The 72089-nt window shown below is 46.2% G+C and overlaps 1 protein-coding gene across 2 annotated transcripts; it reads right to left on the bottom strand.

The window, feature by feature from the left end:
- Positions 1–1018: 1018 nt before the first annotated feature.
- gclm (glutamate-cysteine ligase, modifier subunit) lies at positions 1019–34159 on the bottom strand. Of its 2 annotated transcripts, XM_072510529.1 has the most exons (7): positions 33989–34159; positions 33799–33864; positions 22881–22965; positions 16165–16221; positions 9571–9773; positions 3948–4062; positions 1019–3113 (listed from the first exon to the last, which is right to left on the bottom strand). In XM_072510529.1, exons 1-7 carry the CDS (start codon positions 34124–34126, stop codon positions 2944–2946), a joined length of 834 nt encoding a protein of 277 aa, XP_072366630.1. In that variant the 5' UTR covers positions 34127–34159; the 3' UTR covers positions 1019–2943. The 2 variants fall into 2 exon arrangements, with proteins under 2 accessions (XP_072366630.1, XP_072366631.1); XM_072510530.1 differs by lacking the exon at positions 16165–16221.
- Positions 34160–72089: the final 37930 nt, after the last annotated feature.

Consider the following 72089-nt stretch of genomic DNA (forward strand, 5'->3'; position numbering starts at 1 on the left):
AGGCAGCTGAAGAATTCACTAGAAATTTTTGGGTGAAGGGAAGGCAGGAGAGACAAAAGGCCAGATTGAGGGGTTGATCGAATTCTGAAAGCCGGTGTAAACTGAAGGAGGTTCTGAGACTGAGCCGGTTGACTTCACAAGGGTTTGAAGGTCATTTCAAATTCAGTGCAACAAAAAAAATCACGACTTTGAAATGGTTGGGTCTACATTTGCTCAAATGTGGCAAAATAAAATGGACATTTGTGCTATAATGCATTAATAAATTAGACTTAGAAGAAATCTATATTCTGAACTGGGGGCAGGGGGAGCAGACAGCAGACCATACCCCAACCAGGAATCAGTACCTTCAGGGTAAGAAAACAGGGAGAAAGTGATCAATAAAAATGAAAAATTACTGATGAGGGAACCCATCTTAGCTCATCAATCTAAAGTTAAAAAACAATATTCTCCTATTCGCATCTTTGTTGCTTGAATGGTCTTACTACCATTTCAAATTTTCATAAATCGCCTTTTATGAAGTTCTTCCTGACATCTGCTCTAAACTTCTTTTACAATTTCTAATCTGTGCTCCTTGGCCATACTTTGAGGTTCTGCATTTATCTATTATTTAGTATTTTATTTTTTTCTATAAAGTCATCTAATTGATTCAAATGAGACGAGGTAGCCTTTTGTAATCGCAAAGCAGGAAGTTTGACCAGTTCTAATACACGTGTCTCATGACTGACTGATATTTTGTTTTTCCATGCTCTCCGGATAACCCTGTGAAGAATGTACAGCTCAGCTGACTCAAATACAGGTGGTCAAATATTATGTATCTACATTAGAAACCTCCAGATCACACATAAACCCCCACTTGCTGTCAACACTTCCTGTCACACTAAGATAAACAGCACAACCTTCACCTCAACACCAGCAAGTGCAGAACAGCAGATAGTCATATAGGTTCCTTTAAAAAAATGTTGTTTCTGAACTTAATGCAGAGTCAAAACACGGAGTAAAAAAGAAAAATCAGATGGTATTTAGATCACACTTTTAATGTGCAAATCACCTCAAATCCATTACATAGCCAAGTAAACAAAATATAACATTTTATCATAGATTCACTATTTCGAGATATGTACCATTTCATTAGAACTACTATACATTCAAGCTTATACAGTACTTCAGCCTAAACGTGTTAAGCACAAAGTTGATAGTTTTTTAAAAAAGCAATAAGTTATGGCCAAAAGTGGCCCCAAGTTACAATTTCAATTAACTTTTGCTAAGGATAATGCTCCAGAGTGGTATCCCCATGATTTATGGTCAAGACTTTCTTCGAGAACAGCCAGTAGATGAACATGTAGGTTGAATATTACTTTATTTGTGGTTTAATTTTTGAAAGTGGCGTTTTCTTTGAAAGCCCCTGATCTCCAAACCACAGTGGCTCGCATGATGCACTAATGCATACAGAAAGATGGCAGCATGTTAGTGTCATCTACCCCAGCAATTACAAGTGGTCAGCAGCACTGTACTTCACCCAACAAAAAGGGAGTCCGTAGGGAATCTCCACCATTACTGTTCAGCCCCACTCAGTGTAATGTACTACCTGACGACCAACTTTGCTCCGTCTTCTACGCTGTTTCATAAGCAGCACATCAGCCAATCTAGACACCAAACTCACCAATCATCAAATTACTGCATCACAATACAGTAAGTAAAGTTGCCATAGTAGTCCCAGATGACCACAGACTGCTTTCCCCTTTGAGGCGGTGGTGATTTTACCTGAGGATCACCACACCTCGGGCGAGGGGCAAGGTTGAGAAGGCTGGGCCTTTATAAATAACCTCAGCGATTCGGGGATTGATGTTGCGCCGTTGGCCTTGTTCTGCATCACAAACTAGCTGTCCAGCCAACCGAGCAAACCGGCCCCATAGTAATACTATGGTGGCAAGGAATGCAACAGTTTTTTGTGATATCATGTTCCCACATAATAAAGCAATATGCTGTCTTAAGTTTTTTAATGTTAAACTACAAAAATTAGTAATCCATTTGGCATGAATAAAATATACAAGAGTCAGTGATTTGCTGAAAACCAACCAGACTAGGTGGATGTTATTCTGTGGGCTTGCTTCAGTTAGCAGCAGAGTCCACTTGTCTATCCTTTACATACCATTGGATTGCACACATTCAAACACATTCTTCTCTTAGCTGATCTGAAGACAGTGGAGAATGACATAGGCAGGTGGGAGGGGGGGTGGAAATGTTTCACTCCATCACAAAATACCAGTAACTGTACATCAAGGTTTTCGTGATACACAGCAGCAAATCTTCAAAAAGAGATAAAATGTTATTTTCTAAAACATTACCATAACCCAAAATTTCATAATGTTAGAAGCAGTAGCACGGGGTCAGTACTTGGAAATTTAATGAAAACTACTCAGAAATAGAAAAAGTTAAGCTGCATAAAGAGCAATGACTTAGGCATTTGCTGACAGCACATATAACTCATCAAGGATTCAGCCTGATGCTAGTTCAGGTAAGTTGTGGACCACAAATCTGTGCCTGTCTGCAGGTTTTGTTACTTTGTTAGTGTCTTCTGAAAAAGTACCCATGTCTTGTTCCCCCAAAAAAATGAACTACAAAAAGTAAATGCATTCCTCATATATCTTTAAACCAAAAATACTTCAAAGAAAAAAGGAATTTAACAGAACAGCCAGTTAAATCAACAGGTAGAAACAGTATCGAGTATGCAAAACACAATCTGGTTTACAATGCATTCTTTTCAACTCTTTGAATTTTTTTTCCTTTTTAAATTTATCTTGGACCCAGTAATAAATCGTCAAAAAGGATGGAAAGGCATTTGGTCAATAGTGCAGCTTCTAAGATTTCTTCCTTTGCGTATCATGCATAAATTGGTTTATAAAAGTGCTATTCCAATCAGCTGGCTTCTTGTCAAAGATGATTCTAGTAACGAATTCTTTTAGCGTATACAAGATAGCCCTTTGATTTAATAATTCCTCTGCTTTTAACAATTACTGAATAGCGCAGCACCCACTTCGTTATCCATTCATATGCCAGATTGTCTTGAACGCTGGCAATCACAGCCTCTTGAAAACTTAACATGGGTATCAGTTCTTAAAGAGAAAGAAATGGAACATTTAGTGCAATCTGCTCGGTGCTTTAGAAAATAAAAATTACTTATTTATACCATGTCTTTTTAAGTCTCTGAAAACAATCCAAACGCTTCACTTGTGAAGAATTTGAAATGTAGCAATGTAATGCGGTGGCTACTGATTAAAGATAATAATTATTTGGATATGGGCATTTCTAGCAAGGCCAGTATTTACTGTCCAATCCAGTTGCCCTAAAGGTGGTGATGGCGAGTCTGCTATTGAGCAGGTAAGATTTCACACACTGATATATTAATGGTTGGTCCAATATTGGTCGGGACATCAGGATAACTGCACACTTCTCTTAGTACCATGGCATCATGAAATCTACCTGAACCACGAGAACAGTTTAACACCACATTTGGACTGGCAGAGCACTTCAATAAGAAATTCTGGAGTATACAGTCAGGGTTCCTGCAATATAAATGTGGATGCCTGCTGAGGAAAAGGTCGAGGGCTCAGCTGTTATGTTCCGGAGAATTAACACTGAGACTGTTCCTGGGCTCGCATGTGATTTTTTAGCCAAGCCTAATGAGGACACTGGCAGAACATATCCCTGCAATATTAGCAACTTCATGATAGAACTAAAGAAATGATTGTGAAGATAGAAACTGATCCAGCATGACCCCATTAAACCCCCCCCCCCCCCCCCCCCCCCCCACACACACACACACACACACACACACAAGAGCAAATCCCTGTCTCTCTCACCAAACATTTTTAATGGTCTTCAAATCAGGAATACACAGATTCTTACATACGCACAAAGACAGACACACACACACACAGACATCTCACCTTTAGGGTCACTGTGAGTCAGTAACTGTATGTCATATTCTTTAGCATAGGCAGTAAGCTCTGGTGGCATCACACAACAGGAAGCTAAATTTACCTGGTTACTGCTAGGTTTCACCTAGACACATGGAAGGAAAAAAGTTACAGGCAATGCTAGATAAACACAAAGATGCAATTTTCCAACTCCAGTGCACTAAACTATTCTCTGTCGAATTGCACTTGTCGAATCAAAAGACAAGATTTAAACATAACAGTAAAGAAACAGAAATGGGAATTGAAGTGCAGCATTCACAAATGGAGATAATCCTGAAAATTAAAATATCCACTGGTTCTCCTTTATCTACACTACAGGTTACATCCTCAAAAACACCAACAGGTTTGTCAGACCTATAGATGGAGGAAGGATGTTTCCATCGGCTGGCCGTGCTAGAACCACGGGACACTCAGAATAGGATATTTAGGATTGAAATGAGGAGCAATGAAATTTCCTCACTCTTGAGGTTGGTGATTCTTTGGAATTCTCTACCTCAGAGGCTGTGGTAGCTCAGCCAGATATCGATAGATTCAAGACAGATAGATAGATTTTGAAATGTTGGCAGCATGGTAGTACGGTGGTTAGCACTGCTGCCTCAGCGCTAGGGTCCTGATTCAATTTCAACCTCAGGTGACTTGTCGAGTTTACACATTTTCCCCACATATGCGTGGGTTTCCTCCAGGTGCTCCGGTTTCCTTCCACAGTCCAAAGATGTGCAAATTAGGTGGATTGACTATTCTAAATTGTTCCTTAGTATCCAAGGGTTAGGTGGGATTACAGAGATTAGGGAATGGTCATGATAGGGTGCTCTTTCAGAGGGTCCGTGTACACCTAATGGCCTCCATCTGCACTGTAGGGTTTCTATGATTCTATGTTAAAGGTTTCAGGGGAATATAGGTGTAGCGTGGGAAAATGTTGTTGAGGTAGAAGATCATGATCTATTTGAATGGCAGAGCATGCTTGATAGGCCAAAGGGCCTACTCTTCCCACCCTATGAACACATCTTCTAGCACAAGGCACTGGATTACTGTGCGGAGTCTGCACATCCTTCCCGTGTCTGCGTGGGTTTCCTCCGGGTGCTCCGGTTTCCTCCCACAGTCCAAAGATGTGCAGGTTAGGTGGATTGGGCATGATAAATTGCCCCCTTAGTGTCCAAAATTGCCCTTAGTGTTGGATGGGTTACTGGGTTATGGGGATAGGGTGGAGGTGTGGACCTTGGGTAGGGTGCTCTTTCCAAGAGCCGGTGCAGACTTGATGGGCTGAATGGCCTCCTTTTGCACTGTAAATTCTATGATAACAATCAAGAGCAAGAACCGTGGCCACGTTTTCCACCTGCTGTATAGTCACTGGGACACCCGAGGTCAATGGCAGCTCAATTCACTGGTATCCCAGTTGAGAGCAATTACTTCTACTCAGATCGAGGCTTGAACCTTGAAGAGCTGAGCCAAGTTGATCCTATCATTTCCCTACATTCACATGCACACACAGCAGGGATCACTGGATAGGAATCAGGAATAGAAACTCTAGACAATGTCCCCAACTCAGACCAGTGCATCCACTTAGTACAATTTTAATGCCAGGCAATGAATCTTAAAAATATAGCTACTGGGGTATTCTTAATAAACCCAAAGAATGTTTAAAAATAAAATAAAAGCAGCAGCAAATCCAAGAGCAAATCTATCAACCAATACAACCAACATTTAACCTAATTTTTGTTGTTGCTCATAGCCTGTTTATTGCAGCTGGGCAGGAAGAAGAATGGCAGGGCTATAGTGATAAGGGACTCAATCGTAAAGGGAATAGACAGGCGGTTCGGCGGACGCAATCGAGACTCCTGGATGGTATGTTGCCTCCTTGGTGCAAGGGTCAAGGATGTCTCGGAGCGGCTGCAGGACATTCTGGGGGGGGGGGGTGAATAACCAGCTGTCGTGGTGCACATAGGCACCAACGGTATAGGTAGAAAACGGGACGAGGTCCTACAAGCTGAATTCAGGGAGTTAGGAGTTAAACTAAAAAGTAGGACCTCAAGGGTAGTAATCTCAGGATTGCTACCAGTGCCATGAGCTAGTCAGAGTAGGAATGTCAGGATAGATAGCATGAATGCGTGGCTCAAGAGATGGTGCAAGAGGGGGGATTCAAATTCCTGGGGCATTGGAACCGGTTCTGGGGGAGGTGGGACCAGTACAAACCGGACGGTCTGCACCTGGGCAGGACTGGAACCGATGTCCTGGGGGGGGGGGGGGGGGGATGTTTGCTAGAGCTGTTGGGGAGGGTTTAAACTAATGTGGCAGGGGGGTGGGAACCGATGCAGGAAGTTGGAAGATAGTAAAACAGTGACAGAAACAAAGGCAGTAAGGGGGAAGTGTAAGGCAGGGAAGCCATAGTCAAAAATCAAAAAGGGCGACAGTACAAGGTACAGTGACTGAGGGGAGCTCAGTGAATAGGACCAGTAATACCAAAAGGAATAAAACGGGAAGTAAAAACATGAATCGTAAGCGACACGGCAGGTTGTTACATGAAGATATGGGTTCAACGACAAGGAAAACTAGGAGAAAAGTTGAGAGGAAATATAACTTGAGAGGTTACTGATCGAAGTGATTCAAAACAGAGGTAAAAAAACCAACATAAGTGTACTTTACCTGAATGCTCGTAGTATTTGGAATAAGGTAAATGAGTTGATGGCGCAAATCATCGTGAATGACTATGATTTAGTGGCCATTACTGAAACATGGTCACGACTGGGAGTTAAATATCCAAGGGTATCAAACTATTCGGAAGGACAGAGTGGATGGTAAGGGAGGTGGTGCAGCACTGTTATTTAAGGATGACATCCGGGCAATAGTAAGGGATGACATCGGTGCAATGGAGGATAAGGTTGAATCCATTTGGGTGGTAATCAGGAATAGTAAGGCGAAAAAGTCACTGATAGGAGAAGTCTATAGGCCACCAAATAGTAACATTATGGTGGGGCAGGCAATAAACAAAGAAATAACGGATGCATGTAGAAATGGTACAGCAGTTATCATGGGGGATTTTAATCTACATGTCGATTGGTTTAACCAGGTCGGTCAAGGCAGCCTTGAGGGGGAGTTTATAAAATGTATCCGCGATAGTTTCCTAGAACAGTATGTAATGGAACCTACGAAGGAACAAGCGGTCCTAGATCTGGTCCTGTGCAATGAGTCAGGATTGATTCATGATCTCATAGTTAGGGATCCTCTCCGAAGGAGCGATCACAATATGGTGGAATTTAAAATACAGATGGAGGGTGAGAAGGTAAAATCAAACACTAGTGTTTTGTGCTTAAACAAAGGAGATTACAATGGGATGAGAGAACAACTAGCTAAGGTAGACTGGGAGCAAAGACTTTATGGTGAAACAGTTGAGGAACAGTTGAGGACCTTCCAAGCGATTTTTCACAGTGCTCAGCAAAGGTTTATATCAACAAAAAGGAAGGACGGTAGAAAGAGGGAAAATCGACCGTGGATATCCAAGGAAATAAGGGAGAGTATCAAATTGAAGGAAAAAGCATACAAAGTGGCAAAGATTAGTGGGAGACTAGAGGACTGGGAAATCTTTAGGGGGTAACAGAAAGCTACTAAAAAAGCTATAAAGAAGAGTAAGATAGATTATGAGAGTAAACTTCCTCAGAATATAAAAAGATAGTAAAAGTTTCTACAAATATATAAAACAAAAAAGAATGACTGAGGTAAATATTGGTCCTTTAGAGGATGAGAAGGGAGATTTAATAATGGGAGATGAGAAATGGCTGAGGAACTGAACAGGTTTTTTGGGTCGGTCTTCACAGTGGAAGACACAAATAACATGCCAGTGACTGATGGAAATGAGGCTATGACAGGTGAGGACCTGGAGAGGATTGTTATCACCAAGGTAGTGATGGGCAAGCTAATGGGGCTAAAGGTAGATAAGTCTCCTGGCTCTGATGGAAAGCATCCCAGAGTGCTAAAAGAGATGGCTAGGGAAATTGCAAATGCACTATAGATAATTTACCAAAATTCACAAGACTCTGGGGTGGTGCCGGCGGATTGGAAATTAGCAAACGTGACACCACTGTTTAAAAAAGGAGGTAGGCAGAAAGCGGGTAATTATAGGCCAGTGAGCTTAACTTCGGTAGTAGGGAAGATGCTGGAATCTATCATCAAGGAAGAAATAGCGAGGCATCTGGATGGAAATTGTCCCATTGGGCAGACGCAACATGGGTTCATAAAGGGCAGGTCGTGCCTAACTAATTTAGTGGAATTTTTTGAGGACATTACCAGTGCGGTAGATAACGGGGAGCCAATGGATGTGGTATATCTGGATTTCCAGAAAGCCTTTGACAAGGTGCCACACAAAAGGTTGCTGCATAAGATAAAGATGCATGGCATTAAGGGGAAAGTAGTAGCATGGATAGAGGATTGGTTAATTAATAGAAAGCAAAGAGTGGGGATTAATGGGTGTTTCTCTGGTTGGCAATCAGTAGCTAGTGGTGTCTCTCAGGGATCAGTGTTGGCCCCACAATTGTTCACAATTTACATAGATTATTTGGAGTTGGGGACCAAGGGCAATGTGTCCAAGTTTGCAGATGACACTAAGATGAGTGGTAAAGCAAAAAGTGTAGAGGATACTGGATGTCTGCAGAGGGATTTGGATAGGCTAAGTGAATGGGCTAGGGTCTGGCTGATGCAATACAATGTTGACAAATGTGAGGTTATCCATTTTGATAGGAATAACAGCAAAAGGGATTATTATTTAAATGATAAAATATTAAAACATGCTGCTGTGCAGAGAGACCTGGGTGTGCTAGTGCATGAGTCGCAAAAAGTTGGTTTACAGGTGATTAAGAAGGTGAATGGAATTTTGTCCTTCATTGCTAGAGGGATGGAGTTTAAGACTAGGGAGGTTATGCTGCAATTGAATAAGGTGTTAGTGAGGCAGCACCTGGAGTAGTGTGTTCAGTTTTGGTCTCCTTACTTGAGAAAGGACGTACTGGTACTGGAGGGTGTGCAGAGGAGATTCACTAGGTTAATCCCAGAGCTGAAGGGGTTGGATTACGAGGAGAGGTTGAGTAGACTGGGACTGTACTCGTTGGAATTTAGAAGGATGAGTGGGGGGATCTTATAGAAACATATAAAATTATGAAGAGAATTGATAGGATAGATGCAGGCAGGTTGTTTCCACTGGCGGGTGAAAGCAGAACTAGGGGGCATAGCCTCAAAATAAGGGGAAGTAGATTTAGGACTGAGTTTAGGAGGAACATCTTCACCCAAAGGGTTGTGAATCTATGGAATTCTTTGCCCAGTGAAGCAGTAGAGGATCCTTCATTAAATGTTTTTAAGATAAAGATAGATTAGTTTTTTGAAGAATATAGGGATTAAGGGTTCAGGCCGGAAAGTGGAGCTGAGTCCACAAAAGATCAGCCATGATTTCAATGAACGGCGGAGCAGGCTCGAGGGGCCAGCTGACCTACTCCTGCTCCTAGTTCTTATGTTCTTATTGCACTTTGTGGTACATTCCAGATTGCAGTACAGCTAACGCTTAGAGGGAACATTGTACAGAATTTTATCCAAGAATATTTCAACCTGCTATTACCTGAGCCCACTGATAGAGTTGCTCTAAAAGTACTTTATCCAAATCAGATGTACCAATTGCTACAATGCTTTGACTTTGAACAAGAGTTTCCAGTTCTTCCCAATATGGTTGCAGGTGCGAGAGAGAAAGACTAGCTCCATCTTCGAGTGGAGGAGGAGCAATAATCACAGAGTCCAGCTGTGATACTGAAAGTGCCGAACAAGCTGCATTAAGTACAGAATTTGGGTTATTTCCAGGGCAACAACATTTTAAAACTTTAATGTTAATGAGTACTTTTTAATCTCCTCAAAAACAGATAGGTAGTAAAAACAAAAATATCATTTGAAAATTACATTTTTTAGTAGAAAAACCATTTAGTAGTACAGAATGTGAGTACTTCTGAAATAAGACATGTTGAAGCTTTTTTTCTTGCACTCATCAGGACGCAAGAATACCGATATAAAAGGGAAAAACAAAAATTTATACTATATGAGAAAAGAATGCTGATTGGCAAGTGGACTCGGATCGGTAGAGGCATCGCAATGGAGAATGCACCAGTTGATGGTGACCGACAGATAACTGCTAAGCATAGTTTGAAATTTCACCCAGGCAGCTTGCCCCTCATTGGTCCAGACATCGCCCTAGAGAATGAATCAGCAAAAGGATGTCATTTATTTTATTTAGCTGAAACAGACCATGTGTGCATATGTTCTTTCGGTACCTAGCTTCCAGCACATGCAAAATGTGCCACACTGCAAGCCAGACTGACAATCCGAAATTGGTTTGAAGCATGATATTTAATAGTGAGGATTATTTAGTATGGCCTACTCAAATAGTGAATTTCAATGCCAATGTGAGGCTAGGTATGTAGGTTGTATGTCCGAACGACTGTCAGATCGTATCAAACAGCATGTCCCAGCCATCTTCGCAATGAGCACATTAGACTGTACCCTAACCAGCTTGTGCTTGGGAAAACTCAAAAGTGACCTTTATAACTTAAAACAAGCACTAATCTCGGTGTGTTTCTGGTTGGGGGGGGGGGGGGGGGGGAGAAAGAGCGAGAGAGAGAGAGAGAGAGAGAGAGAGAGAGAGAGAGAAAGTCCCAAGGGTCAACATGTTGAAAGTTTTTACAATATTGGGAAATAAATTCAAAGGACACTTGCCACTTTTGTTGCACATTCACAGTTTGGCAGAAGATTAATAAGAATGTAGTAACAGGAGGCACCTTTTAATAGCTGAGTGGTCATTAACAAATGCCACAAATGATTACATTTAAATTCAAACATGTTTATGTATTATTATGGCATTACAAACTTCACAACATTTTTCAAGAGACTGACGTATTAACCGGCTTTATACAAACATCATGGCTGCTATTTCACTGAAAGCCACATTTTAGGAAAACTAGCTTTTCAAATAAAATATATGGAAATGGAATGGCTCAGTTTTGCTACCAAATGTATGTTAACTGTGCGCAAATTCCTGGTTATGCAACACAGTTCACTGCAAGTTAACCTTTTAAGAAAAAATGGGGAATAAACCACTTGAAACCAACAAATACACAGTCAAGTGGTGTCAAGGGGAAATGCTTAGGATATCAGAAGCACAAAGGGACTTGGGAGTCCTTGTTCAAGATTCTCTTCAGGTTAACGTGCAGGTTCAGTCGGCAGTTAGGAAGGTAAATGCAATGATAGCACTCAAGTCGAGAGGGCTAGAATACAAGACCAGGGATGTACTTCTGATGCTGTATAAGGCTCTGGTCAGACTCCATTTGGAATATTGTGAGCAGTTTTGGGTCCCGATCCAAGGAAGGATGTGCTGGTCTTGGAAAAGATCCAGAGGAGGTTCACAAGAATGAAGAACTTGTCGCATGAGGAACGGTTGAGGACTCGGTGTCTGTACTCGGAATTTAGAAGGCTGAGGGGGGATCTTATTGAAACTTACAGGATACTGCAAGGCCTGGATAGAGTGGATGTGGAGAAGATGTTTCCACTTGGAGGAAAAACTGGAACCAGAGGACACAATCTCAGACTAAAAGGACGATCCTTTAAAACTGAGATGAAGAGGAATTTCTTCAGCCAGAGGGTGGTGGTGAATCTGTGGAACTCTTTCCCGCAGAAGGCTGTGGAGGCCAAATCACTGAGTGTCTTTAAAACAGAGATAGATAGGTTCTTGATTAATCAGGGGATCAGGGGTTATGGGGAGGAGGCCGGAGAATGGGTATGAGAAAAATACCAGCCATGATTGAATGGCGGAGCAGACTGGATGGGCCGAATAGCCTAATTCTGCTCCTATGTCTTATGATCTTATCCTCCTTCACACAAAAGCAGGCAAATAAAACACTTCAAAGTACACCAAAGGCAAGAGGCACTGGAGGTTCTTGTAATCTGGTAAAATATCATGGGAACCAGTAGCAGTCCGTGCGGTATTATTACCTGTCAACAGTATCTCTATTCTAAAAAGACACACTAATCATGTCTTTCAATTGGACGAATGTTTCAAAATACAATTGGACCTGCAAATCATAGTCATAAATAGAACATTTTCTCCAAAAACACATTTCAAGACCAACCTACTTAGAACATGCGGTTTTGTTAAATGTTTTCAAGGTATAAGTTTTAGAAAAACATATTGCAATAGAATTTTGCTACTTAATCACCTGCAGGGGTCACCACAGTTTTCATAGGATTCACAGTGCAGAAGGAGACCATTCGGCCCATCGAATCTGCACCGGCTCTTGGAAAGAGCACGCTACTTAAGTAACCCAGTAGCCCCACCTAACCTTTTGGAAACTAAGGTCAATTTAGCACGGCCAATCTACCTAACCTGCACATCTTTGGACTGTGGGTGGAAACCAGAGCACCCGGAGGAAACCCACGCAGACACGGGGAGAAAGTGCAAACTCCACACAGTCACCCGAGGCCGGAATTGAACCTGGGACCCGAGAGCTGTGAGGCAGCAGTGCTAACCACTGTGCCGCCCATTTTGGTCCTTCTGCCTGAATATCATTGTGAATCAATGAATATGCCATTCAGCTAGTACATTGCTAAGAGTACCCAAACCGTGTAAAGCGATTGCGTACTTACTCTACATAGTAATCACAAACATCAGCGTGATTTCAAGGCTGCGGCTAAATTTCAGTTCTCAAACGTGAACAACAAACCAAGAGCCAAATGAATTAGACAGGTGGCTTGCTCAGTTTAAAAAAAAATGTTATTTATGGAATATATTCTCACGGATTATATTAATTTAAAGGCACACATAATTTGGAATGACTTCAGTTGCAGCACTAATCCATTTGGGATTTGAACACTCCCAAGCTAGGATGAGTGCATGCTCCAAGCACACCGTGTTTTCATTTGCAACAGATAACAGTACTAAGTTAGCAGGGAATAATGTTACAGACAAAATGATAGAGACATAAATATTTAAATACTGCAATCACCTGATCCCTGCATATAAAAAAGGAACACAGCTCCTGAACACAGAGAGATCAAAATACTGCAGATACCAGAAAACTGAAATAAAAACAGAACATACTAGAAATACTCAGAAAGTCTTTCAGCATCTGTCAGTTTTTCCAGTTCTGTTGAAAGGTCATTGATTTGAAGTGTTAACTATTTCTCTCTACATTGCCACAGCACCATCAACCCTTTTCTCATTTCATCTCTTCTGCCTTCCACCCAATTAGGGTTCAAAATACTTGGGAAAATTCGCCCCGGAATAATAATAATAATCATAGCTTATTGTCACAAGTAGGCTTCAATGAAGTTACTGTGAAAAGCCCCTAGTCGCCACACTCCGGCGCCTGTCGGTGGTGGCTGGTACGGGAATTGAACCCGTGCTGCTGGCATTACAAGCCAGCTGGTTAGCCTGCTGTGCTAAATCAACCCCTGGAAACCACAAACAGCTCATGAAAATCAAAGATAGGAGCGAAAAATTAAAAATATTGTAAGTCCCCCTCCCCGTGTATTCTGATGTGAATAGTAGCAAACTAAGGAGACAGACAGAATCTGTGAGGAGCTACTCCTCCCACACTCACTGCTCCAGGTCCTCCCATGACTGATTCCTTCTCTCTCGCTCTTCCCGCATCTCCAGACACAGAATCTACGATTGGAGGAACAGCAAGGGCTGGAGGGAGAGAACCTGTGATTGGAGGTCAAAGAGCAGGCATTCTGGGTGCTCCTGCTGTCACCATGCAGGAGACTTTCGGCTGTGCCAGCACCAATTGCTTCAACCAGCTGCTGGATGATGAGAGCAGAGAGGAGGTGGCTGGAAACTCAGCAACGAGGCACAAAGAACAGTTCAAAACAAGTTACATTTTGACTGTGTCACGTGTCGTTCCATGAATATTTTTTTACTCCTAAACCTACAATGCTTCTGTCAACTCCAACTTTGATTTACCATACCAGTTGCTCTTCTGTGTAAGTTGAATACAAGGTGCCACAAATCTGTTGGGGGAATTAGGACTGGCTTCTTCAGCCATCAGATTTCACCTCGGGGCAGGGTGTGACAGCCTTATTTCTTGTGTGACCGGTTCAAAAGCAACTTGGCACTAGATGGTGTGCGGTTACCTTTGTTTCCCTGCACGAGCCAAATATCTCCCTTGGCCTTTGATTTTCCCTTCTCAGTTGCAAAAGGAGACAGACAGCCATCAGCAGAGCAGGTTGTGTGCTTCTGGGATGCTGTGCGGCAGACATGGTACAGGTTGTCTGGGATGCCACAACACTGGGCAGGGATGTTGCTTCAATTACTTTTGAAATACGTCGAGTCACAGCATTTTGCCTGTCTGGTTGAATAGCCACTTAAAACAATTCTCAGAATGCTAACACTTTTTGAGACCATGGAAACCCCATAGAATGGACCAAAGATGGAAAAAACTATCAATAAACAAGTTTTAGATAAGTGTACAAAATGAAGATGACTATCCATTGGCACAGTGTGACCTTTCCATTTTGGATACCAGCCATTCACATGGCCTGTCAGGTTGAGCTTGGCAATCTGGGGCTGTATTTGTAAGGCCCCAAGTCTGGGTTTAAGGCTGTCCAAATGTTATTCAATGCAGTATCCTTCAAGCCAACAGAGGTAAGAGAGCATTTCTCTCTTAAGCTAGGATTAAACATAGGTCATGGGGTGAAGGGTTGGCGGCATCTCCAGGGTCTCCCCCAAATCTGTTCCCCTTCCTCTCCTCAGCATCCCACTTGGAAAGCAACAACCCAAAAAGAGAATATCAGGTTGTCAATTTTCTGCTCATGGGAGCTCAGTGTGTGCTAACTGGTATCACCTAATAAAAGGAAGTAGTGAAAATTAAAGAGCAGCTCCCGAAAATCAAAGGTAGCCCTTGAGAAAATTAAGCCAGGTGTCTTTTGTTTTCCTTAAAATGAATCCTCGCAGAAAAATATTATTTTGATTCCTGCACCGTATCGTAGGTCTTCCTTTTGGTTTCTTTCCTCTCCCTTCACTGACTCTGCTGCATCTCAAAAATTTTCCGTTGAATACTCATAGACCTAAAACTCAAACTGTTTCTCGCCACAGATGCTGTCACACCTGCTGCGTATTTACAGCACTTTTTAAAAACTTAGACTGAACAGATATAGTTTGTAAACTGATGTGAGATGGAGTGTAGGTATCTTGAGTTCAAAGACTGATTTAAGTTAGAACTTGTTTTTATATTGCACCTTTAATTTAATTATTAATTCACCATGATCAGGGTACATATTGACCAAGGGTCTATGGAATATTACTCATTCACGAAAGACCTGCACTGCAAATTCCTTCCATCAAAAGATTTTACACATCATTTGATACCTTTTCAGAAGAGGAATATTTCCTCTTAATATATTTAAAATATTCAATGACCCACTGTGTTTATGCCAACAACTGTAAAATGTTAATACTCTTGCCTCTATTTACAAAGGAGGATTTTCTATTGTAACACACAATTGTCTGGGTATGGGCACCACATGGGCCTCCTTGCAACGTCAAATTCAAACAACGAATGGTCCTAATAATAATAATAATGCAAGTGACAAAATTTCTCAAATATTCTTTCTGGTTGGTTTCACGAGTCACTAAAATGCAGCAGAAAAAAGACAAGCGGAATATTCCATTTGTCTGTTGGCTGCTTAACTTAAAATCTGGGAAGCATATGATCATCAGAACAGATGGTAGACCAACTAATATTTATATGTTGTACCCCGGTGAATACATGGGAATGAAATTACATTTCAGAGGTTGTACGTTCGTTATTTGAAAAGATCCTCCTTTACAGTAATGAATCTTTACAGAAACACACTTGATAACTTTTGCAATTAATTGTTTGCATTGAGATGGTTGTGTTATGTTTGCTAACTTCTAGAGATTGGCAGCAGAGCAGCGAATGCCCACATGGCCAGGAGCAGTTGCATCTACAGCTAAAGAATCCACAACTATTGTCTAAAAACATAACCAAAAGCACCCAGCACGGATTCCCTCCATCACTGTACTCACCATTACTAAGATGATAAGATCATTTGAATGAATGCCCACTGACTGATACTGTAGCTGGTAGGATTACTTCCAAACATAAATATAAACACACGGAAGAGCAAACATACTCTCAATTTTGACACTCACCTTTTTTCACAGCATCCTTGATGCCCGAGGAGTCAGGGTCACTGAGAAAAAGCTTTGCTGCATGCAAAAATAAAAGGCATCCGATTTTACTAATGCAACAAATAAGATTCCTGATATTTTTTTTCTGTTTGCAAAAGATTACAGACAGCAAATGAAAGTATTAAAAGCACACAGAATGAACATACCGGCAATACAGAGACAGCAAAAACAGTACAGAACCTCAAAATACTTTAACTAGAATAACATTCACACAAAATAGAAGGGGCACCTGCAGGTCACAGTTCTACCAGGCACCCATTAACATTTAATTCCTGGTTTAATGTTGTACCTTTGTCATAGGCAAAGTTGCTTTTGTTGGTTTCCAATTAACAGATCGAAGCACAGGAAATCAGAATCTTTTATTAATTGCAATTTGGAACATACACCCGTTCAGGAAAATGCAGCTTAACAGTGGTAAATTTTAGGAAAAATAATGCAAAGGTGCCCTAGATAGTGAAAGTTTCAATGAAATGCAGACAGGACCCTAGGGTGAAGACACATATTGAAAGCTGAAAAGACACAGAAAGGAGAAAGGTATTTGATTGCACAAGAATATTGAATATAAAAGCAATGAAGCGACGATGAATCTGCACAGAACATTAATTAGGCCATCACTGTTAATCGGAGTATTGAAGCAGATTCAATAGACGAGCGCCAAAATAAAAGTTAAATGATTTTTGAAAAACTCAAACTGCATAATTTGGATAGGGGAAGACTAAGGGGAGATTTAATTCTTGTGTTAAATGTTAATTAAGAGAGGAGGGTGAACTTCTTCTCTCAAAGAATAGTGAATCTGTGGAATTCTTTAGCAGAGAGCTGTAGAGGCTGGGCCGTTAAGTATGTTCAAGGCTGATTTAGACAGATGTTTAATCTGTCAGGGAATCGAGGGTTATGGGGATAAGGTTCCATGGGGAACATGGGAGTTGAGGATTATCACATAGAACATAGAAAAATACAGCACAGAACAGGCCCTTCGGCCCACGATGTTGTGCCGAACCTTTGTCCCAGATTAATCATAGATTATCATAGAATTTACAGTGTAGAAGGAGGCCATTCAGCCCATTGACTCTGCACCAGCTCTTGGAAAGAGCACCCTACCCAAGGTCAACACCGCCACCCAACACAAAGGGCAATTTTGGACACTAAGGGCAATTTATCATGGCCAATCCACCTAACCTGCACATCTTTGGACTGTGGGAGGAAACCGGAGCACCCGGAGGAAACCCACGCAGACACGGGGAGGATGTGCAGACTCCGCACAGACAGTGACCCAAGCCGGAATCGAACCTGGGACCCTGGAGCTGTGAAGCAATTGTGCTACCGTGCTGCCCTTAAGAACAAATTAATCTACACTATATCATTCTACTGTAATCCATGTACTGACCCAATAGCTGCTTGAAGGTCCCTAATGTTTCCGACTCAACTACTTCCACAGGCAATGCATTCCATGCCCCCACTACTCTCTGGGTAAAGAACCTACCTCTGACATGCCCCCTATATCTTCCACCATTCACCTTAAATTTATGTCCCCTTGTAATGGTTTGTTCCACCCGGGGAAAAAGTCTCTGACTGTCTACTCTAGCTATTCACCTGATCATCTTATAAACCTCTATCAAGTCGCCCCTCATCCTTCTCCGTTCTAATGAGAAAAGGCCTAGCACCCTCAACCTTTCCTCGTAAGACCTACTCTCCATTCCAGGCAACATTCTGGTAAATCTCCTTTGCACCTTTTCCAAAGCTTCCACATCCTTCCTAAAATGAGACGACCAGAACTGTACACAGTACTCCAAATGTGGCCTTACCAAAGTTTTGTACAGCTGCATCATCACCTCACGGCTCTTAAATTCAATCCCTCTGTTAATGAACGCTAGCACACCATAGGCCTTCTTCACAGCTCTATCCACTTGAGTGGCAACTTTCAAAGATATATGAACATAGACCCCAAGATCTCTCTGCTCCTCCACATTGCCAAGAACTCTACCTTTAACCCTGTATTCCGCATTCATATTTGTCCTTCCAAAATTGACAACCTCACACTTTTCAGGGTTAAACTCCATCTGCCACTTCTCAGCCCAGCTCTGCATCCTATCTCTGTCTCTTTGCAGCCGACAACAGCCCTCCTCACTATCCACAACTCTACCAATCTTCGTATCGTCTGCAAATTTACTGACCCACCCTTCAACTCCCTCATTCAAGTCATTAATGAAAATCACAAACAGCAGAGGATCCAGAACTGATCCCTGCGGTACACCACTGGTAACTGGGATCCAGGCTGAATATTTGCCATCCACCACCACTCTCTGACTTCTATCGGTTAGCCAGTTCGTCATCCAACTTGCCAAATTTCCCACTATCCCATGCCTCCTTACTTTCTGCAGAAGCCTACCATGGGGAACCTTATCAAATGCCTTACTAAAATCCATGTACACTACATCCACTGCTTTACCTTCATCCACATGCTTGGTCACCTCCTCAAAGAATTCAGTAAGACTTGTAAGGAAAGACCTACCCCTCACAAATCCATGCTGACTATCCCTAATCAAGCAGTGTCTTTCCAGATGCTCAGAAATCCTATCCTTCAGTACCGTTTCCATGACTTTGCCTACCACCGAAGTAAGACTAACTGGCCTGTAATTCCCAGGATTATCCCTATTCCCTTTTTTGAACAGGGGGACGACATTCGCCACTCTCCAATCCCCTGGTACCACCCCTGTTAACAGTGAGGACGAAACGATCATTGCCAACGGCTCTGCAATTTCATCTCTTGCTTCCCATAGAATCCTTGGATATATCCCATCAGGCCCGGGTGACTTGTCTATCCTCAAGTTTTTCAAAACGCCCAACACATCTTCCTTCCTAACAAGTATTTCCTCGAGCTTACCAGTCTGTTTCACACGGTCCTCTCCAACAATATGGCCCCTCTCATTTGTAAATACAAAAGAAAAGTACTCGTTCAAGACCTCTCCTATCTTTTCAGACTCAATACACAATCTCCCGCTACTGTCCTTGATCGGACCTACCCTCGCTCTAGTCATTCTCATATTTCTCACATGTGTAAAAGGCCTTGGGGGTTTCCTTGATCCTACCCGCCAAAGATTGTTCATGCCCTCTCTTAATCCCTTTCTTCAGTTCCCTCCTGGCTATCTTGTACCCCTCCAGCGCCCTGTCTGAACCTTGTTTCCTCAGCCTTACACAAGTCTCCCTTTTCCTCTTAACAAGACATTTAACCTCTCTTGTCAACCATGGTTCCCTCACTCGACCATCTCTTCCCTGTCTGACAGGGACATACATATCAAGGACACGTAGCACCTGTTCCTTGAACAAGTTCCACATTTCACTTGTGTCCTTCCCAGACAGCTTATGTTCCCAACTTATGCACTTCAATTCTTGTCTGACAACATCGTATTTACCCTTCCCCCAATTGTAAACCTTGCCCTGTTGCACGCACCTATCCCTCTCCATTACTAAAGTGAAAGTCACAGAATTGTGGTCACTATCTCCAAAATGCTCCCCCACTAACAAATCTATCACTTGCCCTGGTTCATTACCAAGTATCAAATCCAATATTGCCTCCCCTCTGGTCGGACAATCTACATACTGTGTTTGAAAAGCTTCCTGGACACACTGCACAAACATCACCCCATCCAAACTATTTGATCCAAAGAGTTTCCACTCCATGTTTGGGAAGTTGAAGTCACCCATGACTACTACCCGGTGACTTCTGCACCTTTTCAAAATCTGTTTCCCAATCTGTTCCTCCACATCTCTGCTACTATTGGGGGGTGTATAGAAAACTCCAAACAAGGTGACTGCTCCTTTCCTATTTCTGACTTCAACCCATACTACCTCAGTAGGCAGATACTCCTCGAACTGCATTTCTGCAGCTGTTATACTATCTCTAATTAACAATGCCACCCCCCACCTCTTTTACCACCCTTCCTAATCTTATTGAAACATCTATAACCAGGGACCTCCAACAACCATTTCTGCCCCTCTTCTATCCAAGTGTCCGTGATGGCCACCACATCATAGTCCCAAGTACCGATCCATGCCTTAAGTTCACCCACCTTATTCCTGATGCTTCTTGCGTTGAAGTATACACACTTCAACCCATCCCCGTGCCTGCAAGTACTCTCCTTTGTCAGTGTTCCCTTCCCCACTGCCTCACTACACGCTTTGGCGTCCTGAATATCGGCTACCTTAGTTGCTGGACTACAAATCCGGTTCCCATTCCCCTGCCAAATTAGTTTAAACCCTCCCGAAGAGTACTAGAAAACCTTCCTCCCAGGATATTGGTGCCCCTCTGGTTCAAATGCAACCCGTCCTGCTTGTACAGGTCCCACCTTCCGCAGAATGCGCTCCAATTATCCAAATACCTGAAGCCCTCCCTCCTACACCATTCCTACAACGTGTTCAGCTGCACTCTCTCCCTATTCCTAGCCTCGCTACCACGTGGCACCGGCAACAAACCAGAGATGACAACTCTGTCTGTCCTGGATTTTAACTTCCAGCCTAACTCCCTAAACTCATTTATTACCTCCACACCCCTTTTCCTACCTACGTCGTTGGTACCAATGTGCACCACGACATCTGGCTGCTCCCCCTCCCCCTTCAGGATCCTGAAGACACGATCTGAGACATCCCTGGCCCTGGCACCCGGGAGGCACCATACCTTCCGGGGGTGTCGCTCGCGACCACAGAATCTCCTATCTATTCCCCTAACCATTGAATCTCCTACTACTATTGCTTTTCTATTCTCCCCCCTTCCCTTCTGAGCCCCAGAGCCAGACTCCGTGCCAGAGAGCTGGCCGCTAGGGCCTTCCCCCGGTAGGTCATCAGACCAGCCATGATCTCATGGAATGGCAGAGCAGACACGATGGGCTGAATGGCCTGCTTCTGCTCCTACATCTTATGGTCTTATTATGATAAGTGAAAGGTTGCCACCAGTCGATGAATTAGTGATGTTGAATATAGGTTTGCGATTAGTCCTCTAAAGGTATCTGAGTGGTACAGTTAATGGTGGTCATGCCTCTAAGCCAGAAGGTCCTGAGTTCAAGTCCCACTCCAGGACTTGTTGGCGACAGAAGAACCCAGCTACTGGGGCAGACAAGCCATTGTGTATCATTACTAGTCCCCAGCCCAGTTAAATGCAGAGGGTTAGCAGCAGGTAAGACTTCAGGCTGCAAAATCACCTGTCAAATCCAAAACAAAATGATGGTTGATATAAAAGATGATCAACCAGCATTGAGGTGACCCCATGCAACATGGGAAGCCAAAAGAGGAAGCTAGCATTGGAGGGTAATTCAAGAACTGTCATGTATTTTTTTCACAAATTACACAGATCGTGTAGTTTTATTAAGCAGGTCAATGCTTCTTATGGTCCACATGAGTGTCTTCTCAGCACCTCAACCGTCAAGTGTATCCTTAAGTTTCTTTCTCCCTTATGTTTATCTAGCTTCTCTTAAATGCTCAGCAGTTATACATGGAGTAAATGAAGACTGACCTGGATAATTATTTCCCCATGACTGCTGGAGTTTACAATATCTACAAAGTTGGCAGGCTCGAACATGTTGCTCTTTTATTGAGGATGGAACAAACCAGTGAAAGGGACAAAGAATTTAGGGAGGGGGAGAGAATAAAAAGTTGCCATCTCCAAAATACATTGAGAGAATTATAAGCTCCCCTCATACTCGATGGACAAGACATGGTTAAGGATGGAACGTGGTGGAATAAAGCAGTAGAAATGTGAGGCACAACTCCAACTCATGAAAAGATGTCATATTGAACTCAAAATGTTAGATGTTTCTCTCTCCACAGATGCTGCCAGACCTGCTGAGTTTTTCGAGCATTTTCTGTTTTTATTCATGGTTGTTCTTGCTTCTGTTTAACAGTAACGGTGTTGGGCCGGAAAGGCGGGGTGATTTCAATATTCAGACATGGCAGCAAACCTTAGATTTGGCAGCCATTTCAATTGAACAACTGCGAGTCAAATTTCCGGGGGCTCAGAAAACCTAAAGAGAGGAGGGAGCGGTCAGATCTAGTGGGCATATGCTTTTCCAGCATTGCTCACAATCAGAAATGTTCACTCTCCAGACCCCACAAATCTTACCCCATTTTCCACCCCACCACAATTTTTCCTTCAGTCCAAATGTTTTGCTCTGATTCCCACCCTTCTCGATTGCCACAGACGGCCCACAGCAGTTGCCCAAAGGCTCTCTCTTCTGGTATCCTCTTAATCTGGATGGCCATGGACAGGAAGCAGAATTTAAAAAAATTCTATTGAGCTTTTGCCATTGAATTGTATCAAGCAGGACATCTGCATTCCAAGCCACTGACATGCAGCATGATGGTTAGTACTGCTGCCTCACAGCAGCAAGGACCTGGGTTCAATTCCAGCCTTGGGTGACTGTCTGTGTGGAGTTTGCATGTTCTCCCTGTGTCTGCATGGGTTTCCGCCGGGTGCTCTGGTTTCCATCCACAGTCCAAGGATGTGCAGGTTAGGTGGATTGGCCACAATCAAAGCATGGGGTTACGGTGGGGGCATGGGCCTAGGTAGAGTGCTCTTTCAGAGGGTCGGTGCAAACCTGATGGGTTGAAAGGCCTCCTTCTGCATTGTAGGGGTTCTTTGCGTCCTCACAATCTCCATAAATAACAGAACCTGTAGTTTTCTTCATTACCTGACACTTTTAATTCCTCTCTCTCCTCAGGGCTTATTGAGTCTACGTCCTGAGTTATGGTACATTCCAGGGTAGCAGGTGGTTCCTGCAACAAACCAAAAAGGGGAGATACTGACATTTGGAGATTAGACACACCCAGGAATCAACTTTGCCACTGATAATTCTTTCTGCCGCTTGTCATGGCTAGCTGCAAACATGTATAGATTAAAGCTGATAAACTGATCAAAGCCCGCGTGATCACTTCTTCCTGGAAGGGGTGAAGGGCACATATTACACCTCCTTACACAACACCCTAGTTAGCTTCGTAAATATGCATCTTTCCTTTTGAAATTTAATAATGTGTTTCCCACAATGCAATTAGTAAATATACACAATGCAAAAGAGCGCCACACAGTGCCAGGCAATTAAGTAATCAGCCATAGTTCACAAAGGACCAAGTGCATATCTCTCCCCAGTAGAGAAAGACAACTATAGTTAGCAGAGCACCACGCTGCATCAAGAGTGGGGAAAATGAAGGAAGCAGGCCTCCATGAACTACCACAGTTTAGTGCTTGCAACGTTTTTTTTTATAAAACAATTGTGTTGTGAACTGTTTTAATAATCAGAGTATTCTACAACCCTTACGCTGGTACTGAGGGGAGGGTACCCTGTTTCTCCAACGCAAAATTAGTGTTTGTATTGTTAGGCCTTGTATATATTTTTTACTGTTTTAATTTAAAAAAATATGGTGTGGATATGGGGATTGACATTGTGCTGCTGACATCATTCTGCTCCACACTCTAGCCATCCAGCCCAACTGATTAACCAACAGGTCCACATTTCAACCATAGTTCAGAGAGATATTCCAATTATTCAAAAAAGCTGGCACTGTTAAGTTCCCGCAGCATCGTGAGCGAACATTAAACTTTTAGCATTTTCACATCAAAATGCTGCCAAATTGAAAAAAATCAATTTAATTTAACAAGTCACATGCAGCTTGAATCTAGCATTAGATTTTACTTAAACTATTGTTTTTTTAAAAAAAACAAAAATGAGGAGAATTTGGTCCCATTACATTTTGTACAAACAAAATGAAAGCAATGCTGCAGGAGGTTTGAAAGCTGCAGCATTTTGTATGTACACAGAGACATATTCAATCTCAACCCACTCCTGAATCATTTGTTCTTATGTAACTGGAGCAGTCGTTTGGGTGCATGTTACAAATTGGAGTTTCCCTATTGATACTTTCCCAGGTTCAATGACAATCACTCCCATAAATGTCAGAGTAATTTAGTTTTGTGGAATTTGAATCATTACCCAACATCTGTTACTATGAAAGCACAACTCTGGGGGAAACAAAGCTAAGTCTTGTCACCTGGACCAGCTTTGTGCATTTGTACTCAAGTTTTCCATGAGCTACCACAGGACCAACATGAGTTAAGGATTGACACAAAACCTGTTTCACAGTGAATGAACATAGAGAACAACAGTTATTCACTTAGATCAGAACAAGACATCATTGTATAATACAATAAGAGTAAAGTTACCATAGCCCCAGATGAACATTGGCTGCTTTCCCCTTTGAGGGGGTGAGCTGACTGGTGGTAATTTAACCGGAGGATCACCACGCCGCGGACGAGGGCAAAGTTGAGAATAACCTCAGCCCGTACAGGAAGTGAACCCCTGCGCGCTGTTGGCCTCGCTCTGCATCATGAACCAGTTGTCCAGCCAACTGAGCCAAATGTACAATAATATTCAACCCATCTTGGCACTGCACCCATCACCAATGTTTAAAAAAATATATTTCATGGAATTTGGGCATCACTGGCAAGGTCATCGGGCATTTATTGCCCATCTTTAACTGTGCTTGAACCGAGTGGGTAGCTGAATCCTACATCAGAACACTTAGACTTATCACCTTCTAACTTGATAAAAATGTATTTTAATGGCAATGTTGATTTAATCATGCCTGCCAAGGTTCATGTCAGGATCTCGGGCAGCTTGGATACACATGCTCTGGCTTACTTAGAACTGCCAACACGTAGAGAGAGAATATAGAGGGATATGGCACTCTATGTATGTTCTCTCATTTCATCAACCAACTTTGCCATAGATGACCACGGTTAGAGTTAACCAGAGAGTCAAGATCCACCACGGTTAGGGTTAACCAGGACAGTCAATATCCATACATCTACAATACTGTCAACTATTGACAGAGACAGGAGAGAAAGAAACCAGCACCATTCATATAGCATATCACATCTCAGGACTTGCCAAAGAACTTGGCATCAAATGAATTGCAGTAAGCAAGGTCACACAAACAGCTAATACAATGAATGCCCAGCCAAATCTAAGAGAATGCCCCAATTAAATTCAAACAGTGCCATGGAATGTGTGATGCCTCCCTGACCCACTGGAACAGGTAGACAGCATCGCTGACAATATACCATTCTTTCAGTACTGCACTAAAGTCAGCCTAGATTATGAACTCAAGTTAAGTAAAGCTTGCACCAACAACCTTCTGACTCGGTAGCAGCATCAGAAGCTAAATATCTGCTACAAAAGTGAAGAAAGCAAAATTCACAATCCATCAAATTACAACAAACCACTAACAAGTACAGCTGATAGATGAGCAGTGTTCCATAAACTATCTCAGCCTTTTATATAACAGAAGCAGGATTGGTATATTATATGGATTAACCCTGAAAACAGCACCTTCTGCAATCACAGGACATACCAAAACCTTGTAGGACAAATGAAATGTAATCAGTTAAAGCAGCCAGTGGATAGAAAACTGGTTGGCAGAGAGGAAACAAAGGGTAGGGATTAATGTGCCCTTTTCGAATTGGCAGCCAGTAACTAGTGGGGTACCACAGGGATTGGTGCTGGGACCCCAGCTATTCACAATTTATATTAATGATTTGGATGAGGGAACAAAATGTAACATCTCAAAGTTTGCAGATGATACCAAATTAGGTGGGAGGGCAAATTATGACGAGGATGCAGGGATCCTACAGCAAGATCTGGACAGGTTGGGCGAGTGGGCAAATCAATGGCAGATGCAGTATAATTTGGACAAGTGTGAGGTTATTCACTTTGGAAGCAAAAACAGGAAGGCAGATTACTACCTGAATAGTTGTAAATTGGGAGAGGGGAGTGTGCAGCGTGACCTGGGTGGCCTTGTGAACCATTCGCTGAAGGTAAGCATGCAGGTGCAGCAGGCGGTAAAGAGGCTAATGGTATGTTGGCCTTCATTGCGAGAGGTTTCGAGTATAGAAGCAGGGGTGTGTTGCTGCAATTATACAGAGCCTTGCTGAGACCACACCTGGAGTATTGTGTGCAGTTTTGGTCTCCTTCTCTGAGGAAGGATGTTCTTGCTCTCTCTCTCTCTCTCTCTCTCTCTCTCGAGTGCAGCGAAGGTTTACCAGACTGATTCCAGGGATGGCGAGACTGTCATAGGAGTAGAGATTGACTAGGTTGGGATTGTTCTCGCTGGAGTTCAGAAGAATGGGGGGGATCTCATAGAGACTTATAAAATTTTAACAGGACTAGACAGGATAGATGCAGGGAAGATGTTACCAATGATGGGTGTGTCCAGAACCAGGGGTCACAGTCTGAGGATTCAGGGTAAACCATTTCGGACAGAGATAAGGAGACATTTCTTCACACAAAGAGTGGTGAGCATGTACCACAGAAAGTGGTTGATGCTAAAACTTTGAATATATTCAAGAGGCAGCTGGATGTCGCACTTGGGGAGAATGGGATCAAAGGCTATGGGGAGAAAGCAGGATTATGCTATTGAGTTGGATGATCAGCCTTGATCGTGATGAATGGCGGATCAGGCTCGAAGGGCCAAAAGGCCTCCTCCTGCTCCTATCTTCTATGCAGCTATGTCTCCAAAAGAAGCAAAGAAACCAACAATAAGACAAAGTATTTTCCGTAAGAGAGACTCTCCTACCTAATTGCCCAGAGATGGGCAACAAATGCTTCACCCACATCCTGCGAAATATTTTTTTTCAAAATTTGTTTTTATGTTGAGGTGAAAACTAAAAAAAAAAAGACATTTGTGGTGGGAAGTAGAAACCTACAAGTACATTTGGAGATTCACAGATTACTCCCAGTATCAGATTGGGGCTGGAAGTAGCTCAAGTGAGAAAAATAAAATCGCAAAGTAAAGGAAAAACTATTTTTTTTTTTTATTAAATATTTTATTGAAAATGTTTGGTCAACCAACACAGTACATTGTGCATCCTTTACACAATATTATAACAACACAAATAACAATGACCTATTTTATAAACAAAAAATGAATAAATAATAAATAACAAAAATGAAAACTAGCCCTAATTGGCAACTGCCTTGTCACAAGTAACACTCTCCAAAAATATAATTTAACAGTCCAATATATAATTATCTGTAGCAACGACCTATACATACTATACAGTATATATTAACAACCCTGAGAGTCCTTCTGGTCCCCCCCCCCCCCCCCCCCCCCGATCCTGGGCTGCTGCTGCTGCCTTCTTTTTCCCATTCCGTCTATCTTTCTGCGAGGTATTCGACGAACGGTTGCCACCGCCTGGGGAACCCTAAGCCGACCCCCTTAGGACGAACTTAATCCGCTCTAGCTTTATAAACCCCGCCATGTCATTTATCCAGGTCTCCACCCCCGGGGGCTTGGCTTCTTTCCACATTAGCAATATCCTGCGCTGGGCTACTAGGGACGCAAAGGCCAAAACATCGGCCTCTCTCGCCTCCTGTACTCCCGGCTCTTGTGCAACCCCAAATATAGCCAACCCCTAGCTTGGTTCGACCCGGACTCCTACTACTTTTGAAAGCACGTTTGTCACCCCCATCCAAAACCTCTGTAGTGCCGGGCATGACCAAAACATATGGGTATGATTCGCTGGGCTTCTCGAGCACCTCGCACACCTATCCTCCACCCCAAAAAATTTACTGAGCCGTGCTCCAGTCATATGTGCCCTGTGTAATACCTTAAACTGAATCAGGCTTAGCCTGGCACACGAGGACGACGAGTTTATCCTGCTTAGGGCATCTGCCCACAGCCCCTCCTCGATCTCCTCCCCCAGCTCTTCTTCCCATTTCCCTTTTAGTTCATCTACTATAGTCTCCCCTTCGTCCCTCATTTCCCTATATATATCTGACACCTTACCATCCCCCACCCATGTCTTTGAGATCACTCTGTCCTGCACCTCTTGTGTCGGGAGCTGCGGGAATTCCCTCACCTGTTGCCTCGCAAAAGCCCTCAGTTGCATATACCTGAATGCATTCCCTTGGGGCAACCCATATTTCTCGGTCAGCGCTCCCAGACTCGCGAACTTCCCATCCACAAACAGATCTTTCAGTTGCGTTATTCCTGCTCTTTGCCACATTCCATATCCCCCATCCATTCCCCCCGGGGCAAACCTATGGTTGTTTCTTATCGGGGACCCCCCGCCCCCCCCAAGGCTCCAGTCTTTCCCCTATGCCGTCTCCACTGTCCCCAAATCTTCAGTGTCGCCACCACCACCGGGCTTGTGGTGTAGTTCCTCGGTGAGAACGGCAATGGGGCTGTCACCATAGCCTGTAGGCTAGTCCCCCTACAGGACGCCCTCTCTAATCTCTTCCACGCCGCTCCCTCCTCCTCTCCCATCCACTTACTCACCATTGAAATATTAGCGGCCCAATAATACTCACTTAGGCTCGGTAGTGCCAGCCCCCCCCTATCCCTGCTACGCTGTAAGAATCCCTTCCTCACTCTCGGGGTCTTCCCGGCCCACACAAAACCCATGATGCTCTTTTCAATCCTTTTAAAAAAAGCCTTCGTGATCACCACCGGGAGGCACTGAAACACAAAGAGGAATCTCGGGAGGACCACCATCTTAACCGCCTGCACCCTCCCTGCCATTGACAGGGATACCATATCCCATCTCTTGAAATCCTCCTCCATCTGTTCCACCAACCGCGTTAAATTTAACCTATGCAATGTGCCCCAATTCTTAGCTATCTGGATCCCCAGGTAACGAAAGTCCCTTGTTACCTTCCTCAACGGTAGGTCCTCTATTTCTCTACTCTGCTCCCCTGGATGCACCACAAACAACTCACTTTTCCCCATGTTCAATTTATACCCTGAAAAATCCCCAAACTCCCCAAGTATCCGCATTATTTCTGGCATCCCCTCCGCCGGGTCCGCCACGTATAGTAGCAAATCGTCCGCATACAAAGATACCCGGTGCTCTTCTCCTCCCCTAAGTACTCCCCTCCACTTCTTGGAACCCCTCAACGCTATCGCCAGGGGCTCAATCGCCAGTGCAAACAATAATGGGGACAGAGGGCATCCCTGCCTTGTCCCTCTATGGAGCCGAAAATATGCCGATCCCCGTCCATTCGTGACCACGCTCGCCACTGGGGCCCTATACAACAGCTGCACCCATCTAACATACCCCTCTCCAAAACCAAATCTCCTCAACACCTCCCACAAATAATCCCACTCCACTCTATCAAATGCTTTCTCGGCATCCATCGCCACTACTATCTCCATTTCTCCCTCTGGTGGGGCCATCATCATTACCCCTAACAACCTCCGTATATTCGTGTTCAGCTGTCTCCCCTTCACAAACCCAGTTTGGTCCTCGTGGACCACCCCCGGGACACATTCCTCTATTCTCATTGCCATTACCTTGGCCAGGACCTTGGCATCTACATTTAGGAGGGAAATAGGTCTATAGGACCCGCATTGTAGCGGGTCCTTTTCCTTCTTTAAGAGAAGCGATATCGTTGCTTCAGACATAGTCGGGGGCAGTTGTCCCCTTTCCTTTGCCTCATTAAAGGTCCTCGTCAGTACCGGGGCGAGCAAGTCCACATATTTTCTATAGAATTCGACTGGGAATCCATCCGGTCCCGGGGCCTTTCCCGCCTGCATGCTCCTAATTCCTTTCACCACTTCTTCTACCTCGATCTGTGCTCCCAGTCCCACCCTTTCCTGCTCTTCCACCTTGGGAAATTCCAGCCGATCCAAGAAGCCCATCATTCTCTCCCTCCCATCCGGGGGTTGAGCTTCATATAATTTTTTATAAAATGTCTTGAACACTCCATTCACTCTCTCCGCTCCCCGCTCCATCTCTCCTTCCTCATCCCTCACTCCCCCTATTTCCCTCGCTGCTCCCCTTTTCCTCAATTGGTGTGCCAGCAACCTGCTTGCCTTCTCCCCATATTTGTACGGTACACCCTGTGCCTTCCTCCATTGTGCCTCTGCAGTGCCTGTAGTCAGCAAGTCAAATTCTACATGTAGCCTTTGCCTTTCCCTGTACAGTCCCTCCTCCGGTGCTTCCGCATATTGTCTGTCCACCCTCAAAAGTTCTTGCAGCAACCGCTCCCGTTCCTTACTCTCCTGCTTCCCTTTATGTGCCCTTATTGATATCAGCTCCCCTCTAACCACCGCCTTCAACGCCTCCCAGACCACTCCCACCTGGACCTCCCCATTATCATTGAGTTCCAAGTACTTTTCAATGCACCCCCTCACCCTTAGACACCCCCCCTCATCTGCCATTAGTCCCATGTCCATTCTCCAGGGTGGGCGCCCTCCTGTTTCCTCCCCTATCTCCAAGTCCACCCAGTGTGGAGCGTGATCCGAAATGGCTATAGCCGTATACTCCGTTCCCCTCACCTTCGGGATCAATGCCCTACCCAGCACAAAAAAGTCTATTCGCGAGTAGACTTTATGGACATAGGAGAAAAACGAGAACTCCTTACTCCTAGGTCTGCTAAATCTCCACGGGTCTACACCTCCCATCTGCTCCATAAAATCTTTAAGTACCTTGGCTGCTGCCGGCCTCCTTCCAGTCCTGGACTTCGACCTATCCAGCCCTGGTTCCAACACCGTATTAAAATCTCCCCCCATTATCAGCTTTCCCATCTCTAGGTCCGGAATGCGTCCTAGCATCCGCCTCATAAAATTGGCATCATCCCAGTTCGGGGCATATACGTTTACCAAAACCACCGTCTCCCCCTGTAGTTTGCCACTCACCATCACGTATCTGCCACCGTTATCCGCCACTATAGTCTTTGCCTCGAACATTACCCGCTTCCCCACTAATATAGCCACCCCCCTGTTTTTCACATCTAGCCCCGAATGGAACACCTGCCCCACCCATCCTTTGCGTAGCCTAACCTGGTCTATCAGTTTCAGGTGCGTTTCCTGTAACATAACCACATCTGCCTTAAGTTTCTTAAGGTGTGCGAGTACCCGTGCCCTCTTTATCGGCCCGTTCAGCCCTCTCACGTTCCACGTGATCAGCCGAGTTGGGGGGCTTCCTACCCCCCCCCCCCTTGTCGATTAGCCATCACCTTTTTCCAGCTCCTCACCCGGTTCCCACGCAGCTGTATCTCCCCCAGGCGGTGCCCCCCCACCCATCCTCTCCCATACCAGCTCCCCCCTCTCCCCAGCAGCAGCAACCCAGTAATTCCCCCCTCCCACCCCCCCCCGCTAGATCCCCCGCTAGCGTAATTACTCCCCCCATGTTGCTCCCAGAAGTCAGCAAACTCTGGCTGACCTCGGCTTCCCCCCGTGACCTCGGCTCGCACCGTGCGACGCCCCCTCCTTCCTGCTTCTCTATTCCCGCCATGATTATCATAGCGCGGGAACCAAGCCCGCGCTTCTCCCTTGGCCCCGCCCCCAATGGCCAACGCCCCATCTCCTCCACCTCCCCTCCTCCCCCCATCACCACCTGTGGGAGAGAGAAAAGTTACCACATCGCAGGATTAGTACATAAAACCCCTCTTTGCCCCCCACATTCGCCCCACCACTTTGTTCGAACGTTCTTTTTAATAACCCGCTCATTCCAGTTTTTCTTCCACAATAAAAGTCCACGCTTCATCCGCCGTCTCAAAGTAGTGGTGCCTCCCTCGATATGTGACCCACAGCCTTGCCGGTTGCAGCATTCCAAATTTTATCTTCTTTTTATGAAGCACCGCCTTGGCCCGATTAAAGCTCGCCCTCCTTCTCGCCACCTCCGCACTCCAGTCTTGATAAACGCGGATCACCGCGTTCTCCCATTTACTGCTCCGAGTTTTCTTTGCCCATCTAAGGACCATTTCTCTATCCTTAAAACGGAGGAATCTCACCACTATGGCTCTGGGAATTTCTCCTGCTCTCGATCCTCGCACCATAACTCGGTATGCTCCCTCCACCTCCAACGGACACGCCGGGGCCTCCGCTCCCATTAACGAGTGCAGCATCGTGCTCACATATGCCCGGACGTCCGCTCCCTCCACACTTTCAGGAAGACCAAGAATCCTCAGGTTGTTCCTCCTTGCGTTGTTTTCCAGTGCCTCCAACCTTTCCACACATCGTTTCTGATGTGCCTCCTGCGTCTCCGTCTTCACCACCAGGCCCTGTATATCGTCCTCATTCTCGTCTGCCTTTGCCTTCACGACCCGAAGCTCCCGCTCCTGGGTCTTTTGTTCCTCCTTTAGCCCTTCGATCGCCTGTAGTATCGGGGCCAACAGCTCTTTCTTCATTTCCTTTTTTATATCTCTTCCACACAGCATTTCAAGAACTCTTGTTGTTCAGGGCCCCATGTTAAACTGCCACCTTCCGACGCCATCTTGGTTTTTGCTTGCCTTCCTTGCCGCTGTTCTAAAGGATCCACTGCAACCTGGCCACTCTCTCCTCCTTTTTCCATCCGTATCCAGGGGGGATTCCCTTCTGGTTTACCGCACAGTGTTTTTAGCCGTCAAAATTGCCGTTGGGGCTCCTATCAAGAGCCCAAAAGTCCGTTTCACAGGGAGCTGCCGAAACGTGCGACTCAGCTGGTCATCGCCGCACCCGGAAGTCAGGAAAAACTATTTTCAAGTGGTACTGACTTTGAAACACAACATTAAAAACAATAGTACTTATACATTAATAGGAGGCGTACTCTTATTTACAATAGCACCTTTCACAATCACAGGGCATCCCAAAATCTCGTAAGACAAATGAAATGTAATCAGACAAAGCAGCCAATTTACACTCCACAGCTTCCTACAGACAGCTATGTAATGATGACCAAATAATTCTGCTCTTGCGGTTTTCAGTGATACATATTGACTAGGACAACTGGAAAAACTCCTCTGGCTCTTCCTCGAAATACTGCCACAGGATTGTTTTATGTCCGGGTTTACAGAACCCCAAAGTGTTTCATCGAGTTCAACCGACCCACAACTTTTAATAGATTGTGGTGTGGGAAGCACACTGTGTACTCTCCAGGTGTGATACAGCAGAAATGGATAAGTGGTTTTTAAAACAAAACAATGTTTATTCTATGAACTCATGTTAACCTTTTAAAACAAACATTGAATATCTTAACACCCATTACTTCAAAGATGACCCCAAAAGACTACAACACTAAATAATCCGGCAAATTGTTCCTTTAAACATCCAAAAGACTTCAAACCTTCAAAAATATGAGCACATTAGGTTACATTCAATATATTTAGTCTTTGGATTGCAGAAATCAACAGACCAGCTGTGTTTCCTCATGCAGCTCACAGCAAAACACACAGACACTCCCAGCTGCGTTCTCAAACTGAAAACTCAAAAAGCATAAGTGAGCTCAGCTCCCCCCACCCTCTGACATCACTTCAGTAATATGATCAGCTCCATTTCTTAAAGGTACATTGCTTAAACATCCATTTCTTAAAGGTACTCTCACATGACAGGGGATCTCACAAAGGTTGATGTGTGTAAGAGTGCAGCAGTCCCTCAGCACTGCACAAGTGTCAGTCTTGATTTTTCTGCCAAATCCTGCAATGGGACTTCTGACAACCTACATAACCTTCTAAATGGCGAGTGCTGCGACTGACACCTCAATAGACAATTCGTCTGCCACTAGTTTGTGACAGTAACTATACCCAGGTACAGATGGGCTAAATGCCCACAAGGGTTACACTGCTCACTCACCTTCAGCAGCTCGGGGCTGACCTGAGAACACCACTTCTCCAGAGTCTCCCGAATACAGTCCTGTAACTGTAAGAGAGACAGTCAGTCGGTCAGTGTGTAAGGGGTGAGGCCGGGGCCCCGACGCGGGGCCTGCCCAAAGCGCCCTTCAGCAGGAACCTCCTCCCTCCGCGGACTGGGCTCCCCCGCTCACCTCCTCGCTCGGCGAGGTCGGGCATTTCTTCTTGAGCCGACTCCAGTTGACGATGTTGCCCGTGTGGATTGAGACGGCGGAGGCCTGAGCGAATAGCTGCTTACCGCCCTCCATCTGCATCATCTCGCAACCCGACATGGCCGAACCGGCTCTCCGCCCCTCCCACAACACCGTCCCTGCCCCTCCCCCAATCCCTCCCCAACACGTCACCGCCTCCCGCCCCGCCCCTCCACCACCGTCACCGCCCTCCCGCCCCGCCCCCACCACCGTCACCGCCCCCACCACCGCCTTCCCGCACCCGCGTCACTGCCCTACCGCCCCGCACCGTCCTCCCCTGTCACCGCCCTCTCCCAACACCGTCACCACTCACCCGCACCGTCACCGCCCTCCCGCCCCGCCCCCACCACCGTCACCGCCCCGCCCCCGCCCCCACCACCGTCACCGCCCCGCCCCCACCACCGTCACCGCCCCGCCCCGCCCCCACCACCGTCACCGCCCCGCCCCGCCCCCACCACCCCGCCCCGCCCCCACCACCCCGCCCCGCCCCCACCACCGCCTTCCCGCACCCGCGTCACTGCCCTACCACCCCCACCGTCCGCCCCTGTCACCGCCCTCTCCCAACACCGTCACCACTCACCCGCACCGTCACCGCCCTTCCACCCCGTCCCCAACACCGTCGCCGCCCCAGCACCGTCTACCCGGCCCCAACACCGAACTCCCCAGCACCGTCACCGCACTCCCGCCCCTCCCCCAGCACAACCCTCCCGCCCCCAAAACCGTCACCGCCCTGCCAGAACTCCGTCCCTCCTCCAACACCTCCTTCCCCGCCCCTCCACCAATACCGTCACCGCTCTCTCGCCCCGCCCCCAACACCATCCGCCCTCGCCCCTAACACCATCCGCTCACCCCAACATCGTCAGCACCCGCCCCCAACACCGTGATCATCCCCCAGCCCCGCCCCCAAAGACCGTCATCGCGCTCCCTCCCCGCCCCCAAAACCGTCATCGCGCTCCCTCCCCGCCCCCAAAACCGTCATCGCACTCCCTCCCCGCCAGTTCAAACACCATGGCCACCCGCCCAGCCCAATCTACGTCACTGTTGTTACGCGCTCCGTCTCCAAGCGTGCTGCAGCCACTCGGCACGCTCACAGCGTGTTTAGCCGCTGCGTCAATAGTCCCGCCCACAATTGCCATTTCGTCCCGCCCCAGGGTCTCTCGTCCCGCCCCTCCGCCGCTAGGCCCGCCCCTGACGCTTGCCCCGCCCCCTCGATCTGCAGGTGCATCCACGGGACCCAGGCCGGAGAATTCGGCAACCTTCCCAGTCAGTATCTGCTCCCAATCCCCAGAAACTCTCCCAGTATCTGTCTCCTGATTCCAGAAACCCTCCCAATGTAATCCATTTGGAGCATCTCAAAGGGACCATTGGGGAACGGGGTTTGCCCCATACCACAAGGGATTGCTGCCAGATCAAACACTGATTACTGATACTCTGGGCCAACCCCTGCATTTTAGGGTGCCACCAAGTGTCCAGCAACAAATCACTAGTCCCCCGAGCCCCACAATGAGTTGCAAAGTGTACACATTCGACGACCCATAAAGCCAGTACATCAGACATACAAGTCTGATGTGCTGCCGTGGTCCATAAAGAGGAAACAGAATCATATGTACAACCTAACCTTTTCCACATTTGTTTATCACTCTCAGGAGCGTCCTCCTGTAACCTTATGGCATCTTGGATGGTTGGCATTGACTTGTCAGAAGCAGACATATTTATAGCAGATCTGACTTAACATTTTAGGCACCATCACTTGCTGAATTTGCGCGGCTATCCGCGCTGCACAATCTGCTTGTTCATTACCAACGTCAATGACGTGGCAATGACGTCAACGTCAAAAACCATAATGGGAGTTATGTACAGGCCTCCTAACAGTGGTCAGGACCGGGGGGCACAAAATGCACCACAAAATAGACAGTGCATGTCAGAAAGGCAAGGTCACAGTGATCATGGGGGACTTCAATATGCAGGTGGACTGGGTAAATAATGCTGCCAGTGGACCCAAGGAAAGGGAATTCATTGAATGTTTACAGGAGGGCTTTTTGGAACAGCTTGTGATGGAGCCCACGAGGGAACAGGCCATTCTGGACTTAGTGTTATGTAATGAGCCAGACTTGATTAAAGATCTTAAAGTAAGGGAGCACTTAGGAGGCAGTGATCATAATATGGTTGAATTCAATCTCCAATTTGAAAGAAAGAAGGTAGAATCAGATGTAAAGGTGTTACAGTTAAATAAAGGTAACTACAGGGGCATGAGGGAGGAACTGACGAAAATCGACTGGGAGCAGAGCCTCGTGGGAAAGACAGTAGAACAGCAATGGCAGGGGTTTCTGGGAGTAATTGAGGACACAGTACAGAGGTTCATCCCAAAGAAAAGAAAGGTTATCAGAGGGGGGATTAGGCAGCCATGGCTGACAAAGGAAGTTAGGGAATGCATCAAAGCAAAAGAGAAAGCCTATAATGTGGCAAAGAGTAGTGGGAAGTCAGAAGATTGGGAAGGCTACAAAAACAAACAGAGGATAACAAAGAGAGAAATAAGGAAAGGGAGGATCAAATATGAAGGTAGGCTAGCCAGTAACATTAGGAATGATAGTAAAAGATTCTTTAAATACATTAAAAACAAACGGGAGGCAAAAGTTGACATTGGGCCGCTCCAAAATGACGCTGGTAATTTTGTGATGGGAGACAAGGAAATAGCTGAGGAACTAAATAAGTACTTTGCGTCAGTCTTCACAGTAGAAATCATGAGTAATATCTCAACAATTCCGGAGAGTCAGGGGGCAGAATTGAATATGGTAGCCATCACAAAGGAGAAAGTGCTAGAGAAACTAAGAGGTCTGAAAATTGATAAATCTCCGGGCCCAGATGGGCTACATCCTAGAGTTCTAAAGGAGATAGCTGAAGAAATAGTGGAGGCGTTAGTTATGATCTTTCAAAAGTCACTGGAGTCAGGGAAGGTCCCAGAGGATTGGAAAATCGCTGTTGTAACCCCCCTGTTCAAGAAGGGAACAAGGAAAAAGATGGAAAATTATAGGCCAATTAGCCTAACCTCGGTTGTTGGCAAGATTCTAGAATCCATTGTTAAGGATGAGATTTCTAAATTCTTGGAAGTGCAGGGTCGGATTAGGACAAGTCAGCATGGATTTAGTAAGGGGAGGTCGTGCCTGACAAGCCTGTTAGAGTTCTTTGAAGAGATAACAAATAGGTTAGACCAAGGAGAGCCAATGGATGTTATCTATCTTGACTTCCAAAAGGCCTTTGATAAGGTGCTTCACGGGAGACTGCTGAGTAAAATAAGGGCCCATGGTATTCGAGGCAAGGTACTAACATGGATTGACGATTGGCTGTCAGGCAGAAGGCAGAGAGTTGGGATAAAAGGTTCTTTTTCGGAATGGCAACCGGTGACAAGTGGTGTACCGCAGGGTTCAGTGTTGGGGCCACAGCTGTTCTCTTTATATATTAACAATCTAGATGACGGGACTGGGGGCATTCTGGCTAAGTTTGCCGATGATACAAAGATAGGTGGAGGGGCAGGTAGTATGGAGGAGGTGGGGAGGCTGCAGAAAGATTTAGACAGTTTAGGAGAGTGGTCCAAGAAATGGCTGATGAAATTCAATGTGGGCAAGTGTGAGGTCTTGCGCTTTGGAAAAAAGAATAGAGGCATGGACTATTTTCTAAACGGTGACAAAATTCATAATGCTGAAGTGCAAAGGGACTTGGGAGTCCTAGTCCAGGATTCTCTAAAGGTAAACTTGCAGGTTGAGTCCGTAATTAAGAAAGCAAATGCAATGTTGTCATTCATCTCAAGAGGCTTGGAATATAAAAGCAGGGATGTACTTCTGAAGCTTTATAAAACATTAGTTAGGCCCCATTTAGAATACTGTGAGCAATTTTGGGCCCCACACCTCAGGAAGGACATACTGGCACTGGAGCGGGTCAGGCGGAGATTCACACGGATGATCCCAGGAATGATAGGCCTAACATTCGATGAACGTCTGAGGATCCTGGGATTGTATTCATTGGAGTTTAGGAGGTTGAGGGGAGATCTAATAGAAACTTACAAGATAATGAATGGCTTAGATAGGGTGGATGTAGGGAAGTTGTTTCCATTAACAGGGGAGACTAGGACCCGGGGGCACAGCCTTAGAATAAAAGGGAGTCACTTTAGAACAGAGATGAGGAGAAATTTCTTCAGCCAGAGAGTGGTGGGTCTGTGGAATTCATTGCCACAGAGGGCGGTGGAGGCCGGGACATTGAGTGTCTTTAAGACATAAGTTGATAAATTCTTGATTTCTCGAGGAATTAAGGGCTATGGAGAGAGAGCGGGTAAATGGAGTTGAAATCAGCCATGATTGAATGGTGGAGTGGACTCGATGGGCCGAATGGCCACACTTCCGCTCCTATGTCTTATGGTCTTATGGTCAACTGGGGTCTTACCGTTTGTATGGGCAGCGCATTTAATGACGGAAATCTGCGCGGGCATAAGGAGGGCCTGCAGTAGATCATTACCTAAACCCCGGTGGGGTATTTCCGTGCCGGCCGGGGTAAGGAATCCCCTATTCTTCCAGAGCTGTCCGAAGTCATGAACTACCCCGAAGGCGTATCGGGAGTCAGTGTAAATATTTACCCGACGATCTACCCCAAGTATACATGCACGGGTAAGGGCAAAAAGTTTGGCTTGTTGGGCTGAATAAGGGGTCTGAAAAGCGGCCGCTTCTAGGATCAGGCCATCCTGATCTACGATTGCATAACCGGACAGTCTCTGGCCAGTGGGGCTTATTAATGCACTGCCATCAACATACATAATCATGTCAGGTTGTTCTAATGGAATATCACTCAGATCGTCCCTTATTGTGGTAGTTTCCTGAATCAAGGCTAAACAGTTGTGGCCAGGTGCGTCTTCATGGACAGGGGGACCGCTAAGAAAACAGGCTGGATTGATAGTGGTACAGTATTTAAATGTCAGACGTGGATTGTTCAAAAGGGATATTTCATACCTATTCTGACGAGCTACGGTAAGATGCTGAGTCTGCAGTTGCCCCAGTAGTGCGATGACCGAGTGGGAGCTATTCACCGTAATATCCTGTTGGAGAGTTATATTGGAAGCAGCCTGCAAACTATTGTATATCGCTGCCAAGATCTGGGTGCAAACAGGGTGGCCCAACGCCACTGGATCAAGTTTGGAAGAGTAATATGCTATGGGCCGGTGCTTGTCCCTATGTTGCTGGGTGAGTACCGCTGTTGAACATCCTTCCAGAACAGTACAGTATATCTGGAACGGTCGGTCGTACAAGGGCCTACCGAGGGCCGGTGCTTGTAACAAGGCCTGCTTCAGGCAACGGAAGGCTTTAAGTGCCTCGGTGGTGAGAGTAAAATTCCCCCCTTCACTAGTGCAAGGCGTCAGCAGCTTTGTGTAGACAGCGATGTTTGGTATCCACTGCCTACAATAATTCACCATACCCAGCCAATGACAGACCTCCTTGGCTGTGGTAGGGGCAGGGAATTGGCATATTGTTTCAATCCTACTGGGTTCGAGACTTCTTTCTGTGGCTGTAAGTAAAACTCCTAAGAACTTGACCTTTGTCTGAGCCACCAAGACCTTTGATTGTGAAACAACATAACCCAACGAGGATAGGTGGTTTAATAACTGGATCACATCATCTCTGTTACTGGGCTCGTCAGGACTCGCTACCAATATGTCATCTACATACTGCACTAGAGTGGAACCATGCTCCAATGCCAAGGCCTGGAGTTGGGTCTGCAGACATCTGGAGAAGAGCGTAGGTGAGTTGACGAACCCCTGTGGCAGTCGGGTCCAGGTATACTACTGTCCATTGTAAGTGAAGGCAAACAAATATTGGCTTTCAGATGCGAGTGGAAGGGCAAAGAAGGCGTGATGAAGGTCAATTATAGCGAAGACCCGGGCTTGAGCTGGAATTTGAGCCAGTATGTGGGCAGGATTAGGGACGAGAGCATGTAACGGCTGTGCGATGGCATTGATTGAACGTAAATCCTGTACTAATCGGTACTGGTCTGGTTTGGCTGGTTTAGGCACAGCAAGTATGGGGGTGTTACATTCTGATTGGCAAGGGACCAAAATACCCTGTTGCAACAGCTCTCGGATTAATTTGTCTATAGACGGGGCAGCTTGGGGTTTCAGGGGGTATTGCCGAATGGAAGGCAGCTTTACATGGTCCTTAATCGTTACCATAATAGGTGTAACATTTGTCTTTCCCACTTGTGATGGGTATTCCGCCCAGACCTGTGCATTGACATATTCCAAAACGTCACGTCCCTGGTGATGCTGAAGTCGAGTGTTAATCGTTTCAGGGACCTCAAAATGTTTTATGGAAGTGCCGTCTGGGGTGACTTGAAGTGCGTACTCTGTTGGATCTGAATGATCCACTGCCCTCCTTACCATAGGCCCCAGATCCTTGGCATGGTACTGGTCGTGGACCTGACGTGTAATATGAGGGCCTACAGAAGCTGACTGTGGCCATAAATGTGGTGGTATTGTAACAAAATCGGCTGTACCTTCTTTTCCCGTGACTGTGGCTGTAACCTTGACTGGCCATTCGGTCGCAATTAATGGCCGCTATTTGTCCTCCAACTCCCTGTTTTGTCCGGTTCTGTCATAGGCCAGGGTAACGTGATGCAGTGAATATTCAATGTCTAACGTCCACCACTGGGGAGTGATAGAAATATAGCACTGTTGTCTCATCCTCCATGATTGAACCATTACCCCTTTGTCTCCGCACTCTAGCTGTAGCTGGAAGATACACAGTAAATCTCGGGCCAACAAGTTACAGTCCAATCCAGTAGTCACCACAAACTGATGATCCGCAGACTTATTCTTGTAAGTCACTGTCACAGGTTCAGAAATAGGATACTCACACACCTGTCCTTGGAACCCCGACAAATGCTGGGTGTGGTCGGATAGTGGTGGTCGAAGTTCTGATTTCACCGAAGACATGACTGCTCCAGTGTCGATTACAAATGGGTGATGTTGATCTCCTATCTGCAGAGAGATAATAGGTTCCCTGTCCGATTGGAGAGTCCTTATGACTAAATTAGCTCATCAATCTTGTGTTGGGAAAGGGTTTGCCTGGGAGAAGTCAGTGTATCTCGTCTGTCCTCCCCTTGGTGGGTACCCCTCCTTTGGGTCGGGTTGTCTCCTTCTGCTGCCCGTCTTTTAAAGGGGCATTCCTGTTGCCAGTGATCTGCACGGCCGCAATTAAAACATGCATTGCTCCCTCTATATCTGCCCCGTCCTCTTTTCCCAGTAGACCAATGGCCCTTCAGAGGGGACGGAGTTGTAAAGCTGTTGGTACATACGGTGGGCCATAAAGAGGAGCTGAGGGTCCATTTGGGTGTGTTTGATATCCTACCCCATGTTGATTCACCCACCCAAGGTCACAATATTGGGTTCCAGCTGGTACGCCACTGTATCTGCTGCTGGTTGGGGTCTCAGATCATCCTTTTTCATTACATACTCAGTCTTAACCTTTGTAACTGAGCCTCCTTCCTGGCCTACACCCTCCTTCCAATAAAATCTGACTGCCCTGGCCATCTGAGAAGGGTCGTTCTCTGTCCAATTCATGTTATTACATTTCACGGCAGTAGCCACGGAAGGTGGTAGGCAATGCATTAACATCACATAATATTGAGGGGAATTCTGACCATTTTGGTATGGCAAGTCGCCTGACTGCCCACGGTAGATTTCATTAAAACGTTCCAGAAATTCCTCTGGCTCTTCAGTCTTTTTAGGTTTGAGGTCTAAGATAGCAGAAATGTTTATGGGCTTTTGAAATGTGACATTCAACGCATTCAGAATTTGTGCCCGTCTATCATCGTCCAAAGCATGGGCTTGCTGGAGTGCGGCGTGGCTAGCATAATTCAAGCGATTGAGATGATTGCGGTACTCTGCTGGGGTTAACACCTGCTGGACTAGGGCCCAGAGGTCCCCAGAATCAGCTTGATAAACTGAGATGGTAGTTCTCAGATAATCCACGAAAGCAGCAGGAGATTTCTTCCTGTCTGGGATTGCAGCCAGAATAGCCATCATCTCACTGGGTTTCCATGGGAAATAAACATCTATCGTGGGCTGGGCAGCTGCCGTCACAGGGTCAGGGTTTGGTATTTTCCTAATCGGCAACTGTCTCAGAGTCTCACTAGGGGGCACTCTAGCTGATTCCTCTGGCTCTTCAAAGACTTCGACGTCCTTCCCTGTCACTAGGGGGAGCTCCAGCTCCTCAGAACCATCCCCATCCTCTTTCTTTGTTCTCATACTTTTCTGTCCTACCATGTCGGTCTGAAGGGATCTAGGTGGTATGTGTGATTGTTTCTGGATCAGGCCCCTCTCTCATTGTCCGAGATCGGGTCCTAGAGCTAACTGGGCTTGGGGAACAGAGCTCCCCTTCTCTAACAGACAGTGAAGATGCTGTAATCGGACTCAAGCTATTAATCGAAGGGGCTGGAGAGGATGGCATGATTTGAATCTGGGGAGCAGTGACTGGATATAAGTTATGATATCCTGGTGGTTCCGGAATTAGTGCAGACAATGCTACTGGTGCAGTCGGAACTCTAGCCGACCTGGTCCAATTTTCGAAATCCTCATCTCCTTCTGTCAATGCAATGCAGCCATTGAACTACGTAGCCCATTTTTTTTTTGAGTCCACCCTCTCTTTACTTGCGCGTTTTTTGAATGCATACTAATTTTTCAAGATCTCCAGAGTTTTCTGGTTCCCCCTTCACTAATTGGAATTCCCATTTTAAGGGCATTTTCTTGCCAACTTGATAACATGATCTTATCTCTTTCCTCTTGACAATATTGTCTCCATAATCCAATTAATTGTTTTGCTTTCATACTTTGGCTCTTTTTCCAGATTTTTCCCTGAATTTTCTTAATGATGTCCAGGTCTTTAGTGCCCCCTTGTGGCCATTCGTCACCCAATTTGTTCCTTAAGGTTGCTGACATTTTCGTAAAATCTCTCGCTTTATCTGGATAAATATCACATAATATTTGCTATGGCGTGCCTGGATCATTCGTGTTGTCCAAGCAATTCCCCATAATCTCAAACTAGCCCTCAAGACTGCGTTTTTTCACCACTACAGTCCAAGGATACAATTTAAGCTTAATCAACTAGAGATTTAAAAACACTCATGGAACTAAACCATCTATATCTGAGGTCCCATCAGTTCACCAAAAACACTCACACATGGAATTAAACCATCATTTTGATGTCCCATTAATTCCAAAACTAACCCAAAACCAAATCATCAATTATGAAATCCTTTGAGTTAAATTTTCGAATCCCCAGACTGACCTTTGATTTCGTCGAGATGATCTTTCCGTACCAACCGCGAGTGACCGGACTAATCAGACCATAAGAAGAGGGGAAAAATCAATGCGCGGTCATTTTCCAACTATACATTGAGGGCCCTTTTCCACTTTCCTTGTCCAAAATCAGTCTAATTCTGATTTCGCGGTTGGTCAGAACCGTCTTGAGAAATCCCGGATTCCGGCACCAAATGACAAATGTTAAATTCTTTACCCATCAGTCTGGCCTCAATAAAACTTGAGATGGATTTGTAGGCATAGTATTATTTATTTTTACCCGACTTGCAAGTCTGACTCGCTTCACAAAAACTCAGAACACAAGCAGTCTCCTGGGTCTTCAGAATCGAGTGCTATTGGAGACAAAGGAAACTCTACAAATACATTCAAATGGCATCAAGTTTCACATAAACGATTCCCATAGGTCATCCTCTACCCCTCCTGACATGGCCATACATCCTAATTGGCTCACTTCTTGTTCCTTTCCCCTGGCCTTTTGTTACCCAGCATTCTTTTCTCCTCCTCCACTAGACACCCCTCCCCCTTCCGTGCCATGCTTTCTGAAATCCTTTGTCTGTGAACTCACTAGAATTAGACAGGCCTCCATCTACATTACTGTAACTAATATATTTAAACTAACTATTTTATATCACATTCGTCACTCCCAATCCCCAGAGACTCTCACAGTCTCTGCACCCTGTCCCCAGGAACTGTCCCAGTATCTGCTCCCTCTTCCCAGGAACACTCCCAGTAACTGCTCCCTGTTCCCAGAAACTCTCCCAGTATCTGCTCACTGTCCCCAGAAACTCTCCCAGTATCTGCTTCCTGTTCCCAGAAACTCTCCCAGCATTGGCTCCCGATCCCAAGAATCACTCTCAGTATCTGCTCCCTGTCCCCAGAAACTCTCCCAGTATTTGCTTCCAAACCCCAGAAACACTCCCAGCATCTGCTCCCAATCCACAGAAACTCTCCCAGAATCTGCTCCCATTCCCCAGAAACTCTCGCTGTATCTGCCTCCTGTCCCCAGAAACTCTCCCAGTATCTGTTCCCAATCCCCAGAATCTCTCCCAGTATCTGCTCCCTGTCCCTGAAACTCTCCCAGTATCTGCTCCCAATCCCCAGAAACACTCCCAGTATCAGCTCCCTGCTCTCAGAAACTTTCCCAGTATCTGCTCCCTGCTCTCAGAAACTCTCCCAGTATCTGCTCCCAATCCACAGAATCTCTCCCTGTATTTGCTCCCATTCCCCAGAAACACTCCCAGTATCTGCTCCCTGTCCCCAGAAACTCTCCCAGTATTTGCTTCCAGTTCCCAGAAACTCTCCCAGTATCTGCTCCCAATCCCCAGAAACTCTCCCGGTATCTTCCCCCAGTCGCCATAAACTCTCCTAGTATCTGTTCCCAATCCCCAGAAACGTTCCCAGTATCTGCTCCCAATCCCCAGAAACTCTCCCAGTATCTGCTCCCAGTCCCCAGAAACTCTCCCAGTATCTGCTCCCAAACCCCCAGAAACTCTCCCAGTATCTGTTCCCAATCCCCAGAAACGTTCCCAGTATCTGCTCCCAATCCCCAGAAACTCTCCCAGTATCTGCCTCCTGTTCCCAGAATCTCTCCCAGTATCTGCCCGCAATCCCCAGAAACTCTCCCAGTATCTGCCTCCTGTTCCCAGAATCTCTCCCAGTATCTGCCCGCAATCCCCAGAAACCCTCCAGGCATCTGCTCCCAATCCCCTGAAACTCTCCCAGTATCTTCTCCCTGTCCCCAGAAACTCTCCCAGTATCTGCCTCCTGTTCCCAGAAACTCTCCCAGTATCTGCTCCCAATCCCCAGAAAATCTCCCAGTATCTGCTCCCTGTCCCCAGAAACTCTCCCAGAATCTGCCTCCTGTTCCCAGAAACTCTCCCGGTATCTGCTCCCAATCCCCAGAAACTCTTCCAGTATCTGCCTCCTGTTCCCAGAAATTCTCCCAATATCTGCTCCCAATCCCCAGAACCTCTTCCAGTATCTGCCCCCAATCCCCAGAAACTCTCCCAGTATCTGCTCCCAATCCCCAGAAACTCTCCCAGTATTTGCTTCCAGTTCCCAGAAACTCTCCCAGTATCTGCTCCCAATCCCCAGAAACTCTCCCGGTATCTTCCCCCAGTCGCCATAAGCTCTCCTAGTATCTGTTCCCAATCCCCAGAAACGTTCCCAGTATCTGCTCCCAATCCCCAGAAACTCTCCCAGTATCTGCTCCCAGTCCCCAGAAACTCTCCCAGTATCTGCTCCCAATCCCCAGAAACTCTCCCAGTATCTGTTCCCAATCCCCAGAAACGTTCCCAGTATCTGCTCCCAATCCCCAGAAACTCTCCCAGTATCTGCCTCCTGTTCCCAGAATCTCTCCCAGTATCTGCCCGCAATCCCCAGAAACCCTCCAGGCATCTGCTCCCAATCCCCTGAAACTCTCCCAGTATCTTCTCCCTGTCCCCAGAAACTCTCCCAGTATCTGCCTCCTGTTCCCAGAAACTCTCCCAGTATCTGCTCCCAATCCCCAGAAAATCTCCCAGTATCTGCTCCCTGTCCCCAGAAACTCTCCCAGAATCTGCCTCCTGTTCCCAGAAACTCTCCCGGTATCTGCTCCCAATCCCCAGAAACTCTTCCAGTATCTGCCTCCTGTTCCCAGAAATTCTCCCAATATCTGCTCCCAATCCCCAGAACCTCTTCCAGTATCTGCCCCCAATCCCCAGAAACTCTCCCAGTATCTGCTCCCAATCCCCAGAAACTCTCCCAGTATCTGCTCCCTGTCCCCAGCAACTCTCCCAGTATCTGCCTCCTGTTCCCAGAAACTCTCCCAGTCTGTGCTCCCAATCCCCAGAAACTCTCCCAGTATCTGCCCCCGTCCCCAGAAACTCTCCCATCATCTGTCTCCTGTTCCCAGAAACTCTCCTAGTATCTGCCTCCTGTTCCCAGAAATTCTCCCGGTATCTGCTCCCAATCCCCAGGAACTCTCCCAGTATCTGCCCCCAATCCCCAGAAACTCTCCCAGTATCTGCTCCCAATCCCTAGAAACTCTCCCAGTATCTGCTCCCTGTCCCCAGAAACTCTCCCAGTATCTGCCTCCTGTTCCCAGAAACTCTCCCAGTATCTGCCTCCTGTTCCCAGAGACTCTCCCAGTATCTGCTCCCAATCCCCAGGAACTCTCCCAGTATCTGCCCCCAATCCCCAGAAACTCTCGCCGTATCTGCTCCCAATCCCCAGAAACTCTCCCAGTATCTGCTCCCTGTCCCCAGAAATTCTCCCAGTATCTGCCTCCTGTTCCCAGAAACTCTCCTAGTCTCTGCTCCGAATCGTTTTTTTGCACCGAGTGCTGAATTTGGTGCATTTGAGTGCTATAGTGAGAGTTTGGTGACTGAGGGAGTATAAGGCTTCATTTTTATTTAAAGTCTAGTCTTTCTTTTATTTAGTTAATTAACTTAAAAGTTGCTGTTTGGTTTAGAAGAAGGTGAATTTTCAATCAGCTTTAAACAAAGCTTCTACTTGTAGGCACTTGCAGCTGGAGCTTGTTAATTAGTTAATTGGATTAGGCCAGTTTTCAGAGGCTAGATTCACAGTATAAAAGTGATCCCCGACAGTGCAGACTTTGTTTGCACTGAGTGCTGAATTTGGTGCATTTGAGTGCTATAGTGAGAGTCTGGTGACTGAGGGAGTGCTGAATTTGGTGCATTTGAGTGCTATAGTGAGAGTCTGGTGACTGAGCGAGTGCTGAATTTGGTGCATTCGAGTGCTATTGTGAGAGTTTGGTGACTGAGGGAGTTAGGTGAGGAGGGAGTAAGGTGCTCCTTTCATTTTGTTTCCTATATTTCCGCAAAGAGTGAGAAGAGAGCCAGGAATTTACAGAGAGTGCAGCTGACTGGGAGCAGAGTCGGAGGGCGGAGAGCAGAGTCACAGGGCAGCTATATTCTGTAAGGTAAGAGGGGATGGAGGCTAGGCCAGTTGCATGCTCCTCCTGTAGGATGTGGGTGGTGAGGGATACCACCGGTGTCCCCGCTGACTACACCTGCGGGAAGTGCATTCAACCCCAGCTCCTCAAAGACCATGTTAGGGAACTGGAGCTGAAGCTGGATGAACTTCGGATCATCCGGGAGGTAGAGGGGGTGATAGAGAAGAGTTACAGGGAGGTAACCACACCCAAGGTACAGGACAAGAATATCTGGGTTACAGTCAGGGGAAAATAAAACAGGCAGACAGTGCAGGGATCCCTTGTGGCCGTTCCCCTTCAAAACAAGTATACCGTTTTGGATGCTGTTGGGGGGGATGACCTACCGGGGGAAGGCCCTAGCGGCCAGGTCTCTGGCACTGAGTCTGGCTCTGGGGCTCAGAAGGGAAGGGGGGAGAATAGAAAAGCAATAGTTGTAGGAGATTCAATGGTTAGGGGAATAGATAGGAGATTCTGTGGTCGCGAGCGAGACTCCCGGAAGGTATGTTGCCTCCCGGGTGCCAGGGCCAGGGATGTCTTGGATCGTGTCTTCAGGATCCTTAAGGGGGAGGGTGAGCAGCCAGAAGTCGTGGTGCACATTGGTACCAACGACGTAGGTAGGAAAAGGGGTGTGGAGGTAATAAATGAGTTTAGGGAGTTAGGCTGGAAGTTAAAAGCCAGGACAGACAGAGTTGTCATCTCTGGTTTGTTGCCGGTGCCACGTGATAGCGAGGCTAGGAATAGGGAGAGAGTGCAGCTGAACACGTGGCTGCAGGAATGGTGTAGGAGGGAGGGCTTCAGGTATTTGGATAATTGGAGCGCATTCTGGGGAAGGTGGGACCTGTACAAGCAGGACGGGTTGCATCTGAACCAGAGGGGCACCAATATCCTGGGAGGGAGATTTTCTAGTACTCTTCGGGAGGTTTTAAACTAATTTGGCAGGAGAATGGGAACCGGATTTGTAGTCCAGCAACTAAGGTAGCCGATATTTAGGACGCCAAAGCGTGTAATGAGGCAGCGGGGAAGGGAACACTGACAAAGGAGAGTACTTGCAGGCACGGAGATGGGTTGAAGTGTGTATACTTCAACGCAAGAAGCATCAGGAATAAGGTGGGTGAACTTAAGGCATGGATCGGTACTTGGGACTACGATGTGGTGGCCATCACGGAAACTTGGATAGAAGAGGGGCAGAAATGGTTGTTGGAGGTCCCTGGTTATAGATGTTTCAATAACATTAGGGAGGGTGGTAAAAGAGGTGGGGGGGGGGTGGCATTGTTAATTAGAGATAGTATAACAGCTGCTGAAAGGCAGTTCGAGGAGTATCTGCCTACTGAGGTAGTATGGGTTGAAGTCAGAAATAGGAAAGGAGCAGTTACCTTGTTAGGAGTTTTCTATAGGCCCCCCAATAGTAGCAGAGATGCGGAGGAACAGATTGGGAAACAGATTTTGGAAAGGTGCAGAAGTCACAGGGTAGTAGTCATGGGTGACTTTAACTTCCCAAACATTGAGTGGAAACTCTTTAGATCAAATAGTTTGGATGGGGTGGTGTTTGTGCAGTGTGTCCAGGAAGCTTTTCTAACACAGTATGGAGATTGTCCGACCAGAGGAGGGGCAATATTGGATTTAGTACTTGGTAATGAACCAGGGCAAGTGATAGATTTGTTAGTGGGGGAGCATTTTGGAGATAGTGACCACAATTCTGTGACTTTCACTTTAGCAATGGAGAGGGATAGGTGCGTGCAACAGGGCAAGGTTTACAATTGGGGGAAGGGTAAATACGATGTTGTCAGACAAGAATTGAAGTGCATAAGTTGGGAACATCAGCTGTCAGGGAAATGTGGAACTTGTTCAAGGAACAGGTGCTACGTGTCCTTGATATGTATGTCCCTGTCAGACAGGGAAGAGATGGTCGAGTGAGGGAACCATGGTTGACAAGAGAGGGTGAATGTCTTGTTGAGAGGAAAAAGGAGACTTATGTAAGGCTGAGGAAACAAGGTTCAGACAGGGCGTTGGAGGGATACAAGATAGCCAGGAGGGAACTGAAGAAAGGGATTAGGAGAGCTAAGAGAGGGCATGAACAATCTTGGGCGGGTAGGATCAAGGAAAACCCCAAGGCCTTTTACACCTATGAGAGAAATATGAGAATGACTAGAGCGAGGGTAGGTCCGATCAAGGACAGTAGCGGGAGATTGTGTATTGAGTCTGAAAAGATAGGAGAGGTCTTGAACGAGTACTTTTCTTCTGTATTTACAAATGAGAAGGGCCATATTGTTGGAGAGGACAGTGTGAAACAGACTGGTAAGCTCGAGGAAATACTTGTTAGGAAGGAAGATGTGTTGGGTATTTTGAAAAACTTGAGGATAGACAAGTCCCCCGGGCCTGACGGGATATATCCAAGGATTCTATGGGAAGCAAGAGATGAAATTGCAGAGCCATTGGCAATGATCTTTTCGTCCTCACTGTTAACAGGGGTGGTACCAGGGGATTGGAGAGTGGCGAATGTCGTCCCCCTGTTCAAAAAAGGGAATAGGGATAACCCTGGGAATTACAGGCCAGTTAGTCTTACTTCAGTGGTAGGCAAAGTCATGGAAAGGGTACTGAAGGATAGAATTTCTGAGCATCTGGAAAGACACTGCTTGATTAGGGATAGTCAGCACGGATTTGTGAGGGGTAGGTCTTGCCTTACAAGTCTTATTGAATTCTTTGAGGAGGTGACCAAGCATGTGGATGAAGGTAAAGCAGTGGATGTAGTGTACATGGATTTTAATAAGGCATTTGACAAGGTTCCCCATGGTAGGCTTCTGCAGAAAGTAAGGAGGCTTGGGATAGTGGGAAATTTGGCCAGTTGGATAATGAACTGGCTAATCGATAGAAGTCAGAGAGTGGTGGTGGATGGCAAATATTCAGCCTGGATCCAAGTTAACAGTGGCATACCGCAGGGATCAGTTCTGGGTCCTCTGCTGTTTGTGATTTTCATTAATGACTTGGATGAGGGAGTTGAAGGGTGGGTCAGTAAATTTGCAGACGATACGAAGATTGGTGGAGTTCTGCATAGTGAGAAGTCTGTTGTCGGCTGCAAAGAGACATAGATAGGATGCAGAGCTGGGCTGAGAAGTGGCAGATGGAGTTTAACCCTGAAAAGTGTGAGGTTGTCCATTTTGGAAGGACAAATATGAATGTGGAATACAGGGTTAACGGTAGAGTTCTTGGCAATGTGGAGGAGCAGAGAGATCTTGGGGTCTATGTTCATACATCTTTGAAAGTTGCCACTCAAGTGGATAGAGCTGTGAAGAAGGCCTATGGTGTGCTAGCGTTCATTAACAGAGGGATTGAATTTAAGAGCCGTGAGGTGATGATGCAGCTGTACAAAACTTTGGTAAGGCCACATTTGGAGTACTGTGTACAGTTCTGGTCGCCTCATTTTAGGAAGGATGTGGAAGCTTTGGAGAGGGTGCAAAGGAGATTTACCAGGATGTTGCCTGGAATGGAGAGTAGGTCTTACGAGGAAAGGTTGAGGGTGCTTGGCCTTTTCTCATTAGAACGGAGAAGGATGAGGGGCGACTTGATAGAGGTTTATAAGATGATCAGGGGAATAGCTAGAGTAGACAGTCAGAGACTTTTTCCCTGGGTGGAACAAACCATTACAAGGGGACATACATTTAAGGTGAATGGTGGAAGATATAGCGGGGATGTCAGAGGTAGGTTCTTTACCCAGAGAGTAGTGGGAGCATGGAATGCACTGCCTGTGGAAGTAGTTGAGTCGGAAACATTAGGGACCTTCAAGCAGCTATTGGATACGTACATGGATTACGGTAAAATTATATAGTGTAGATTTATTTGTTCTTAAGGGCAACACAGTAGCATTGTTGATAGCACAATTGCTTCACAGCTCTAGGGTCCCAGGTTCGATTCCGGCTTGGGTCACTGTCTGTGCGGAGTCTGCACAACCTCCCCGTGTCTGCGTGGGTTTCCTCCGGGTGCTCCGGTTTCCTCCTACAGTCCAAAGATGTGCAGGTTAGGTGGATTGGCCATGATAAATTGCCCTTAGTGTCCAAAATTGCCCTTAGTGTTGGGTGGAGGTGTTGACTTTAGGTAGGGTGCTCTTTCCAAGAGCCGGTGCAGACTCAATATGCCGAACGGCCTCCTGCACTGTAAATTCAATGATAATCTATGATTAATCTAGGACAAAGGTTCGGCACAACATCGTGGGCCGAAGGGCCTGTTCTGTGCTGTATTTTTCTATGTTCTATGTTCTATGAATCCCAAGAACCTCTCCCAGTATCTGCTCCCAATCCTCAGAAGGTCTCCCAGTATCTGCTCTCTGTCCCCAGAAACTGTCCCAGTATCTGCCTCCTGTTCCCAGAAACTCTCCCAGTATCTGCTCCCAATCCCCAGAAGCTCTCCCAGTATCTGCTCTCTGTCCCCAGAAACTGTCCCAGTATCTGCCTCCTGTTCCCAGAAACTCTCCCAGTATCTGCTCCCAATCCCCAGAAACTCTCCCAGTATCTGCTCCCTGTCCCCAGAAACTCTTCCAGTATCTGCCTCCTGTTCCCAGAAACTCTCCCAGTCTCTGCTCCCAATCCCCAGAAACTCTCCCAGTATCTGCCTCCTGTTCCCAGAAACTCTCCCAGTATCTGTTCCCAATCCCCAGAAACTCTCCCAGAATCTGCTCCCTGTCCCCAGAAACTCTCCCAATATCTGCCTTCTGTTCCCAGAAACTCTCCCAGTATCTGCCTCCTGTTCCCAGAAACTCTCCCAGTATCTGTTCCCAATCCCCAGAAACTCCCCCAGTATCTGCTCCCAATCCGCAGATTCTCCAATCCCGCGGCAGAGTGTCCACACCGCTGTAAACACCGTCGCGTTTTATGACGGTGTGAACGGGCCGCTTCCAGGTCTAATTCTGGCCACTGCAGGGGGCCAGCATGGCGCTGGTGCAGACCACGCTGTTCCTGCTGCCGATCCCGGCGGGAGCTGTGTGCCACGGGATCGCGCATGCGCAGTGGCACCAGCGCCAACGAGGACCTGCGCAGTGGCCTCCGTCAACGCGCCGGCCCCGATGCAACATGGCGCAGGACAACAGGGGCCGGCGCGTAGGAATGGAGGCCCCAGCCACAGAGGCTGGCCCGCCGATCGGTCTAGATCCAAAATGAGCGACCTGTAAAGTCATTGGTTGTTTAAATTGTTGTTTATTGGCAAAGAGGAAATTAATGGAACCGGTACATGTGAAAGCCATGGCCATCAGACACTGTATCTTTCACCTGTATTTTAAAAAAATATATATATTTATTAAGAATTTTTAACAGAATTTTCAACCATACAAAACAAACCTCTGCTACTGGGCCGCCAATGCGGCGATGGTGCGCAAGTGGGTGAAGGAGGGGGAGTGGGCTGCATGGAAGAGGCTGGAGACGGCGTCTTGTGAGGGTACGAGTCTGGAGGCACTGGCAACGGCGCCGCTGCCGCTCCCTCCCTACCGAGCCCGGTAGTGGCGGCTACTCTCAAAATCTGGGGGCAGTGGAGGCGGCAAAGGGGGGAAGTTAGGGCCTCGGTATGGACCCCAATACGGGGGAACCACCGGTTTGTCCCAGGGAGAATAGATGGAGGGTTTTCGGGGTGGCACAGGGCAGGGATAAGAAGGTTGGGGGACCTGTTTGTGGACGGGACGTTCGCGAGCCTGGGTGAACTGGAGGAGAAGTATGGGCTCCCCCCCGGGGAACACCTTCAGATATTTACAGGTAAGGGCGTTTGCCAGGCGGCAAATGGTGGAATTCCCGCGGCTGCTACCACGCACAGTACAGGACAGGGTGCTCTCGGGGGGGTGGGGGGGGGGGGGGGGTTGGAGTGGGGAAGATCTCGGAAGCTTACCAGATGATGCAGGAGGAGGAGGAGACCTCGGTAGTGGAGTTGAAAGGTAAGTGTGAGGAGGAGTTGGGAGAGGAGATCGAAGAGGGGAAGTGGGCATATGCCCTAGGGAGGGTGAATTCTTCCTCTTCGTGCGCGAGGCTCAGCCTCATACAGTTTAAGGTGCTGCACAGGGCACACATGACCGGGACAAGGATGAGCCGGTTCTTTGGGGGTGAGGATAGGTGTGTTAGGTGCTCAGGGAGCCCAGCAAATCACACCCAAATGTTCTGGGCATGCCCAGCGCTGGAGGAATTTTGGAAGGGCGTGGCGAGGACGGTGTCGGTGGTGGTACGGTCCAGGGTCAAGCCGGGCTGGGGGCTCGCAATATTTGGGTTTGCAGGGGAGCCGGGAGTGCAGGAGGCGAAAGAGGCCAGTATTCTGGCCTTTGCGTCTGTGGTAGCCCGGCGAAGGATTCTTCTTCAGTGGAGGGACGCGAGGCCCTCAAGCGTGGCATCCTGGATCAACAATATGGCGGGGTTTATTAAATTGAAGAGGGTGAAATTCGCCTTAAGGGGATCGGTACAAGGGTTTTTCAGGCGGTGGCAACCGTTCTTGGACTTCCTGGCAGAACGGTAGACAATGGTCAGCAGCAGCAGCAACCGGGGGGAGAGGGGGTTTCTATTTTATTTCTGTTTATTTGCCCTGGGGGATCTAAGGGGGTGTATATATTTGCTATGTTTGCTTTGTGTTAACTCGGGGTGTTAATTTATTATTTATGTATAGGGGGGAGGGGGGCACGGGGGTTGTTTTACTTTGTTTTGTATTTAATTCTATTGAGTTTCTTTTTCATTCTGTTGTTGATAGTTTGTGAAAACCCCAATAAGAACATAAGAACTCGGAGCAGGAGTAGGCCACCTGGCCCCTCGAGCCTGCTCCACCATTCAATGAGATCATGGCTGATCTTTTGCAGACTCAGCTCCACTTTCCGGCCTGAACACCATAACCCTTAATCCCTTTATTCTTCAAAAATCTATCTATCTTTGTCAAAATATCTATCTCAATAAGAATTATTATAAATTATGTTGCCAGCTCGACGACATTTACATGGATATGTTTCATGATGGTGTGTGAGTCAATGTAAGACAGCTTATGTCCAACTTGGTAAATATCCTTTGGCTCTCCTGAGCCAATATGATTTAGAAGTGATTTAAAAACATTAATACTCAAACAAATCCCCAAACCGCGAGGGTCAGAACTAGAGGCTGCCAATGGCAAAGGGACTATTTAGCTATCTGTTTATTTGGTGAGGAGGTGAGTGCCAAAAAGAACGAGGTTAGCCAAGCCCTTTTCATGGCCATGTTAAAACTCGGAAACAAGTTTTGTATTACATGCCAACATTTATCTTTTGTCATATTTCACAAATAGGTTACACATGTTATTGCTGCAATCCAATTTATTCAAGTCACAAATGAGAACACGTGTCGCCATGACAACGTTTAATTATTCCTCATTGCATTTCTTGACCTGTCTGCAGCCTTGACCACACCATCCTCACCCAACATCTCTGTTCCATCGTCCAGCTGAGCGGACCATCATGTTTCACACTTAGTTATCTAGAGAATCACCTGCAATGGTTTTTCTTCCTCCTCCTGCACCTTACAAAGAACAAAGAAAAATTACAGCACAGGAACAGGCCCTTCGGCCCTCCAAGCCTGCGCCGATCCAGATCCTCTATCTAAAACTGTTGCCTATTTTCTAAGGATCTGCATCCCTCTGCTTCCTGCCCATTCATGTATCTGTCTAGATACATCTTAAATGATGCTATCGTGTCCGCCTTTACCACCTCTGCTGGCAATGCGTTCCAGGCACTCACCACCCTCTGCATAAAGAACTTTCCACGCATATCTCCCTTAAACTTTTCCCCTCTCACCTTGAACTCATGACCCCTAGTAATTGAGTCCCCCACTCTGGGAAAAAGCTTCTTGCTATCCACCCTGTCTATACCTCTCATGATTTTGTAGACCTCAATGAGGTCCCCCCTCAACCTCCGTCTTTCTAATGAAAATAATCCTAATCTACTCAACCTCTCTTCATAGCTGGCGCCCTCCATACCAGGCAACATCCTGGTGAACCTCCTCTGCACCCTCTCCAAAGCATCCACATCCTTTTGGTAATGTGGCGACCAGAACTGTACGCAGTATTCCAAATGTGGCCGAACCAAAGTCCTATACAACTGTAACATGACCTGCCAACTCTTGTACTCAATACCTCTTCTGATGAAGTGAAGCATGCCATATGCCTTCTTGACCACTCTATTGACTTGCGCAGCCACCTTCAGGGTACAATGGACCTGAACTCCCAGATCTCTCTGTACATCAATTTTCCCCAGGGCTTTTTCATTAATTGTATAGTTCGCTCTTGAATTGGATCTTCCAAAATGCATCACCTCGCATTTGCCCGGATTGAACTCCATCTGCCATTTCTCCGCCCAACTCTCCAATCTATCTATATTCTGTTGTATTCTCGGACAGTCCCCTTCACTATCTGCTACTCCACCAATCTTCGTGTCATCTGCAAACTTGCTAATCAGACCACCTATACCTTCCTCCAGATCATTTATGTATATCACAAACAACAGTGGTCCCAGCACGGATCCCTGTGGAACACCACTGGCCACAGTTCTCCATTTTGAGAAACTCCCTTCCACAACTACTCTGTCTCCTGTTGCCCAGCCAGTTCTTTATCCATCTAGCTAGTACACCCTGGACCCCACGAGACTTCACTTTCTCCATCAACCTACCATGGGGAACCTTATCAAATGCCTTACTGAAGTCCAAGTATATGACATCTACAGCCCTTCCCTCATCAATCAACTTTGTCACTTACTCAAAGAATTCTATTAAGTTGGTAAGACACGACCTTCCCTGCACAAAACCATGTTGCCTATCACTGATAAGCCCATTTTCTTCCAAAGGAAATAGATCCTATCCTTCAGTATCTTCTCCAGCAGCTCCCCTACCACTGGCGTCAGGCTCACCGGTCTATAATTACCTGGATTATCGCTGCTACCCTTCTTAAACAAGGGGACAACATTAGCAATTCTCCAGTCCTCCGGTACCTCACCCGTGTTCAAGGATGCTGCAAAGGTATCTGTTAAAGCCCCAGCTATTTCCTCCCTCACTTCCATCAGTAACCTGGGATAGATCGCATCCGGACCTGGGGACTTGTCCACCTTAATACCTTTTAGAATACCCAACACATCCTCCCTCCTTATGCCGACTTGACCTAGAGTAATAAAACATCTATCCCTAACCTCAACATCTGTCATGTCCCTTTCCTCGGTGAATACCGATGCAAAGTGTACTCGTTAAGAATCTCACCTATTTTCTCTGACTCTACGCATAACTTTCCTCCTTTGTCCTTGAGTGGGCCAACCCTTTCTCTAGTTACCCTCTTGCTCCTTATATATGAATAAAAGCTTTGGGATTTTCCTTAACCCTGTTAGCTAAAGATATTTCATGACTCCTTTTAGCCCTCTTGATTCCTCATTTCAGATTGGTCCTACATTCCCGATATTCTTCCAAAGCTCCGTCTGTCTTCAGTCGCCGAGACCTTATGTATGCTTCCTTTTTCCTCTTAGCTAGTCTCACAATTTCACTTGTCATCCATGGTTCCCTAATCTTGCCATTTCTATCCCTCATTTTCACAGGGACATGTCTGTCCTGCACTCTAATCAACCTCTCTTTAAAAGCCTCCCACATATCAAATGTGGATTTACCTTCAAACAGCTGCTCCCAATCCACATTCCCCAGCTCCTGCCAAATTTTGGTATAGTTGGCCTTCCCCCAATTTAGCACTCTTCCTTTAGGACCATTCTCGTCTTTGTCCATGAGTATTCTAAAACTTACAGAATTGTGATCACTATTCCCAAAGTAATCCCCGACTGAAACTTCAACCACCTGGCCGGGCTCATTCCCCAACACCAGGTCCAGTATGGCCCCTTCCCGAGTTGGACTATTTACATACTGCTCTAGAAAACCCTCCTGGATGCTCCTTACAAATTCTGCTCCATCTAGACCTCTGACACTAAGTGTATCCCAGTTAATGTTGGGAAAATTAAAATCTCCTATCACCACCACCCTGTTGCTCCTACATCTTTCCATAATCTGTTTACATATTTGTTCCTCTATCTCACGCTTGCTGTTGGAAGGTCTGTAGTACAGCCTCAACATTGTTACCGCACCCTTCCTATTTCTGAGCTCTGCCCATATCGCCTCACTGCTCGAGTCCTCCATAGTGCCCTCCTTCAGCACAGCTGTGATATCCTCTCTGACCAGTAATGCAACTCCACCACCCCTTTTACCTCCCTCTCTATCCCGCCTGAAGCATCGATATCCTGGGATATTTAGTTGCCAATCATGCCCTTCCCTCAACCAAGTCTCAGTAATAGCAATAACATCATACTCCCAGGTACTAATCCAAGCCCTAAGTTCATCTGCCTTACCTACTACACTTAGAACATAGAACATAGAACAATACAGCGCAGTACAGGCCCTTCGGCCCACGATGTTGCACCGAAACAAAAGCCATCTAACCTACACTATGCCATTATCATCCATATGCTTATCCAATAAACTTTTAAATGCCCTCAATGTTGGCGAGTTCACTACTGTAGCAGGTAGGGCATTCCACGGCCTCACTACTCTTTGCGTAAAGAACCTACCTCTGACCTCTGTCCTATATCTATTACCCCTCAGTTTAAAGTTATGTCTCCTCGTGCCAGCCATATCCATCCGCGGGAGAAGGCTCTCACTGTCCACCCTATCCAACCCCCTGATCATTTTGTATGCCTCTATTAAGTCTCCTCTTAACCTTCTTCTCTCCAACGAAAACAACCTCAAGTCCATCAGCCTTTCCTCATAAGATTTTCCCACTTTTTGCAATAAAACAAATACACCTCAGACCACCAGTCCCTCTGCATTCATCATCTGCTCCCTGCCTACTCTTCCCCTTAGTCACGCTGACTTCATGATCTAGTTCCTTACAGGCTTTAGTTACTACCTCCTTACTGTCCACTAACCTCCTCATTTCATTCCCATCCCCTTGCCACATTAGTTTAAACCCTCCCCAACAGCGTTAGCAAAAGCACTCCCAAGGACATTGGTTCCAGTCGGGCCGAGGTGTAGGCCGTCCAACTTTCCCTCTGGTGTCCTGCCCCACTAGTTTCCATTTACATGCTGCCTCTTGGTGATATCATCCACAAACACAGTGTCAGTTTTCACAAGTATACTGATGATGCCGAACTCTTATCTAACACCAACTCTCTTGCACTCAACACTGCATTTCAACTGTCAGAGTGCTTGTGCTACAGCCCAGTAAGGTGAACAAAAATTCCCTCCAATTAAATATTGCCGTCAGCCCCCACCACAAGCTCCATCGCTTTATCTGGCAATTGTCAGAGGGTGAGTCAGACTGTTTGCAACCATTTGACCCAGAGATGAGCAGTTGATCAAAGACCCACAACCCTATTTTCACAGTAACTTCATTGCAGTATTAATGTAAACCTATTTGTGACACTGATACAGATTCTTATTATCATTAGGCTGTCTATTTCCTCCTTTATAACACCAACCTATTTCAACTTTGCTTCGACTCAGCTGCTATTGAAGCCCTCACCCATATTTTTGTTACCCCTAAACCTGGCTATTCCAGTGCATTCCAGGCAGGTCTCCCACATGCTACCCTCCATAAATGTATGGTCATCCTTAAACTTTGCTATCATGTCTTAATATGCACCAAGTCCTATTCACCTATTACCCATGTGCCTACTGACTTACCAGGGAAATTTAAAATCGAGCGACAATTGATTTAAAAATTCTCATTCTTGTTTTCGATCCCTCCATGACCTCGCCCGTCCCATCTCTGTACTATCTCAAGTCCAACAACTCTCCACAATATCTGTGCTCCTCCAATTCTGGTCTCCTGAGCATTCTCAATTTTAATCTTTCCACCACTTTTGGCTGTGCATTCACTTGCCAAGGCCCAAAGCTCTACAGTTCTCTCCCTAAACACCTCTACCTCTCTACCTTTCTTTCCTCTGTCAATGCTCTCTTTAAAGCCTTTGACAAAGCTTTTAGTCATCTTCCCTATTACGATCCCGGGCAGCACGGTAGCCTTGTGGATAGCACAATTGCTTCACAGCTCCAGGGTCCCAGGTTCGATTCCGGCTTGGGTCACTGTCTGTGCGGAGTCTGCACATCCTCCCCGTGTGTGCGTGGGTTTCCTCCGGGTGCTCCGGTTTCCTCCCACAGTCCAAAGATGTGCAGGTTAGGTGGATTGGCCATAATAAATTGCCCTTAGTGTCCAAAATTGCCCTTAGTGTTGGGTGGGGTTACTGGGTTATGGGGATAGGGTAGAGGTGTGGACCTCGGATAGGGTGCTCTTTCCAAGAGCCGGTGCAGACTCGATGGGCCGAATGGCCTCCTTCTGCACTGTAAATTCTATGAATCTATCTATGATCCCAGACCAGACCCCAACTGTGGCTAGAATACTGGCCAGAAACCCCAATATTTCATTTTAGTTTTGTAAGACTGTGAGAAAAGTATACATTGCTCCAGGAATGATTTAATGCAAAATATAGATATGGTATATTAAAACAAACTTTCTTACTAACGCCATATTAAAATAGCTTGCTATAACCCCTTAATGCTAATCAATGCAGTGGCACAATAGCCCTTAACTGCTTTCTTTATTCCCACTCAAACAACACAACCATCTCAGTTGTCAATCCACTTTCAAATACAGTTAGCACTCAGGAATACCTGCTGTACAGAGATATCTGGATACCCTACTCTGAGAAAGAGAGATCTTTTGACACTGCTTTAAAGAAAGAGACCCGACTCTGTCAGAACAATTCGGGGTTCACTTGCCAAGGGATCTCTAGTTGAAGTCTTCAGCAACTGTCTTCATAGTTTGACTTCCATCTCCAGAACTAAAACTAAATTGCTTCTCTGCAAAATGCCTAGCACTTTAGCTCCTCCCATTAATTATATCATCTAACCAAGCTGAAACACAATATATCTAATTAACTCCACAAGGAACCCCCTTAATCCAAACAAAAGTCCATTAGCCCAAGCTTCTACGATGCCTTAATTGGACCCCTGGCTCCCAAAACCATTCAAACAAGAATTCTTTAAAAACACTACTGCAGCAGTCATACACACACTAACCCAGGCTTTTAACCACTACTGCACCAAATATATAATACAATATATCTGACATTCTGACATTCAACACACCTCCCCTTAAACAAAATGAACCAGCAATATAAAAATATGGCTTCATTTTTCAATGCCTTTTAACTCTAAACATTTCTCATTACTAAACACTACCAATACTTTATAAGATACACATGATATTACATTTAAGCATGCAAATTTAAAAATGAACATAGCTCATTTCTGTCTTTCACTTTCCAACTTCAACATTCCAGTCTTCTCACATTTCAAAGTCATGATAAAGCATCTGCAATCATGTTTTCTCTTCCTGCTGCATGCATAATTTCTAAGTTAAACTTCATCTAAACAGTCTTGCATTTCGATTCTTAAAACTTTTCCAAAAACTTTAATGGATTATGGTCTGTATACTCAATTGTCTCCGATGAATTGTTAGCAACATAAATGTCAAAATGCAGTATCACCAATACCAAACCCAATGTCTCCTTCTCGATGGCTGAATATTTCTTTTGATGAATATTTTCGAGAAAAATAACCAACAGGCCTTTCGAGTCTTTCATCATCTTCCTTCAGCAGTACAACACCAACACCCACATCACCAGCACCAATTGCCATCTTAAGTTGCTTGGCATAATTAGGTGTTGCTAACACTGGTATGGCGGTTAATACAGTTTTCAGAATCTTGAATGCCTTCTGACATTCTGACGTCCACTGAAATTTCCTGTGCTTTTTCAGAAGTTCAGTCAGTGGATCAACCACATTGCTAATATTTGGTACAAATTTCCAGTAGAAACCATCCCTGCGTGGAAATCTCAGAATTTCTCTCCTTGTTGATGATATTAGAAACTCCCCAATAGCTTTAATTTTCAGATTCCATGGGGCCATCTGACGATGTCCAATTGTATGGACTAAGAATGTGACTTGAGCTTTTGCAAATCCACATTTAGTCAAGTTTACCATCAATCCAGCCTCCTGTAGTCGATCGAGTAATTCCTTTAAATGTTCCAAATGCTCCTTCCCCATTTGACTGAACACCATCAAATTGTCAATGTACACTGCATAATTGTTTAGTCCAGAAGTGACCTTGCTGGTTAATCTATGGAGTGTTTCTGGCACATTCTTCATTCCAAATGGCATAGCTTTAAACTGATACAGACCATTTGGTATCGCAAAAGCCGAAACTTCCTTTGCCCTGTCTGGTTAAGGTATTTGCCAGTATCCTTTAAGTAAGTCAGGATTGGTAATAAAAAATTTTTGTCCCACCTTTTCAACACAATCTTCCAAACGAGGAATAGGATACGAATCTGACTTTGTAACTGCGTTGACTTTTCGATAGTCCACACAATCATTGTGTTCCATCCAGTTTTGGTACCATCACAGTAGGTGAGCTCCAATTGCTGCAACTCACTTTGATAATATCATTCTTAAGCATGCTTTCAATCTCCTATACCTGTGCTAACTTTAGTGGAGTGAGCCTGTATGGCTTCTGCTTAATTGGAGTAGCATTTCCTACATCTACATCATGTAAAATTATTTTTGATCTTACTAATTTATTCCCACATACAGCTCTAAGTCACTGTAATAACTATTTTAGGTCACTTTGATTTTCCTCCAGAAGGTAACTCGATAATTTATCCCAACTTCTTTTCACTTCCTCATTGTTTATCTAATTTGAGGAATGTCAAATTCAGATTAATCTGGATTTACCTCTTCTGCCTGAGTTACAATGACTAACACCTCTTCCTTCCGTCCTCTATCAAAATACCTTTTGAGCATATTAACATGGCACACTCTGTTTTCCTTCTTCCGTTTATCTGGCGTTCCTATCAAATAATTCACCTCATTCAATTTCCTTTCAATTTGATATGGCCCACTAAATCTTGCTGTTAATGCCTACCATTGGTAACAATACAAATACTTTCTCTCCACTAAAAAAGATCTTAACTGCCTCTTTTTTCATCACATGCTATGACAGTTAAAAATACTTTCTAGCTAACTCACCAGCCCTAGTTAATCTCTCCCTAAAGCATGGCAATAGTCCAAATACTCTTTGATCAACTTAAGTGGTCCTTTTACTTCATGACCAAGAATCATTTTGAATGGACTGAATTTAGTTGATTCATTAGGTGCATTCCTAATTGCAAATAGTACAAATCCTCAGATAATTCTGACTATGGGCCCTCAACATGGTCTTTAAAGTTCTGGCTCCACCTCTGGCTCCCAAAGCCTTTCAAACCAGGACTCTTTAAAAACAGTGTTACAGCAGTCATACACACACTAACCCCAGCTTTCAACCTTTACCGCACCAAATACATATAATACAATATATCTGATAATCCTACATTCATTGCAGCCCGAAATTTGCCTTATGTGACTTGTAACTTCATTGCAATGTTAATGGAAGCCTACTTGTGACATTAATAAAGATTATTATTACTATTGATGTGGAATTTTGTTTGACAATGCTCCTGTGAAGAGTTTTGAGATGTATTATCATGTTAAAGCTGTGATATAAATTTTTGCTGTTGTTGTTATTATTTATTGAGTACCCAATTTAAATCCCAAACATTATGGTTGGATGTTTAGTTCTAATATTATATAAGTTCGAACTTGACAAGTAGGTCACCTGGCAGGGATGCTGTTGCATTAATATAAGCTAATCTTTTCTTGTTCACATGAAATCAAAGAACTTTCTACAAATCATCATTTGTATAGACCCTTAGAAGACGGGTAGTTAGGTACTCTCATGTTGCAAACATTCAAAATCCACTTAATGTATCACTAATAATAAAGGGGGGCCTTGTGGTGTGCTGAGTAGTGTTCCTGCCTTGGAGGCAGAAGCTCTGGGTTCAAGTCCCACCCCAGGGCTTGATGGTAAAGGAAGCTGCGTTCAGAATATGGCCAAATAGGGTGATAATATCTACAAATCCTTCCAATGCAGGCCAATCGCAGGAGACAAGAGGGGAGATTCCTGGTCAGCTATGTGATAGAAAGAAAGCAGGAGCCTCTGCCATCACAATCCATAGCTCCAGACGGCAAAATGCATATTGCCACAGCAACTCAGATGCCCATGGTGATTTGTAACACAACACCACATAGTTTTAAAATATTATGGTGCAATTTTATTATTCTTTGATAAAGATAAATCAGTTTGCTTTATTTGATTGACAAATACTCAACTGAAATGATGCAAAATAATATACAATAATTGAAACATAGAAACATAAAGAATAGGAGCAAGAGGAGGCCATTTGGCCCTTCGAGCCTGCTCCGTCATTCAAGGCTGATCATCCAACTTAATAACCTGTTCCCGCTTTACCCCCTATCCTTTGATCCCTTGAGCCCCAAGGGTTCTTTCTAACTCCTTCTTGAAAACAATGTTTTGGCCTCAACTGCTTTCTGTGATAGAGAATTCCACAGGCTCACCACTCTCTGGGTGAAGACATTTCTCATAAGCTCAGTCCTAAATGATTTATCTGGTATCCTTAGCCTGTCGCCCCTGGTTCTGGACTCCCCCACCTTCTTGAACTGTGGTATCCCATGTGGGATAGCCCACAGTGCTGTTCAGAAGAGAGTGCAGGGTTTCACCTAGTCACGATGAAGCGATGAAGGAAATGCCAGGCAATGACCATCTCCATCAAGCAAGGATCTAACCATTGCCCCTTGATATTCACTGGCATTACCATCGCTGAATCTCCCACTACCAACATCCTGGGGTGTTACCATTGACCAGAAATTGAACTGGACTAGTGTTAGGAAAACAAAGGCAGTTTTAAAGGATTTATATTTGTATGGGTAAACATTAGAAATAACGTATAGCTTTAGATGGGTTTAATCTTTCTATCTGTGCCTGGAAGGGACCAATAGCTATATTCATAGAATCATAGAATCATAGAAGTTTACAGCATGGAAACAGGCCCTTCGGCCCAACCAGTCCATGCCGCCCAGTTTTTTACCATTAAGCTAGTCCCAGTTGCCCGCACTTGGCCCATAACCCTCTATACCCATCTTACCCATGTAACCATCTAAATGCTTTTTGAAAGACACAATTGTACCCGCTTCTACTACTACCTCTGGCAGCCCATTCCAGACACTCACTACCCTCTGAGTGAAGAAATTGCCCCTCTGGGCCCTTCTGAATCTCTCCCCTCTCACCTTAAACCTATGCCCTCTAGTTTTAGACTCCCCTACCTTTGGGAAAAGGCATATTCATGCTGGACAAAGGTGTTTGTATGTGTGGGGCTTAGTTTCAATTCAATTTGAGATTATATTGTACTTAGAGAGGGCTACGGTATGAAGAATATATAGAAGTAAGGTGTGGGAGGCTACTTTCCACAGCAAGGGAATTTCCTTTGTTCTTAGTTCTTTTAAACTGAAAGTCACAATAGTTGGGGCCAGGTCACTGAGGAGTGAACAGCCCTTACCTCTGTCAGGAGAAGCTGGACAGGACAAGGGGAATTGCAATGTTGCAAGTTTCCTGAGAAACAAATTACAGTCCAGATAACCAAGGAATTGTGACAGAGTTTCTTACGAAGTCGGCAGTTAAACAGAATAGAGGAAACTAGAAACAAGACAGTTCACTCTTTAGTCCAGTCACAGACAGTTGAATAAGCATTGGATCATGAGAGGGGAGAACGATCTCTACAGTGGTGTTAAGGCTTTTGAGACATTACTACAGTTTGTGAGACATTATTTAAAAAAAGAATCTTTATTAGTGTCATAAGTCGGCTTACATTAACATTGCAATGAAGTTACTGTGAAAATAGCCTAGTCGCCACACTATGACTATGTTTCAGAATATCCAATTCACCTAACAAACATGTCTTTCGGAACTTTGTGGGAGGAAACCGGAGCACCCGAAGGAAACCCACGCAGACATGGGGAGAACATAAAGACTCTGCACAGACAGTGACCCAACCAGGAATTGAACCTGGGTCCCTGAGCAACAGTGCTAACCATTGTGGCACCATTTTGAAAAGAATCAAGTAAATCAATGGCTGGATCTCAAAGTTTGTGCAGAAGCCTTTAAGGCCAAGAAATCTTGAAAGGGGTTGGTGTAAAATCCTGGCATTTATTCACTGGTAAAAATGAAGTGGAAGCTCTGTTTGCAAGAGTCTTTTGGAAAACGTGGACTGGATTTCAGAATGTAAACAACTGATGGAAAGCATGATTATGGGAGAAGATTTTAAAGCGTGTTTTGGGAAGTAGCGCTTGGAAACTCTTGCGTGACAATCATCTGGGGAGATCCTGAGGAGGCATCCACAGACCTTCACTTGGGTTTCAGAAAGGAGTGTGCATTTGACCACAGTCATCTTGTATGCATTAAAGGTACTCTGCGAGTTAATGAGACCATTGTAGCTAAAGGGGTACTTTGTAATTCATGTTAATCTTAATACCTGCATGTACGTGTTAAGTTAAGGGGGGAAGTAAAGGAATATTGTATTATAATCCAATGTTTCCATGTTCAATAAATGTTTTTCTCATTGTTAAAATTAATGAAATGTCCTATGATTGTGTTCCTCCATATTTGATAAAAGATAAATAAAGGTTATGGTATTTTAAGCCGGCATTCCATTCTGCGACCTTCCCGTCAAGTTGTAACATCAAAGTGGATTGTAAAAACTAGCCATATGAATACTATGGCTACCAGATCAGATCAAAGGCTAGGAATCCTGTGGCGATTCACTAATTTTCTGACTTTGCAAAGCCTATCCACTATCTACAACGCACAATGTAGGAGTGTAATGGAATACTCCCCACTGACCTGGATGAGTACAGCTCCAACAACACTTAAGAAGCTCGACACCATCCAGGACAAAGCAACCCGCTTGATTGCTATCCTTTCCACAAATATTCGATTGCTCCCCCACTGCTGCACAGGAGCAGCTGTGTGTATCATCTACAAGATGTACTGTAGGAACTCACCAAGGTTCCTTAGGCAGCACCTTCCAAACCCACAACCACTACCATCTAGAAGGACAACAGCAACAGATACCTGGCAACCCCATCACAAGGCGATACCTTTCCAAGTCACTCACTATCCTGACTTTGAAATATATTGCCTTTCATTCATTGTCGCTGGGTCAAAATCCTGGAATACCCTCACCAACAGCACTGTGGGTATACCTACACCTCAGCAGTTCAAGAAGACAATTCACCACCACCTTCTGTGGGGCAACTAGGGATGGGCACTAAATGCTGGCCTAGCCTGCGATGCCCGCATCCTGTAAATGATTTTTTAAAAAATTCCAAGTCAGGATGCCTTAGAGGAGAATTTGCAGGTGGTGGTGTTCATCTATTGCTCTTCTAGGTGGTAGAGGTCGAGGGTTGGAAGGTACTGTTGAAGAAGCCTCATTGAGTTACTGTTGTGTGTCTTATAGATGGAACACACTGATACCACTGTGCACTGGTGATGAAGGGAGTGAATGTTTACCATGATGGTTGGTTGCCAAGCATGCTGTGGGGGTGTCAGCAGTTATGAATATTCAGTAATCCACATCACAATTCACACATCATATTCTCTGCTGTAAAATACATCCTCATCTACATAGATGAGGGTGGGTGGCGCTGTTGCTTCACAGCGCTGGGGTCCCAGGTTCAATACACGGCCTGGGTAACTGTCTGTGTGGAGTCTGCACGTTCTCTCTGTATCTGTGTGGGTTTCCTCCGGGTGCTCCGGTTTCCTCCCACAAGTCCCGAAAGACGTGCTGTTCGGTGAATTGGACATTCCGAATTCTCCCTCTGTGTACCCAAACAGGCGGTGGAATGTGGCGACTGGGGGCTTTTCACAGTAACTTCATTGCAGTGTTAATTTAAGCCTATTTGTGACAATAAAGATGATTAATTATCAATTAGATATATAAGTACATATATATTAGGAGCAGAAGTAGGCAATCCAGCCCTTCGAGCCTGCCCCGCCATTCAGATCATGGCTGGTCTCCTCCTGGTCACAAATCCACCTCCCTACCTTTTCCCCATATCCCTTTAACCTGATTTTTAAAAATCAGAAATACATCGATCTCCTTCTTGAACCCATTTAATGACTCTGATTCCACCGCACTATGGCCTGTGAGCTCCACAAATTCACCACCCTCTGCGAGAAGTAGTTCCTCCGTGTGGTATTATAGGTATTACGGTACCTGATAGGCTAAAGCACCATTGGTGGAAACTGTATGCTTTCTATTGGTTAGAATGTATGATAGCTCCGCCCTGATAGGCAGGGTATAAGAACCCGTGCCGCCCCAGCAGCCTTCATTCTGTACCTAAGCTGCTGGGGGAAACATCTAGCTTATTAAAGCCTTCAGTTGGACTACAACCTCGCTTTAGTGGTCATTGATCGTGCATCAATTTAATAAGTTTTTAAGAAGAAAGGATGGAGCTCCGAATCAAGCCGGAGTGTCTGCAACTTAGCCCCCACGCGGCGACCTCAGCGGCTATCTTTAAGCACTGGCTGGCGTGCTTTAAAGGGTATCTCGAGACGGCCGGAAACACACCCATGGGAGAGCAGAAACTGCATGTCCTGCTCTCAAGGGTGAGCCCGGAGATTTACACCCTCATTGAGTAAGCGGAAGAATTAGATGCAGCAATAGAGCTGCTAAAAGGACACTATATTCGCCTGGTAAACCAGGTCTATGCCCGGCAACTTCTTGCAACAAGGCGACAAACCCCTGGGGAATCGCTGGAGGAATTCTACCGTGCACTCCTGGTATTGGGCAGAAGCTCCGGCTGCCCGCAAGTTTTGGCGAGCAAACACATGGAACTATTAGTCCGGGACGCTTTCGTGGCAGGTATGCTATCATCACAAATCCGCCAGCGCCTGTTAGAAAAGGACACCCTGGGTCTCAGGGAGGCACGGGCCCTTGCAGGCTCCCTGGACGTGGCCTCCAGGAAGGCCCGCGCTTACGTTCCCGACCGCGCGGCAGCCCCCTGGGCAGCGTGGAACCCCTCCGTGGCCGACCCCGAGACTTCCCCCATTCCCCCACAGGCCTGCACTGCAAGGCGGCCTGGCAACCCCGAGGGGGCCCACTGCTACTATTGCGGGCAGGCCAAGCACCCCTGCCAGCGCTACCCGGCCCGCGCATCCACCTGCAAGGGATGCGGCAAAAAGGGCAATTTTGTGGGGGTATGCCAGGCCCGGGCGGTTGCTGCGGTCTCTGGCAGCGAATGTAGACCGCAACCACTAATTTCTCCACGGGCCCCGTGCGGCCAGCGGTCGCTGCCGTCTTCATATTCAAGGGCCATGCGCGGACCCCGGGCGCCGCCATCTTGTTCCGGTAAGGCGCTGTTCTCTCCTCATCCACCCCATTAATCAAAAATTTCCCTGGCTTCCGGTTCACACTCAGTGGAGATAAAGGGGTTTGTGTAGCAAACCTCACAGTCTAGGGAAGGGAGTTCAAAAATTTCCGTCTCTACGTCCTTCTCCACCTCTACGCGGCTACACTCCTGGGTTTAGACTTCCAGTGTAATCTTCAAAGTCTGACCTTCCAATTCGGCGGCCTTATACCCCCCCTTACTGTCTGCGGCCTCGCAACCCTTAAGGTCGACCCGCCTTCCCTGTTTGCAAACCTCACCCCGGATTGCAAACTCGTCGCCACCAGGAGCAGACGCTACAGTGTCCAGGACCGGATCTTTATTAGGTCAGAGGTCCAAAGGCTACTGAGGGAAGGGGTCATTGAAGCCAGTAACAGCCCATGGAGAGCTCAAGTAGTGGTGGTAAAGACCGGGGAGAGGCATAGGATGGTCATTGACTACAGTCAGATCATCAACAGGTTTACGCAACTGGACGCGTACCCTCTCCCCCGCATATCCGACCTGGTAAACAGGATCGCGCATTATAAGGTCTTCTCCACGGTGGATCTCAAGTCCGCCTACCACAAGCTAGGGCTGGGCTAGCTAGGGCTGGTTTAGCTCAGTGGGCTAGATAGCTGGTTTGTGATGCAGAACAAGGGCAGCAGAGCGGGTTCAATTCCCGTACCGGCTTACCCAAACAGACGCTGGAATGTGGCGACTAGGGGCTTTTCACAGTAACTTCATACCTGTGACAATAAAAGGTTATTATTATTAGGGGCTGGTTTAGCACACTGGGCTAAATCGCTGGCTTTTAAAGCAGACCAAGGCAGGCCAACAGCACGGTTCAATTCCCGTACCAGCCTCCCCGAACAGGCGCTGGAATGTGGCGACTAGGGGCTTTTCACAGTAACTTTATTTGAAGCCTACTTGTGACAATAAGCGATTTTCATTTCATTTCACCAGCTCCCCACCCGCACTAGTGACCGGACACTGCCTTCGAGACAGACGGGTGGCTCTATCACTTCTTAAGGGTTCCCTTCGGTGTCACCAACGGGGTCTCGGTCTTCCAGCGCGAGATGGACCGAATGGTTGACCGGTACGGTTTACGGGCAACATTCCCGTATCTCGATAATGTCACCATCTGCGGCCATGACCAGCAGGACCACAACAACCTCCGAATATTTCTCCAGACCTTAACCTTACATACAACAAGGATAAATGCGTGTTTAGCACCGACCGTCTAGCCATCCTCAGCTACGTAGTGCAAAATGCAGTTATAGGTCCCAACCCTGAACGCATGCGCCCCCTTATGAAGTTTCCCCTCCCTCACTCCCCCAAGGCCCTGAAACGTTGCCTCGGGTTTTTTAGCTACTATGCCCAATGGGTCCCCAACTACGCGGACAAAGTCCATCCCCTGATCAAATCCACAGCTTTTCCCCTGTCGATAGAGGCCCGCCAGGCCTTCAGCCGCATCAAAGTAGACATTGCAAAGGCCACGATGCATGCCATCGACGAGTCCCTCCCCTTCCAGGTCGAGAGCGATGCGTCTGACGTAGCTCTGGCGGCCACCCTCAATCAAGCGGGCAGGCCCGTGGCTTTCTTCTCTCGTACCGTCCCTGCTTCCGAAATCCGCCACTCCTCAGTCGAGAAGGAGGCCCAGGCCATAGTGGAAGCTGTGCGACATTGGAGGCATTACCTGGCTGGCAGGAGATTCACTCTCCTCATTGACCAACGGTCGGTTGCCTTCATGTTCGATAATGCACAGCGGGGCAAGATAAAAAACGACAAGATCTTGCGGTGGAGGATCGAACTCTCCACCTACAACTACGCGACCTTGTATCATCCCGGGAAGCTAAACCAGCCTCCTGATGCCCTATCCTGCGGCACATGAGCCACCGCACAAATGGACCGCCTCCGAGCCCTCCACGAGGACCTCTGCCACCCGGGGGTCACTCGCTTTTTCCATTTTGTCAAGACCCGCAACCTGCCCTACTCCATCGAGGAGGTCAGGACGGCCACCAGGGACTGCCAAATCTGCGCGGAATGCAAACCACACTTCTACCGGCCAGAGAGGGCGCACCTGATAAACGCTTCCCGTCCCTTTGAACGCCTCAGCATGGACTTCAAAGGCCCCCTCCCCTCCACCGACCGCAACACGTACTTCCTGAACGTGATTGACGAGTACTCCCGGTTCCCCTTCGCCATCCCCTGCCCCGACATGACCGCAACCACCGTCATCAAGGCCCTCCATAGCATCTTTACACTGTTCGGTTTCCCCGTTTACATACACAGTGATAGGGGGTCCTCCTTTATGAGCGACGAACTGCGTCAATTCCTGCTCAGCAAGGGCATCGCCTCGAGCAGGACGACCAGTTACAACCTCCGGGCTAACCGTCAGGAGAGAGGGAGAACGGAACGGTCTGGAAGACCGTCCTACTGGCCCTACAGTCCAGGAACGTCCCAGTCTCCCGCTGGCAGGAAGTCCTCCCGGATGCCCTCCACTCCATCCGGTCACTGCTTTGTACGACCACCAAACAGACACCTCACGAACATCTTCTTGTCTTCCCTAGGAAATCCTCCTCTGGGATCTCGCACCCGACCTGGCTGGCAGCACCCGGACCCATCCTGCTCCGAAAACACGAGCGGCTCACAAGTCAGACCTGTTGGTTGAGACGGTCCATCTGCTCCATGCTAACCCCCAGTACGCCTATGTGGCGTACCCCGACAAGATACGGTCTCCCTATGGGACCTGCCGCCCGCCGGAACCCCACGCACATTCCAGCCGCCAGTCCCACCCTCCCCTCCATCGCAGCACCTTACAGGAGGATCGGTCCTTCTGCCGGCCCCGTCTAGGCCCCCCCACCCACCGACGACCCCGCAGGCGCTCCCTTCCCAGGTCAACCGTTTTCCCCACCAGCGCCGTCTAGGGGTGCCGAAGCTGCCATGGAGATCGAAGCCCGCTCCCGGAGTCACAGGTGCCCGAGCTTCCACCGGAGTCACCACCGAAGCTCCGACGATTGCAGAGGATGACCAGGGCCCCCAATCGACTGATTGCTTCATTTTAATTGTAAACTGTAAATATAAACCATCAAATGTACATAGCTATCAGAATTGTAACCTCGTTTTAGTGGTCAAGTTACTAAACACTGTACGGAGGTATTACGGTACCTCCATAACTAATTATACCATGTTGCCATGTTTTGTAGTTTCAGGCCCCCCCCCCCCTTGCCGGACTCTTTTTTAACAGGGGGTGAATGTGGTATTATAGGTATTACGGTACCTGATAGGCTAAAGCACCATTGGTGGAAACTGTATGCTTTCTATTGTTTAGAATGTATGATAGCTCCGCCCTGATAGGCAGGGTATAAGAACCCGTGCCGTCCCAGCAGC

The sequence above is a fragment of the Scyliorhinus torazame genome, chromosome 7 (assembly GCF_047496885.1).
Source record: "Scyliorhinus torazame isolate Kashiwa2021f chromosome 7, sScyTor2.1, whole genome shotgun sequence".
NCBI lineage: Eukaryota > Metazoa > Chordata > Chondrichthyes > Carcharhiniformes > Scyliorhinidae > Scyliorhinus > Scyliorhinus torazame.

Excerpts from the sequence above, each read along its gene's own strand:
- gclm (XM_072510529.1), bottom strand. The coding sequence starts at position 34,126 with ATGTCGGGTTGCGAGATGATGCAGATGGAGGGCGGTAAGCAGCTATTC. Across the intron at positions 9,774-16,164 it reads CAAGGATGCTGTGAAAAAAG|CTTGTTCGGCACTTTCAGTA; the intron begins GTGAGTGTCAAA and ends TACTTAATGCAG. Across the intron at positions 3,114-3,947 it reads GACTCACAGTGACCCTAAAG|AACTGATACCCATGTTAAGT; the intron begins GTGAGATGTCTG and ends TTTCTCTTTAAG.